Raw genomic sequence first — 72,089 nt, forward strand, 5'->3', positions numbered from 1 at the left:
CGTTAAAGCAACTCCGGTCTCTATTAGTCTTAACACATTATTTCAAAATATAAATAAAAAACAAAGAAAATTCTTATATTTGTATTATAAGTACTGCATGAACAGACTTCCAATGACACTTACCGACCACTTCATTTGCTCCTAGAAGACACATCTGATAAGGCCGATGGGATGTGCGTCGTCGTTGTAGGGTTTCATAAGGTGTGTAGTTAATACCATTATCTCTGAAGTAAGATAAGTAAAGAATTAATAACACAGTAATTATAATAAACAATCCTTAACAGGAAACATTTTTCTACATAGAATATCAATATAATATTATGGTATCATACAACTGAAGGGTTAACAAATATCGATTACTTATGATCGATTATCAATGTTGTTAATGTTTTTTCATGATTACATGACGCATTACAAATTAGAAAAATTAATCTTTTGTAACGCGTGTATATAGCTGAGGGTACTTTTTTGTGAAATGAACGCGAAACCTTGTAGTTTCAATTTAATAGCATCTTAATAAACCAAGACACCCTGTCAGTGTAGGTACATATAAAGTTATCAAAGGTACCAGGCTTATAATTAAATACTCCAGATGAGCGTGTCGTCTACATAAGACACATCAGTGACGCCCAGTTCAAAATTGTTATAAAGCCAAACAAGTACAATGTGGAAGAACATTGAGGAACCAAATTCCAAAAAGTTATGCCAAATACGGCTACGGATATCTGCCAGGGATAAGAACATCCTTAGTATTTCGAAAAATCATACTTTTGTAAACAGGAAATTTACAAAAATGACCATATAATTGATATTCATGTCAACACCGGAGTGCTGACTACTGGGTTGGTGATACCCTCGGGGACGAAACGTCCACCAGGAGTGGTATCGACCCAGTTGTGTAAATAGTTATCAAAGATACCAGACTTATAAATAAACTACACCTAGAATAAATGAAATCGAACAACGAAGAAATTTTATCCCATATTTTCGGATCTTTTTTTTTCAGTAACGCAAAATTAGTTTTTTTTTTTTATGTTTTTACACTTGGTGTGGTAATAAATTCAAAAGCAGTACGACTATAAACTTTGAATAACGGTTTATAAGTAAGAAGGAAATGCAGTTGTTCAGAGTCCAAATAAAATTGCAACGAGTTCACTTTACTTGAGTTGAATTTTGCAACCGAAGTAAACCTTTCCATGAACCATCCTGCTTAAAACAGGAACACTTTTTCAATAAACTTCGTATGGGCGCACAGCACGTGTTTCTTAAACTCCCTCATGCAAATACCCATATTTTTATCATTTTTACCTATTACTGTGACACATAGTTTTCAATATAATGGCCGTCATACAAACGAGAGGTTTAGCAAGCTTTAAAACCAGATTTAATCCACAATTTTCTACATAAGAAAATGCCCGTACCAGTTAAGACAGGAATATGACAGTTGTTATTTATTCGTTTGATGTGATTGAGCGTTTGGAATGTTCCTCGGAGTTCGGTATTTTTGTTATTTTACTTTTTATGATCTTTATAAGGTTTGCTCGAGATCAAAGTACTAGTATTGGAATGACAAAATATAAAACATTCCATGGCATACAACTAAAACAGTGTAAACAGAAGGGCTAAACTCGTCTATGGTCAACTCTGTCCCGGGAAGTTGCTACAGTTACTGTAGTTTAAGAAAACAAGTTCATGTAACGGATATTACAAAATAAATCTTAGTTGCCGTATATTTTTTTATTCCCCTTATCGTTTACCTGTACTGAACATGCATGCATGCAAGACTGCATATAAATAAGCACAACGGATATTAGTTTGCGCATTAACTAATTTCTGTTAAGGAAATTTAAAAATATATTATTTATATGGTTAAAACTATTTAGCCATTGTCTGAATTCAACGTCCGAAAAAAGCATTTAAGAAGAAAACAAATAAAACTGTGCAACAAAGAAATGGCCCTGATAAGTGAGATGAAGATAAGAAAATTTGGAGTGGTACTGGAAAGACGAGTATTTTTTTAAGGACCGAAATAATGTTGCCAATATGTATGCCCACCCTATGTAACGTGCCCTATCACTCCTACGGGACGTTGAAGCAATTAACATTCCGTTCAAACAAAGAGATGTCATTTAGGATTGATTTCATTACAATTGTTTTTAATGTTTTTTACGATATGATGTTGCTAGAATTAATCATGCAATCCATTTGTACATGGTCAATTATTTTGAGTGCAAGAACTTTCAAGTATGTAAAGGTATATGCAATCCATTCTATAAATAAAATTGAGAATGGAAATGGGGAATGTGTCAAAGAGACAACAACCCGACCATAGAGAAGACAACAGCAGAAGGTCACCAACCGGTCTTCAATGCAGCGAAACTCCAAATTGTACAAAAGAAACTAAAATCAAAAATAATACAAGACTAACAAAGGCCAGAGACTCCTGACTTGGGAGCATGTATACATGCTCCACATGTATACCTAATGTCTGGTTCAGTGACAATTTGATATGTTTTTAAAATTACTAACGAGGTTAAATAAATCTGAGAGGAGTATTGAAAGTCATCGATATAAAACATTGTAGCATGTTGTAGCTAGTTATCTAAATTACCAAATTGCAAATCTAATTCAAATTCAACTGCTTGAAAACAAGATAAGTGTCCCCACTTAACACTTTGACATTTCGAATGTTGCATCAAAGTAACAATTATATAATCAAGCTGTATCCGAACTATTTCTGTATCAAGCTTTAATATTTCTGACATCCGCTATTAGGAGAGTGTGCGAACATATTGCATGTAAGGAAAACAGACCTTTTATTCAACCACTAAGGAACAAAATAGATAATGTGACTATTTTCCTGATGGTTGAGAATAACAAACTTAAAGTTAATTGTATTAATTTAAACGCAACTGCCAATGTTAACATATCTAACAAATAACATTATGGAGAGGAAATGATAATTCCTGTTTTTACTTCGATGAGATTGTTGTTTACCACTTTCTTACATCATATCTAAACATTTCTACTTTAGTTTTTAAAATACCTAACAAATAAAAGGAAATATTTCGAAATATCACATAATGTTGTAAGTAAGTACATACATGAATATGTAATACTATGAATTTTATTAAAGCGAAAATACATTTTGAAGATAACCTTATTGTGAAAATATGTCAGCAAAAGCCCAACCAATTTTTAAATGTAATAACTTTTCTAATGGAAACATTAGATTTGTATATAAACAGTATTTCATGTTATGTATGTATGTAGATATAAGAAGATGTGGTATGAGTGCCAATGAGACAACTCTTCATCCAAGTCACAATTTGTAAGGTAAACAAGTTTGATTTATATACTTTATTTAAAATGGTTTTTTTTATTATAACTATTTATATATATAATAACTTTTGGGATACATTTCATGCATACATGAATGGAGAAAAGAGCATCAAAATAGTTTTTTAATTACTTTAAGTAAAAGTATTTAATACATAAATTTAAAAATCACTCTAAAAAATCTAGTACTTTGATGTAATAACAATTATTAAAATTATTCGAATTTTATATCCTGTTTTGATACAAAAAACTCGTTTTATCAATTTATGGATCTTATCTAGATTATTCAAAGTGTTGAGAAATGTAATCAACATGCATCGGGTATACGATTACTAACAATGTTGTAAAAAATTATAAAACCAGCAATCCTATATGACTTTAACCATAACGTCGTTGGTTCACATACAGCTTTTACATCGTCCATGGACTAATCTAGACTTACTATGGAAGCTTCGGAAATTAACATAGTTCCAATTTGTATAACCATAAGATTTAAATGAGACTTTTTAAATTTTCCTATGGGAAGAGCCGGACAAAAACCATTGCAAAATTGTTGAGAGCCATTACCCCTTGAAACTTTTCATCTGGTCTAATGAATAATTAGAAATTTCCCGTTAGAGTTTTAATATTCCTAATGAAAAACAACTAAATGTGCATATAAAATAATTATCAAAGGTACCAGGATTATAATTTAGTACGCCAGACGCGCGTTTCGTCTACATAAGACTCATCAGTGACGCTCATATCAAAATATTTATAAAGCCAAACAAGTACAAAGTTGAAGAGCATTGAGGATCCCAAATTCCAAACAGTTGTGCCAAATACAGCTAAGGTAATCTATGCCTAGGATAAGAAAATCCTTAGTTTTTCGAAAAAGTTTTGTAAACAGGAAATTTATAAAAATGACCACATTACTGATATTCATGTTGACTACTGGGCTGGTGATACCCTCGGGGACGAAAAACCATGAACTAAAATGTACATGAATAAAAGGAAATTTGGGTTTTAAGTCTGAAACTATTGCGCATCATTTTCAAATGCCATTCAATTTCCAATGTAATGCACAGTATCCCAGATTTATGTAAACCAAGAGGACGTAGTATGTGATTACCAATGAGACAAACATCAATTAAAGACAAACATGACGTAGAGATTAACAACTCTATTGTATACTTTGAAACTTTTATGACTTATTTCATAAAACAATACGTATGCCCAAATTCTAAGTGCCAACAAATAGTCAAAAAATGCAATTTTGTAAGTTTAGTATTTTTACAAAACATATATAAGAAATTCTTCACAAAATCCAGACCTATTCGAAATGCTGATCTATACAATATCTTTCCAAAAGAAATTAATTAACTTAAAAGTTGTCTTTCAATGTAAAATTTTACCAAAGTTTGTAGTTATGAAAAATGATGTCCAAATTGTGTTCAAAAACAATATGTTGCAAATTAATATTTGGATATTTCATTGAGGAAATTTGTGTTATTTTTTTTTTATCGAAAACTTTTAAATCCCCTTAGATATTCAAATCCCATGAGGTTTTGATATCTTTCTAGATTTGATTCAGTTTTTCACATGAGTTAGTTGGTATATCAAAAGAAGTTGCAATAAAACCATATCCACCATACATGGTCTCATCAAATTCAGAATTTGATTTTAAACATATTTTATTCATTAAGATATAAAAAGGATTGAGCAACAGGCACAGCCTATACAAGCTCTCTCCATATTACATGTTCAAGGTATAATTCAATTATAACAACTGTATTAAAATAATGCAATATAGTGGAACATGCATGCTACTTATGAGCACACACGAGCAAATATATGTTTATAGTGTTACTTACTAAATGCAAAGTATATTTATGTATATAGGCAATTACTCATCATGTATTCAAGAACCTTGAAACATGCAAATATACTTTATAAGTCATTAGAAATATATATATATGGCTTGAAAGAGACACTAAGCTTGCTTAGTGGATTAAATGAATTAATGTTTAAGTGGAGGAAAAAAAAAAAAAAAAAACTAAATGAAACAAAAAATAAGTTAGTTTCAAACAAAACGTTGAGTGTTACTGATATATTTATGAACAGATTTAAAAATAGCAATATTCATATCATATGAAAATAATCTGTTTCCAAAAAGTAATAATTCAATATTTATATCAACATTATCAGCAATGGAGGTAATGGAATCAAGAAGGATCTGTATTACATCATTGTACTTAGGGCAAATTCAGAATAGACTATTTGCAGCAATAATCAGTAGCTGATTTATCAATTATATGTTCTATTTGTAATCATGAATTGCATACCAATTATTATAGATATCACACTTCTCAAAACTATTTTCCATATTCTTACTTTGGAAGAAGATCTGGTAATATTCGTTGGAGTTCTCCCCAGATTTCAGGATATTGTGTCTTATGTGAAGCTTGGTCTGCTATCACCTCTGCTTCTCCTCTGAAAATGAACATAAAGCTAGAATTTTGATATATATATATTTGTTATAAATATTTTAGACTATTTCGTCACCATCATCCCCATCCGGCCGGAGTAAACCTCGGGGTTCAAGTATCTCTTCTGATTGGTACTATAAAAATTACATGGACGTTCGCTTGTTGTGTGGGATGTATAAATACACAGCCACGTCCTGTTGAAATATGGTTGTTAAGCGCTGCCTCATGTAGAGAACTGTCACGTTCTTAGCATATAAAGGACTCTTTCAAATACCCCCAAAAGAGCTTGTAGTCAACATGTTGTATGGCAAAATGTCTGTACCTTTTCAGTGTAATCTTTTTCGAGTAGCAGTTCCTGAACCCCTATTGCCCACCCCCAAAAATAAATGTATCATAAATGAAAATAACATTTTCTAAATTATGTGCATCTGATGCCCTTTTCTGGCTTTAATTTGAACAGGGACGCCCAAGTCAAAACATTTGAAAGTCAGGGTGACTGGGCTATCTTATTTATCAACGGAAAATCACGCCTATATCAAAAATATTCTTTTTTTTGCACAAACACATTCAACTCATTAAAATAATTTTACTTCATTTGTTAAAATATTAATCAACTCAAACCTGAGCATAAAAAATATGTTCTCGACTGGCTGACCCTGTCGCACAACAGGACTTCCATAATGCATTGTTTCCTTTTGTAAAGCAATTGTCATTGATTTCTTCATTTTTGGCAGCCATTGTTTAAATAAGGGATTATTCTCTACAAATTCAGTCTTTTCATGGAATTCTCTCTCAAGGACATCCCTCACAGATCTATTATACAATGCTCTGTCGACAACCATTAAATCTGTGTCTTCATCTGTCACAACACTGGCAGTTCTCACACAATCCTCCTTAATCAGAGCAACTTCTCCAAATGCCTGACCCTCATCTACAAGTTATCAAGACGGACATTTACATAAATCATTTTTACATTTGTAGCGTAAATGAAGATTCTAAATCATGAGAAGATATCGTTTAAACTTAAGCTTTTAAATAAAAATATCTACTGTTCTAAAAGGTGGCCTTAATTAACTATTGGTGACAGGCGCATATTTTGAAAAGCTGGACAAAGCTAACCATCCTGTTTATTTGTTTCCAAACAACTAGCCAAGAAGCATGTGTATATTTATGACAGTCTTGACTAAGCCTGGCATAGCAGAAGACGATAACCCGATCGATGCACCAAGTCTTGCTTCATTCGTAACTCATGCCCACAGGCACTCGTCTCAGAAAAAAAAACGTGTTATATAAAGGTATAACAAGACGAGTGCCTGTGCTCATGCCATTCCATCGGTTTCATTCATATCTTGGTTGGTAAATATTCCTATATACTTATGTATTCTGAGAAAACCTTTGTTGATACGATGGTATACAGAAACATATACATACATACATAATGATATTATAAGACATATACTACATGTACAAGTGATGAGGTATCAGCAAATAAAAGACTTCTAATAAAAGAAAAGTCGAATTCAGCTAAAAATCCAGAAGCACCAGGTGATTTCCTCAATAGAGAGAGAATATACGTTTTACTTGTTTCAAGGTTGTTCAGACAGATACTAAAGTACTGCAATTATTATTTGTTCAAATATATCCATATTGTAAACCCTTGGTATTGAAATAAAAACCTTCTGCCATTACATTAAAACGACCCAAGCTCAACACGTTCAATCTATGGAAATGGAAAACGTTAATTGTATATAATTTTGGTAGAAATAGGACGGACATGTCACATCAATGTTTCATTAAAAACTAACTTGAGGTCCATACATGTTGTCCGAGCTGTGTTCTATCAAGTAACTTATCAAGTTTTGCTTTTGCGAGAACTTTTTCCACATGCTGACGTATTTCCTGATCATTTTCTTTGTCTTGAACAACATAGATTGAAACCCTGCCTTTTAAAATAACATATAGCCTGAAAAACATACAGATATTATTAGGTTTTTTGTTGGTTATATCCTGTTATTTGAACTTTAAATAGGAGAAAGCTGTGCCCCTTAAAATAACATATAGCCTGAAAAACATACAGATATTATTAGGTTTTTTTGTTGGTTAGATCCTGTTATTTGGACTTTAAATAGGAGAAAGCTGTGCCTATTAAAATATCATATAGCCTGCAAAACATATCGATATTATTAGTTAATTTTGTTGGACATATCCTGTCATTTGAACTTGAAATAGAAGAAAGCTGTGATTTCTTCTAAAGTACGACATTTAAAAATCAATGACCACTTCTTATTTTTTTCTGTTCACCGTATGGCTTCTATGAGTCCATTGACTTTTATCTGCATAGAATTTTAAATCATTAAAGTATTAAACGATGGCCTGCTTAACAAGTATAAAGATATATTTTGTGGTACTGTAGTCTTCGTAGCAGAGTACAGCAACCAAATTATACCTGGTGTTAAAATTTGCCACTATAATATCATTCCATAAAATACAAGGAAGCGAACAATAATTTACCTGTCACCACTGTCACCCTGCCTGATGATTACATTGTCCTCATTTGTTCGCATGAAGATACAGTGACGAATTACATCCTTCACAATATCTAAAATTTAAAAAAAAAATCACAGACATTTATACATGATTTATTACGGGTTTGCACTGAAAAATATGAAACATAATTTATTACTTTTCTGATAGACTAGTATCATGGAAAAAGCTTTTTTCCATTATATATCACACAGTTTTTAACAATACAATAAAATGGCCAAAAGTGGGATTGGGATATCAAAGTAGTCTTTCGAATACCGATGACAAATTCTTTAATTTGGTGCCTGTGATGTGATGTGCCTGTGATGTGTATTATTAATAAGCAGGATTCGTCCCGCATATTTGAGAATTAATGTATCTTATAATCAATTTTCCTCGTGCTTTATAACTCATATTTATTTGATTAATATATATAATCAGGCCTTACAAGAAATCTGTATGCCACTCACTGGGGGGGGGGGGGGGGGGGGGGGGGGGAATTTTTTCGGGTTATAGCAGTAATTGTTATTTGTGAAATATTGTGTCATTTTGTACAGATTGGTCTAACTTAAATAATAAGGTTATATTCATCCTTTATAAGGGAAGAAGGAAAATTTAACCAATTGAATTCTATAAAAGGGGCGAAAGATACCACGCAGAGGGGCATTTACCTCATATGTCGGAAACAAACAGACAACGCCAAGGCATATTGGTATGTGTATATACCACCAACGTAATTTTCTTTTTACAGCACATATGTGTCTGAATTAAGTAATGGCAATATTTTTTATTTTTTCATCAATTTACTTTTTAAAATCCTATGGGTAGTAACATTTTTCTGCGAATCGCGTAGCTATAGATGCAAGTCTTCCAACCGTAGTTTTAACTCGTCATAAGATAAAAAAAATCCTTATTTTGACGCGAAGAAATAAATCAAAAGCAACAAAAAAAAAATGCTTTTTGCATACCAATAAATTATTTAACACTTAAATGCATTTTGTCAAACACCAATAAAGGTGAATATGAGTTCATAATGTCCCATTATGACGGCTGACTGTATCAATTCAAAACACATTAAAAACTCATTACCAAATATTCTATTAAAAATCTTCAATGACAAAATATTCTAAACATGTTTATCCACATGTTAAATATTATTTTATATCGTTTTAAGTTTATGAAAGGATGTGGGAGTAGATTATTATGACAATAAGATGAAAAACCCTTCACTTGTTAACTATAACAAGATGACTGTTGAAACGATATTTTTTTCTTGTTCTAATGTCTATGGAAAGTCAAATAGAAACTATAAAGATGGAAGGTCAGACATAAAGGATAAAGATGAAAAACAATTACAAAATCACTCTTTCTTTGGTATATTGTCAATTTTCTTTGAATGAAAAAAAAACCCCACATTTACATGAATGATACCCTTGCCTCGCTGCCTAGAGATACTTTTGTGTCGAATTTAGTAGACAAATGCAGGGGACGTAATATTGATATTGAAACAATTCGATATGAGTTACTAAATATTGCTAAGCGCCAGAAATGTTTTCCATACAGGAATGCTAGTCTTAAAAAGCGACTCGGTCAGAGAAAACCATCCAGTGAACCGATTGAGGGTAAGCTCGGAAACGATTGCTATCTATTACACTTGGCCTCAAGGGTTGAATTTAACGATGACTTGAAGTTAGTTTTGAATGTGAAATCTCAGAACGTGTATTCAAGAAAACAATCTGTCGTGGAGGATGAATCGCATTCTGACTTTTTTATTACTTCTCTTGGACTTAAAGACACTGTTATTCGCCTAGAACGAGAGATCAACTCCTTAAAAAGGGATCATATCCAAGAAATTAAAAACTTTAATAATACAGCATTCAAGCTGACAGAGGAAAACAAACAGTTACTTGATATTATTTTTAAAAATCAGGAACGTTTCAAGAACTTTCAAAATCAAATAACCGCATTGCGGAACACGTTCGAAAACTCAGATCATCAGCTTAGCAAGTTTAAGATTAAATTTACGCAACAGAATTCTCAATGTGACTCACATAATGAAGTTATCTCCAAATTAGAAAAGGCTTCGTCTGATCTTGACAAAAAGCCAAGTAATTCTGCGAAGGATTGGGATCAGCTGAAACATGAATCTGGAAAACTCAAGAACGACACAGCGATACTATCAAAGAACTATAAGGGGCTTCAAAACGATGTCAAAATTGAATCATCAAGAATCAATCAGATCAGTAATACACGTTTTCTCAGTGTTCAGAGTACAAAAGCCAAAACTGACCTGCTTAATGACAAAGGTAAGGAAATTAATGATACATTAGCATCAACACAAGAAAAGAGTTCATCTTTTTCTCAGTCCATAACTGACATCCGCAAACGGTTGAGCAAAACAGAAAAAGATGTTAATTGCCTCGACAAGACTAGCAAAAGTTATGCCAATATTCTGACAACAACAATGGACCTCATGGAGAATATATCTACATTGGATTCTTCTTACTGCTCTAGAGAACTAGCACCGCCGGATGTGCATAGAACTATAAATATCACAAACAATACAGAACCTGAAGCCATACATTCTACTTGTTCAGAAAACCAAAAATCAATACACAAAAGATCAACGTTAACGTCTCAAATGACAGCAACGACGTGATAATTGAAATGCCTGCCAATATTACAAAGCAAAGTTTAAAACATAACCGTTCTTTGTCTTATGCTGAATAAAAAATGTTGCAAAATGAAAGCGATCAATCGATTCCAGTACACTTCCCACGATCTACATGTCGTCCAACTCAATCGTCAATTTTTAGTGGTTTTGTCAAAAACTCTATTCGCAAAGTTAAACGGTTTTATATAGGTAGGATCAATAAATCGTCTACTGAAACCGGAATGAGGACGTATTTATCACAAAATGGCATTCGAGTAACTCACCTACGTTATTTGGATAAGCAAATGAGAAGGACCGCTTCAGTATAAGTGAATATTGACGCCCAAGATGAATGTAAGATTCGTGGTCCGTCTTTTTGGCCACCGGGAGTTTTCATGAAAGACTGGCTTCCTTGGTCTGTGTTCAGATCAGAAAAGGATATTACTCAAGACCCACATATTAAATCATGGATTTGAAAGTTGCATGCTGGAACTGTCGCGGTATTATGTCCGCAGTGCCTTACTTAACAGATATTTTGAGCGAATTGAAAATTGATGCTATTGCAATAGCTGAACATTGGCTGCGGAAATCGTAATTTCATTTTTTAAACACAGTTGATTCGAATTATCGAGCGTACGGGAAAAGTGTAGATAATTATCATCCTGAATTGTACAACTGTAACTTTCGTGGTGGAGTTGCATTTTTAGTGTCAAACTATTATGTCCATTCATAATAGAACTTGATATTGAAAGTAATCGAATATGTGGTATTGAAATACAGTTTCCGGGTCAACCTAGTGTTTTTCTAATCTCCGTATACTTACCTGCTACGACACAGCCGTTTAATTTGTTTGTGGATGAATTTGAATATTTAATGGATATCTACCGTGCATATACAAACATTGGAACTGTCTTCTTATTGGGCGATTTCAGTTGCAAGATAGAAGGACCGCTATATAACTTTGTGGATGATAGAAGGAGTAACTTACTGAATACACACTTAGAGGCGACTAGTACTGTCTCACTTCACACACTAATGTTTGCCATTGGGCCTATACATACCTTTCAGTCTTACGATGGTGGTCCAAAAACTGCTATAGATCACATAATAACTCAAAGAGAGAACATTTGTTATATATCCGAAGTTTGTATTCCTGATGAAGATATATTCAACGTGTCGGACCATAAACCTATAATATGCATGATGGAAATTAACCGTAGATCAGACAGGATGAATCAGAATCCACTTTTAACACAGTTAAGTGAAAAAGTTTCTTGGACAAAGGCGATTGAACTTAATTTAATCACGGACTATTCTTTTGCCGTATCTCAAAATCTTTGGAGTGTCTGTGCGCCATCCTCACCTGCAACCGCAGAAACTATTGAGTCATACTACAGGACTATTGTGGATGCAATAATGACTTCCGACCATGATACATTACCACATAAAAGATTCGCCAAACATCTTAAACCGTATTGGACGAACACTGTAAAAAGTAATCATGCATATATGAGAAAGCGTCGTGCAGATTGGATTGCAAACGGCAAAATACACAATAGAAACAACTCTTTCCTCAGAGCATACAAGGACGCTAAAAAGAGATTTCCGGAAGGAATTAGAACTCGCATATAATGCTTATATGAAAGACTGTGCACAAAAACTCGAAGAATCTATAGACTCAGACCAGAAATACGTATGGTCAGTTCTCAAAAGTCGAAGAAAACAAAAGGTTATTTACAGTGAACTTCGCATGAATGGACGTACATATGCCGAAGATAATGATATACATGAGGCTTGGGCCGACCACTTTGAATCTATATTCAAAACCGACAGAACTTTGCTCAATCCTGAAAGAGAACAAAGCATGAAACAAACAATTGCTGATATTCGAAACGTCATTAGAGCAGTCAGTGACAATATTACGGAGTTTAAATATGACGAAGTCTATGATGTTTGTAAAAAGTTAAAGAATAATAAATCTACTGGTTTTGATAAGGTTTCATACGAACACGTAAAGTATGCTGGAAAACAACTACAAAATCATTTGTGCGCCTTATTCAATTTAATAATTCAAAACTGTTATTTACCTGTTGATTGGAAATCAACTGTTATAATTCCACTGATCAAAGGTGGGAATAAAGACAAAACGGACCCAAATTCATTCCGAGGTATATCGCTAACAAGCTGCATATCAAAGATTTTCGAGAAAATGCTTGTACCTCATTTAGAACCTCTTCAACAAAACTTTCAGCATCCGACACAAATGGCATATTAGAATTTTTTATGCAGTACACATGCATCTTTTACTATGCAGGAGGTAATTAGACACTATAGCTATCGAACGCAACAGTTAAGTCATCGTTGTTCTGATGAACAGTATGAAGGCATTCGGTATTCTCTTAGAGAGTAGCTTTAATTCTATGGAACAAACGATTAATGCGTGTCATATGTTACGTGCAACTACTATTTCCATTATGAACTCTGGTGTCCTTCCAGCTATCTTGAATACATCTACATAATTAATAATTGTAAACCAATTAGCTTATACGAGGGGACGATATGGTTGCGAACTGTGGAACAATCTGACCAAATCTGAATTACTATTGCTCGAACGAGCTCACAGATTCGTATGTAAAGCAGTACAAGGATTACCTAAAAGGTCCAGATCAGACAATTGTACCAGCCTTCTTGGATGGCTCTGCATTGGGTGTTATATTGACAAATGCAAACTTTTATTTTTCGGCAGATTATGTAGACTGAACTCAGCTCACCTACAAAAGCAGATAATGATGGCCAGACTACTAGAGTTTGAATACACATGTGTGGACAATCAGCTTGGTTTCATTCCTGATATGTATAGACTATTTATTAAGTACAATCTCTTGCAATATGTTGAAAATCTTATTGAACTTGGATCTTTTCCTTCAAAAATTGTCTGGAACAATGTAGTGTCGCAAAACATTCACAAGACTGAACAATTGAAGTGGCTAGAAAGGATTTCAAACGACAGCGACTTTAACTTTTTCAAACTTATTCATCCAGTCATTAACTTACATAAATCATGGAGAGACATTATAAACATACACACAATCCAGTTTAGTGTCTATATTGGCAGCCTATCATCTCTAGAATTCACAGCCACTCTTCTATCCGTTGACACTAAATACGACCTAGATGACGACGAGAGTATTGTATTCTCAAACATTTGTGTCAAGCATGTCTACAGCACATGTAAACTCTTTTATCGATAAATTGCTGATCATTAGCGACAATAAAGATTGCTTAATTTGATGTTCCTTTGATACTTTGAACTGTCTAAATATGTGTTTTGTTCTAATGTGTATATATATATATGTTATGACATAATCTCTGTATAAGAGGAAATAAAGTAAATAATAATAATAATAATGCAATTTTTTTTTATTTATAAGAATAATAGATTCATGTTTCATGAGATATGAATATACCTGCTTTGTTCTATACCGGCGTATCTTTAACAAACAGTCCATGTAATGAGTTGTGCATTTGTAGCCGATGGGTATTTACCCTTACCGCAGAATGCACTTTGTCGGGGAAATAGAACATATATATCGTTGCAAATGTTGTTTGTTTATTTTTTCCGGACAAAATGGTTATGATAAGTTTTTCATCGAATTCCTTTATACAATGAATTTCCTTCACCTTACACGATATGGCAGACCAGTCCTAAAAACAATACATCGAAAAGACTAGAAATTTTGCTACTAAGTATATCGAGAATGTTTCTCTCTCTTGTCTTTCAGAAACTGTCTAATTTTGGAATATCTGATTTTCTAATTAGTTCTTATTTCAACTATTGTAGTATACAAATAAGAAGATGTGATTGGGAATAATTTTTTTTCTATTCATGAAACTCTAAATAACTTTAAAACATTCAGAGCGTTTGTTTTTGGCAACTTTTCCGGTATTTAACTAGACAAGGCTTTCAAGAACACTATCGGGAACCAGCCGATGGTTTCCGGAAAGGTTAATTTCTGACATTAAACTTCATTATCAGACATTTAAATTAACCGTTCTTAAATTTTCCGTTGTCAAATTTAGAAATTCTTCAGACATTAAAAGATTTCGTCTCCATTATTTATTCCCGCGTCACTGATGAGTCTTTTGTAGACGAAACGTAATTCTAACGTACAACATTATATTTTACGTTGAACGACAATTTATACATCCCTTTGGCTTTCAAATATATTCCTTTAGTGTGAGAGTTCCAGATAAAGGTATATCAAGAAAAGCGCTTTGGAAGCACCAAAGTTGCTAAGTATTATTTTCTTGTCATTTGCTGGAACGCGGCTTGGAAAGTTGTGTTTCAAATTGGGGAAACACTTCATACTTTCAAGAATATAACAATAAGAAGAATAGATATAATTGCCAATGAGACAACTATTATATACCAGAATCCAAATGATGTGGAATTAAACCACTATCGGTCGTCGTACGGATTTCAACAATGAGCATACAACCAAACTGATAGTCAGCAATATTTGTACCATCAGTTGATATGTTAGCACTGAATTTAATTTGGAGTTTAAAGTTTTCCAACTATTATATGATAAAAACAAAAACAAATTCCTCCGCTTTAAATGCCCCAAAAAGGCGCAAGCCAAAGCCGACCGTGCGAGGACTGTAAAGACAGTCAAGGTCGTTATAAACACCCATCATCATCAATTTCCGGAAATTAGAATATTTGCTCCTTAATTTTATATTTCAGTCATTTGTCAACTTAATGAGAGTCGTTTGCTCTTGTTTTACTTTTGTATATATTATATGTATAGTCTTCCCTAGAATATCTCGTGAATTTGATTAAAGTTTAAACACAATTTCATTGATAAATCCCTACATGAATGAATCATAATGTTATAGCTCGTTCCACAAAAATAATCATTGTTAGAGTAGTTCTGGCGTAGGTCAACGTTATTCATCATATTTTCTCTTTGCGAGCACTTTTCTTACTTTGGTGTAATTTAAAAAGGAATGCAACGTATATATGACTTTTCGTGACTGATTATTGTTCTTCAGAAAGGCAATTTTAAGGAATTTTAATGACTGAATATCTTTTTGGAATTTAAATATATTAAAAAAAAAAGAATACATTTAATTTACCGGATTTGATAATTGTTACTGATACAATTTCACTACGCTTTAATGTATTACAAAATTGCAGGAAGTAAGCACATAGGTATGGCACGCCGTTTTTATATTTATTCAAATTTGAAGATATCTTATTTATTTAACAAGATATCTTATTAAGTATTCAAGATATCTTTAATTTTAATTTTTATAAGATATATGTCATACATAGGTCTACACGTTTGACGCAATATTGTCCCCTGATTTGCTTGTTTTAAAAATTACTAGGTTTAATAGTCAAAGATTAAACACAATCACAATAATTACATTTAGTGGCCTCATTCATGTGTTGACTTACATAAATGAGATCAGCAGAATTAGTGTCTAGATATTTGTTGGTTATTTGTAGTTTTGTCATTGGTTTGCTGTCAAAATAAACCCAAACAGGTCCGGATCTAGCCATTTCCAAAAGGGGTTCCAAACCGAGTTTAAGGGATGGGGTCCAACTATATGTCCCCATTCAAATAATATTGAGAACGGAAATGGCGAATATGTCAGAGACAACAACACCACCAAAAGAGCAGATAACAGCCGAAGGCCACCAATGGGTATCCAAATGCATAGATCGTCAAAATAAGGGGGTTCCAACCCCCGGAAGCCCCCCTGGACCTCCACTCAGTAACAAATGATCAACATCCCATCTCTCCTTATATCGTTGGATACTTGATACTGTGACCTATCTCATATAACTCTAATTAGGATTAGGCGTTGAGCAATTTCGGCTCTATAAAGTCTTCTTGACTAATGTCCTCAGATATCTTGGATGACCAGAATTGTTTCGGTCAAATAACGTTATTGAAACAAATGATGATTTAAAACATATTGGGAATTCATATGAAAAAGCTTAAATCCAACACGAATACGTATTCTGTCAACAAGGGTTTGTCTTGGCGCTTTATTGTCTTGGCGCTTTATTCAACGTGTGTGTATGTGTTAGTGGGGGATTGGGTTTTGGGTGATGTGGGTGTGTGGGTGTGTGTGTGTGTTTCGGGGGGGGGGGTAGTTGTTGACTGAGAATGCTCTCTTTTCATTTCATTACCCATCATTTAAAAGGTTGATTTGACCACGAAATTTCATACTGTCATTTAAAGTTCGCTTCTTAATGGCAATCAAATACACCTGAATATTGATGGTACAGTAGTGCATCGCACTGCACTGTATGTATTCAAGTTAAAATTGATCGGCTTTTAATGTAACAATTGGTAAACTTCATTTATAATTAATAAACTTTTGAAAAAGTTTTGTAATAATGAAATGTACTATCTATTTAGTAATATAATCACTTGAATAAACTATGATCATGGATTCGGAAATTACAAATGTACTGACATTGCTAAAATTACCATTATTTTGTTTCTAAATAATAACTTCATGTTCTTACCTGATTTTAAAGTTTTAAACAAACTGGATTTATTCCTAAACCATGCAATAAGTTCTTGACACTCAAAATCTGTTCTTAAACTTTCTGGTTTCTCGATAACAGAAACAACTTTTTCATAAAACGATGGCATTCTATTGTTTATGTGTTTTATACTTTAAAGTCTTGAATAAGAAAATCTATCATTTATTCACCAGGCTTTATATTTAATACCTGTTACATTCCACGAATAACAAAAGTAAAATCTAAATCTATTTCTCATGCTCTTATAAAGTATAAGAAATAATCAATTCCTCTCGATTCTGTCTCCAAATTATAGAAGCGGATTAGACCCCGTTGCCATGTGACTGTTTTTCTTTCCTTATTAAACAACAAGGGTCATCAACAATTGTGATCCCTCTCGATAACACAAACATAAGTGAATTAATTGTCCTGCAGAACATTTACATCTCTATATAATGGAAAATAATAAACTCGACCATAAATTTTGTCATAAAGGAAGCTTGTATCCTAGATAACAACAATGCTGCATTTAACTCCAACCCTTTGTAGAAAAGGTAGTAAATGATACGGCTCTCGAGTCGTTGCTTATTACATTGATTTAATCATTACAATCCGACTTAAATTCCCACTAATACCATTTCACTGCTTCGGCAACAAAACAATTAGGCTTGTTGTGGGCACTGAACTACTGCAATACTGCAACTGATGTAAACAATGTTTAAGGTTTTATGCGTCTTATCAATGCATATCAAATATTACATACAAAGTAGTCATGATTATTGACATTCAAAACCTGAATTTTTAATGTCATTTTCGGTTGAAAGTTTTCAATTCTATTGAAAACAACATATACTAACAAATTTGATTTCAAATTAATATTTGAAGTGAAAGATTTACAAAAAGTTGAAATATATTTTCCAGCTTATGGAGATCATCCTTTTTTGACGTGATTTTACTTTTAAAATGTTTATAAAAACGCACTGACTTTATCACCGGATTAAATTGTCCCTATACAATTTCATCTTTATTTATATCTATTGATGGTCCTTTAAAAACATTCACCGATCCAAACAGATGCGTGAATATAATATTCAATGAGGCTTGATACAAGAATGTTTCAATATCAAAGCCAATGATGTGAATATTGTAGAAACCAAAGTCACTTCGTTACAGAATATTATTTATTTTAATCAAATTGTTTATATGCATGACGACCAAACTTGATTAAAGCCACATATTTTTTGTATGCAAGACAACAGTTTGTCATATAATCATTACTGATGATTACTTAAAAAAACTCGGAGAGGAGGAAATACTGAATCGTAATTTATTTCAATACAGTATTGAGAGGAAAATAAGTTTTAAATCCTTTCTGTTTTGCATATTTTTCAGTTGTAAAGGCACATGTATTGTACTTTTTTAAAAAAACATTACCACTGCGACTTAATGATTTCGTGCAATACAGGTTTTTAAAAATCTTCTAAACTTTCAAAAATATGTCTTTACCAAAAAAAAAAACAGGCATCAATTAAAATTTAGATAACAAAAATCTAAAATGTGATTTATTTGGGGTATTTTTTCACAAAATAATTAAAACCACTTGTCAACAAACGATGCATTAATAATTCTTCCAGTATAGATAGGACATGTTTGTCAGGAATTAACTATTACTTTCAACTTACAGATAGGGGGTGTTTGGCAGGTATAAAACAGGTATGATTCTTAATGAGGCAAGATTACCATGGTGTATTTAGCTGTCAAATCAATAATCTATAGAAAGACCAAACAATATACAAAATAATGTTCTAAAGTTCAAAATCATATATAGTTTTATCCCATGATCGTTTACAATAATTCGCGAGGTCATCTAGTTTAAGGTTTCGACTTTTATAATACTTTCGCCTGCGTAATTTTGTCTAAAATTAAAATTGCACTTTGTTTTCAAACCAGTTAATATGATACTAAACAGTGCCCACAGCTCGAATGAAAGGACCAAATGAACGCATATTAACCATATCATTCAACGCAAGAAAACGGTGGATGGATAACTGAGAAGCAGAGACAATCAAACAGATCCAATCTTCATCACTAATTATTGTAGTTGATAATATTTTAGCTAGTTTTGGCAAAACAAATATATAAAGGAAAGGGATATTTGTTATAAATATTGTTGTTGTCACTATATTTGATTTTCGATTTTTTTCAGATTTTGTACATTTGAAATGTACGATTTATCTGCAGAAAAAAACCTCTTTCAATTGTGGTTGCATGTGAAATGCTTCGCCATGACGGGTATAGTCGGTATATTATTGTCCCATTTGTATTCCGGAATGTAACTTTTCAAATCTATATAAAAACAAATGCTTATTATATACAGGATCATATGTCGTTAGAGACGGTATCGGGGAGAAATGTCATACCTTTAGAGAGAAGATGATATAAAACATATTTCAAAATTTCCAATTTACACAATTGGATCCGAAATTCAAAATATAAAGAGTGCATTTCTTTCTAACCAAAATTTTGTAAACGTTGTGTGGCGTTTGTTGTTGTTTGCTAAACGCTACAAATGAAGAAACAAAACATCGTTTAATCAGAGTGAAGTTAGAAACAAATGTAGAGTTTGTTCTAACAAACGATGAACGACGAACTGTAGACGCATTTTTAGCGAGTGCATAGTTTGTCAAAGTTTTTGACGCAATTTTATTTCATTTATTGGCGCAATTAATACCATCAAAATAAAAGAGAGTGGCGCAATTAATACCTTTTCAAAACTGCAATTGGCGCAAATTGATTCTGCCCACTTTGCAAACGTATGTTAGAAACAAATGATCAAAACATGTGCGCACTTAGTCGTTTGCATCGTTTGTGTTAGAAAGAAATGCCCCAAAGTCTATGCAAATATATATACATTGACCTAAATTAGTTTCTTTTATAATTTATTCCATATACATCACAGTTTACTTTTCAAAAATTAAAAAAAAAATAAAGCCTAAACTTGTTATAATTAATTTGACATATTTTCGACAAAAGCTTGGTTATTATTAACTCCATGATTCATTATGTTTTTAAATTATAGAAATGGTGAAAGCTGTTTAATAGATCTATTGTCCAAATCAAGGATTTATATAGTGACACCATACAAATCCTTGTTCAAATTAACTTATATTATTTTTGATAATTCATTTTGATTGACATAAACAAAATTAAGAATTTTAAAAGAATAACCAATAGCAAACGTACATTTGACCATCCCGGCCATCCCACATGTCCATTATATCACTCTGAAATTATCACTTTTATTTAGCAATTCTTGATTCGAGGTTTTAATCTTGATATTTATAACTTTGTAAATTCGTGAAAGAATAATGAATGCTTAGCAAAAGATGCTGAGTTGTATCCATTGGGCCGTCTCATTACTCTATCAGCTGATCATGCGATTCCGTTCGTTTTTATTCTCAAGCTTTAAACCCGCGCTTGACATGTGAAACAAACATTTCGAAGTACCGCAGGTTAAATATTTGCATCCAGATCCGTTTTCTTCCATTAATATTTGACTAAAATAATATTTGTGCAACAACTAAAAAGAAAACTGTTCTCAAAATCAGCTGGAACTTAAGTTAAACATTTACTGTTCCCATGCAGAGATAATTATAGCCATCAATTTTCCTTAAACCAAATAGAAATATAGATCATTCTTGCAGTTTTCACGAAGTTGAAATGAAAGATTTAAGTTCGTCGGATTAAATGAGAATTGTTGTCTCATTATTACATTTTTTTTTTATATCTAGCTGTAATCTGAGACTACTATAACAGTCTAGTATAGTATCTGTTATAGTAGTCTCAGCTGTAATATACAAGCACTTATGATATATAACAACATTTGAATTTCATATTCAGATTTTACGACTGGAACTGTTTTAAAAAGAATCAGCTAGGTTACAGGTGAGAGAAATCTTTCTGTGCTGCCAAAATTAAACTATTATTGGTTTATATCTTCTTTATTTGAAAGCCTATACAGGCACTAGACGTTCTGTCAATAGCATGAAAATATTGGCAATGGGAAGAAAATAGTGTCCATATATATAATATAGAGCTATGGACACTATTTTCTTCCCATTGCCAATATTTTCATGCTATTGACAGAACGTCTAGTGCCTGTGGCCTATAACTGTTTCCGGAAGCCAGTACGTTGTTTATAAGCGTAAGTTGTAAAAAATATTTTTTTCTTGTGAGTCGTGATCCGGCAAGTATTTCCGGGTTATTATCTGGAACTTTAATTGTTACAACAAATGAGGTTTTCATTGAAACTTTTCCAAATGCCGCCTATCGCGAAAGCATTCGATTTTATTGTAATTGGAGGTGGTTCTGGCGGCTTAGCTTGTGCCAGACGTGCTGCAGAATTCGGTGTTAAAGCTGCCATTGTCGAAGAGGCACGATGGGGAGGAACATGTGTAAGTAAAAAACGAAACTGTCGCTTGATTCTATACCAATGGCAATGGCAATACAGATTGAAATAAAAAGTATATGTACAATACACCTTATCGCTAATACCTGCTGACCCAGCCGCTTGAACTTTTGACGCATACAACAATCACTTTTCCATTGTGGCATCAGATATTTTGTTTTATCTGTTTATGACCTCAAATTTGTACGGGAACCTGTGTGATATCCAGTAATGAATCCGGGTCCGTCCGCCCTGATTCTGGTTCGCCCTAGTTTCTGTTCGCCCTAATACCTGTTTGCCCCGAGTCCGTTCGCCCTGATTTTATTTTTTAGTATAGTGTTGCGTTGTGTGTATATAATTGAATGTGTTGAAGTCAGTCTACAATTTCGCCGATTATTTACGATGTTTCATGTTAACTTGTCTAAAGCTAGCTGCTATACTAGGTTATCAGTTTCAGTACATTTCAGGACTACAACGATATTGTGACTTCAAGGTATTTAGGACTAAGTTTGTATCTGTATGTAATTACGTTACTAGGAAATATAAGTTTCTGTGAATTTCAGCACTGCATTGTATTTTTAAATGTAAAACAACTGAAGACTAAATTATTTGTATGTAATTATTCTAATTTGAATATGTTGAAGTTTACATTCACTGAATATTTATTTATGATGTATTCTGTGGTACTGCTATTAGGAAATAAGTTTCTCGGAATTTCAGCACTTCATTGTATTTTTAAATGTAAAACAACTGAAGACTAAGTTGTTGTCTTGCTGCTACGAGGATAAGTTTCTGTGAATTCAAAGACTACAAAGTATTTGACATAAAACAAGACAATTTATATAACAATCAGTGATATCAAAGGTTTCAAATGACACCTAATCGCCAATCAAAATTCAATCAACAGTAATTAAAAGTAATTATAAAATAAAGTGTAACAATGCAGCCAAAAATTTTATTTAATTAATATAAATTTGGCAAATATTCTGTATTTAACTTTTAATAGATATACATAAATTTTAATATATATAATTATATTTCCCTCATTGATGTAACATATACATATCATAAATGAATATAGGGCGAACGAACCCAGGGCGAACGGACTATCAGGGCGAACAAACTCAGTGCGAACGAACCTAGGGCGAACATGTAATCAGGGCGAACGATCCCGATACCTCCAGTAATGGTGGACAAATAGCAATAAGGTGTATGCATGCATACAACAATTTTTCAAAACATGAATATGACACGACACCTTTTATTATGTAGCTCAATTACATGAATATATAATAAAAGGGTGGTAATGCCCTTTTTCGTCATCCGTCAAATGGTCATTTTTGTCTACTGTTAGCGTCAAATTGGTTAAAATTTTACTGTGATTTGTGAGATGTCTCAAAATAATTATTGTTGCCGTTATTTTTTAAAGAAAATTAGCCTGATTCGTCAAATTCAGCTGATTTTTTAAAGTGTACATTTGATTGTCATGCGCTAAAAATTACCATTAACGTCTTTTGGCAAGAATTTTTACCATTATACGTCATGAAGGTACCCCCATTACTACCCTCATAATAAGTATATACATGTATAGCATTAGTCATGGCTTGAACAAACTCTACATTACATGTTCATGTACAATACATTTGTACATATATACATGTATGCATTTGAAGCTTCAAACATAGATAATGGATAAACATTTCTACGCAAACATAAAACCTTTTTCTGCACTGAAAGACAGGTGTCTCTATAAAACTTCAAGCTTTTTAAAACTTGTAGGAAAATAAGTTGTAAAAAAATCATCTAGGAGACTACATGTCATGCAATGCATGTAGTCCAAATAATTATGATGTCTGGCAAGGCTATTTAAATTTTTTCTGGGAAGCCTTCCGTAGTCGTTCCAGACAAAAATTAAAATAGAAGAAGGCGTCCCAGAAAAAAATTTAAAGAGCCTTGCCAGACGTCATAATTATTTGGACTAGCAATGCATGCATGATGCATGTAAAAATAATGTGTTATTATTTTTTGTATGTCAAACTATAAGCCATTTACATGAAGGGGCCCCAGCATGCCCATTGGAAACAAGCTTTAGAGCTTTCATGGGTTATCCCTGATAAATTATCAGCAAATACTTTCCATGCACTTTCTTTATGTACATGTATGGTACATGTATATATATTGTGTATTGTAATAATTCATATGCTTTATATTTTATTGAATAAATTATTATTATTATCATCAGATCATTATATTAAACAATTATTTATGTATAAATATACATGTACAAATGTATCAAAAAGTCCAAATAATTCCTGAATTTTTACGGACATACAAACATGTGACAGGGTCGAACTATTTTTTACCTCATCTGTCCCAAAAGGGCCAATTGAGTTTTTTCTCATCATTTGGTGGTGGTCTTTATCCTAGTCTGATGTCATCCTCTTCCGTTGTCATCCTTGTCGTTCATTAACTTTTACAAAATTCTTCTCAGAAATTACTGGGCCAAATAAAACCAAACTTGATTTTGATCTAAATTATCCTTTGAGTATTTACATTGTAGTAAATAAAATGTATCTGATGACTGCACCTATCAACCAAGATGGCCCCAATGGCTAAAAATAGAACTTGGGGGTAAAATGCAGTTTTTGGCTTATATCTCTGAAACAAGAGCAGTTAAAGCAAAACTTGAAATGTTCCTAAGGTCAATAATATCTATCTGCTGTAAAATTTTCAGACACATCAGGTAACCCCTTGTTGGGTTGCTGCCTCTGAATTAGTAATTTTAAGGACATTTTGAAGTTTTTGGTTATTATCCTTTGTAATATAATAGATATAGTTTTTTTTATAGATAAACTGTAAACAGCAAAAATGTTCAGCAAAGTAAGCTCTACAAATAAGTCAACATGGTCAAAACTGTCAATTGACCCCATAAGGAGTTATTGCCCTTTACAGTTATTTAAAAAAAATCTTCTGCTCTGAAACTACTGCGCCAAATCTAACCAAACTTAAGCCTAAATAAACCAAACTTGGCCTAAATCATCCTTAGGGTATCTGGTTTAAAAATGTATCCGATGACCGCTTTTATAAATACAAAAAGATATATATGACAGTTGTTATCCATTCTTTTGATGTGTTTGAGCTTTCGATTTTGCCATTTTCATGATTTTATTAGGGACTTTCCTTTTTGAATTTCCTCGGAGTTCAGTATTTTTGTGATTTTTCTATGCCTACAATAAAGTACATGTCTTTTATGTAAACATTTTTTCCAGGTAAATGTAGGATGTGTACCTAAGAAAGTAATGTTTAATACAGCAATGCATGCTGAGTTTATTCATGACCATAAAGATTACGGATTTGATGTGGACTATAAAGGATTTAATTGGGCGTAAGTTATAAATAAACAATATTGTGTTTTCATAATACACATTTGTTTTTTTCTCATTGGTATCCTTACCACATCTCCTTATTTTACATTTTTTCTTTGTAAAACTGAAAACAAGCTTCAGTCTTACCTAGGCAAACTTTTCACTGATCTCAACATTTTTACATCAATATCTTTGTGCTGAGATATTAATCTATTGACATCTCATGAAAATTTGTGTGTGTACCCAACAATCTTGCCTTTAATATTTTATTGGTTATAAAAAAATAGATATTGATATGCATTAGTGCATTAACAAGTTTTTAGAGAAGAAAAATTGAATAATTTCCTGTCCATTCAGTTGTGAAAAATTCAAAGATCAGAAAATGGTCTAGCCTAAAAAAAATATATCTAATATACATTTTGAACCAAATACATGTTTGTAAATATTTTTTTTTGTCTTTTGCAGAGCCAGGCCATCTAATTGTTTTATTACAAGATATCACTTTTATCATGTTTATTTTTTTCATTTTAATTTTATGAAATAACAATCGTATACTTGCAGTAAAATAAAAGGTACAAGAGATGCCTACATCAAGAGACTGAATGGGATTTATGAATCTAATCTTGAAAAGGTATATAATTATATAATGTATAACAAAGTAATTATATTATATCCATTAATTTTATACCCACGCTTTGAAAAAAAGGGGGTATACTGTTTTACCTCTGTCTGTCCTTCCGTCAGTCTGTCAGTCAGTCCGTCCGTCCCATGAATATTTTTCGTCACATTTTTCTCAGGAACTACACTTCCAGGATTTCTGAAATTTGGTTTCAGGCTTCATATAAGTCAGCTATACCGTGTGATGCGTTTTCAGATTTATCACTCATCAACTTCCTGTTTACCGAACACTTGTTTGATTTTACACATGATAGCCAAGTTGAAAATTTTTCGTCACATTTTTCTCAGGAACTACAATACAAGGATTTCTGAAATTTGGTTTAAGGGTTAATATAAGTCACCTATACCGTGTGATACGTTTTCAGATTCATCACTCGACAACTTCCTGTTTACCGAACACTTGCATATTTTTACACAATTAATATTATCCACTTGCAGCGGGGGGTATCATCAGTGAGCAGTAGCTCGCAGTTTCACTTGTTTTAACATGTTTAAAAAAACATAAATAAGGAGAAGGTTACAGAAAATAGAAGGATCCCCAATATTCAGTACATTATTTCAAGATGAATATTGTTTCAAAATAATGCATAAACATGTGAGAATTTGATACAGAACTATTTTTATCAATCTTTTCCTATATATATACAACTGTAAAATTTCCAACCCTAACAAACCAAGAATCGTTTTTTTTTGTGAAAGTTGATAGAATTATATAGTATCAACCAATTTACTCACAAGGAGCTACAACACTCCATTTTACTTCCTGTTTTAAAGTCCTCTCAGGATCCTCTAGTTTTTGTCTTACTTTCTGTTTTTAAAGATCTTTCATGATCCTCTGGTTTTATCCTACTTCTGTTCTATTAAAGGATTCCAAACATAGTCATTAATGTTTAAATAAAAAAAGATTATTAACCAATTGTATACAAATAAAAAACTGAAATTTATGCTAATTCAGTCTTAAAAAGAACACTGATATTGAAATGAAAATGACATATTTCTTGTCTAGTCATAGCTATTACTGCATTGTTCTGTGCTACATTGTTATATATAATGGCTGTTGAATCCTAGCATGTGAAATTTTATACAGATATAGGTTCCAATTGGTGTCTTATTTAACCACCACTTTTTATAGAAAAGTAGAGAAGATATTAAAAGGCAATGGAAATCCATATAGAAAGACAGACGGACAATTCCATGGGAAAACAATTATAAAGTGACAAACAACAATCCATAAACAGTACATAGAAAATATGATTCTCAGGAACGATAGAAAATAATTTGCTTATAGGCGAATTCAAAATTGTTTATACCTTTTTTATTTTTAGTCTAAAGTTGATAAAATAGAAGGTCATGCTATATTAACTGAGGATCGATGTGTACAGGTTGGAGGGCAGAAATACTCAGCAGAGCACATACTGATAGCTACTGGTGGAAAACCTATTGTCCCAACAAATATTCCAGGTAAATGATAGCTTCTGGTCTAATTGAAAATTGCAGGTATCAAACTTGATTGCTTTCCAATTTTCCCTGTATTTTTTACTATTTGATAACATTTATGTAGATACATGCGCGTAGCTACGTTTACGTCAAAACGCCCGGGCGTACACTTGCATTTTGAAAAAAATATATATTTTAATCTAAATAAAATACAAATTACTTATAAATAGTACATCAGCCCTGTAAATCTTTTTAGCTCACCTGTCCCGAAGGGACAAGTGAGCTTATGCCATCACTTGGCGTCCGTCGTCGTCCGTCGTCTGTCGTCGTCTGTCGTCTGTCGTCGTAAACTATTTCAAGAATCTTCTCCTCTGAAACTACTGGGCCAAATACTTCCAAACTTTAACTGAATGTTCCTTAGGGTATCTAATTTATAAATTGTATCCGAAGTTGTGATCAATCAACAAACATGGTCGCCATTGCTAAAAATAGAACATAGGGGTCAAATGCAGTTTTTGGCTTATAACTCAAAAACCAAAGCATTTAGAGCAAATCTGACAGGGGTAATATTGTTCATCAGGTCAAGATCTATCTGCCCTGAAATTTTCAGATGAATCAGACAACCCGTTGTTGGGTTGCTGCCCCTGAATTGGTAATTTTAAGGAAATTTTGCTGTTTTTGGTTATTATCTTGAATATTATTATAGATAGAGATAAACTGTAAACAGCAATAATGTTCAGCAAAGTAAGATTTACAAATAAGTCAACATGACGGAAATGGTCAGTTGACCCCTTTAGGAGTTATTGCCCTTTATAGTCAATTTTTAACCATTTTTCGTAAATCTTAGTAATCTTTTACAAAAATCTTCTCCTCTGAAACTACTGGGCCAAATACTTCCAAACTTTAACTGAATGTTCCTTAGGGTATCTTGTTTGTAAATTGTATCCGAAGTTGTGATCAATCAACAAACATGGTCGCCATTGCTAAAAATAGAACATAGGGGTCAAATGCAGTTTTTGGCTTATAACTCAAAAACCAAAGCATTTAGAGCAAATCTGACATGGGATAATATTGTTTATCAGGTCCAGATCTATCTGCCCTGAAATTTTCAGATGAATCAGACACCCTGTTGTTGGGTTACTGCCCCTGAATTGGTAATTTTAAAGAAATTTTGCTGTTTTTGGTTATTATCTTGAATATTATTATAGATAGAGATAAACTGTAAACAGCAATAATGTTCAGCAAAGTAAGATTTACAAATAAGTCAACATGACGGAAATGGTCAGTTGACCCCTTTAGGAGTTATTGCCCTTTATAGTCAATTTTTAACCATTTTTCGTAAATCTTAGTAATCTTTTACAAAAATCTTCTTCTCCGAAACTACTGGGCCAAATACTTCCAAAATTTAACTGAATGTTACTTAGGCTATATAGTTTGTAAATTGTATCCGAAGTTATGATCTATCAACAAACATGGTCGCCATTGCTAAAAATAGAACATAGGGGTCAAATGCAGTTTTTGGCTTATAACTCAAAAAACAAAGCATTTAGAGCAAATCTGACGTGGGTAATATTGTTTATCAGGTCAAGATCTATCTGCCCTGAAATTTTCAGATGAATCAGACAACCTGTTGTTGGGTTGCTGCCCCTGAATTGATAATTGATAAGGAAATTTTGCTGTTTTTGTTTATTATCTTGAATATAATTATAGATAGAAATAAACTGTAAACAGCAATAATGTTCAGCAAAGTAAGATTTTCAATTAAGTCAATTTGACCAAAATTGTCAATTGACCCCTTAAGGAGTTATTGCCCTTTAAAGACTTTTTTCACAATTTGTTCATCATGTTGACTTACTTTAAAAAATCTTCTCCTTTGAAACTGCTGTATCAATTTCAGCCAAACTTAGGCTAAATGAGTTTCAGAGTATCTAGTATAAATTTTATATTTTATTTCCTTGTATGTCAAGAAACATAGCTCCTATGGCTAAAATAGAACATAGGAGAAAATGATTATTTTTTTTGGCTTTTGAAGAAAATAGGACGATCCAAAAAACATTTAAATAAATTGAAAAGCCAAAATAATCATTGATGAGAGATTTAACCAAAAGAATTAAGGTGAGCGATTCAGGCTCTTGAGAGCCTCTTGTTTCAATTGCGAATAAAAGTGACGAATTTTACTTTTCCGAACAAAAGGTATCATGTTATATAGATTTGTTTCTCAAAGTCTAAATCTACTAGTTGTGAATCTTCAGAGAATTCTACTCTCCTTCTATTTAAATGAATTCATTTTATTCTGTGATTCGATATGGGGTTTGCATTTTTGTCGAGCCTGTGACATTTCTATATGTCGCAAAAGCAAGACATATGCGATTCTAAATTTCGTCGGCAGTGTCACTCTTGGTCCCTCCCCATCTTTAGGATAAGTGTGTGGTTAAAAGGTGTTTATTTTAAATATCAATACCTTAAGCAAACCTTTGTATGGAAGTTGGACAGGAACTGTGCATGACAAAAAGAGTATCCAAAGCATAATGGTGAAATTATCTGTTTAATTTTGCCATATTTAGAATAAAAAAAAACTTGTTGCACAAATAGATACAGTCTGGGATAAACGTTTGTTATAGCTCAATTACTTTATCAAACCTTTTTTGGATTTTATGATGTGAGAGGCTTTTTTCTGATTAATGTCTGAATCTAATTTTGAAAGCATTTTTTTTTTCCTCCATTGTTTCAGTATTAATCTGAAGGAAGGACTTATCTTTATCCAATTTAACGATCTGGGACTTTTTTCACATGATTTTATAAACCTTAATAGATTTTCGTTAAAATTGGGTTGAGTCGATTTTCCAATTAAGAAAAGTAAAACTATCTACAATTTTTTTTTTTTTAAATCCTGTAAAAGATAGCTAAATGCATTCACTCTACGCGGGGAGCAATTCCAGCCGAGAACCAGGATTCAACAGAAATTACCCTCCGAACATTAATTATTTCATGTTCATTAACGACAATTACCCCATGGCTCTTTTTGAACATAAGAAACTGTTTCTCTATATCCAATGACCATTAGATTCCAAATCGACACGATGAATAAACTAAACATTAAAAATAAACCATTAAAATTCTTAAAGTATTTTGGTATTGATGAGCATTTTCAATAACGGTAACGGTATCTCATTCTTGATAACCTGTTAGCCTACGTGGGCTTTGCCACGTTGAACCAACTACCAACAGGTGCTATGACATAGGCCCTCAGACCCCTCGCCGAGGTTCGGGCGTACACGTTACAAACACCTAGCTACGCCACTGAGATACTGTCAAATTCTATGAAATATTTGAAATCACCTATAGTTTTAGTTGAAGTATTGACTAAACGTAACTATTCCAGCATGCTATACTGAATACAAATGTATTACCTTAAAGGTTATATACAGTTGGTTTCAACCTTTAAAAAGTTTTTTTGGGAAGATCAAATGCTTACATACTGAATATTAAACATCTCAAAAAACGTATTTAAAATTTAGTTTGATTTCCATCCTTTTTCACTTCTCATGCATTTCAGAACTTTGAGAACTCAAAAAAATTACATTGACTTATCTTTTGTTTCCATCATCAAAATGTTCATCAGAGATTCATTTACATTATGTAAATACAAAAAAGAAAAATATCAATTAATGCAGATTTTTTTCCTCATTGAAATATTAAATGATTATACAGTGGAGTGTTCAATGCACTTGAAAAACTGGATTTTTTTTGAATTTTTTCTGTTGCATCTGAGTTAAGTCTGCAGATTCATGTTGCATTGGAATTGACAAACTTATATTACTATATATAATTTGAAATGTTATACATATTGATTTTGTAAAAACTTTAAAAGCATTTTTCATTATAAACTGTTAGACATTATATAGCAAGCAACTAAACCCAAAATTAGCTGATTAAAAAGATTTAGATTATTATTTGATATAGCACAATTCATTTAATTCAAACTTAAAATGTTTCAATTTTTTTTCCACCACTGTCCTCTGGCATAGCTGAAGTAAAGGCTGTATAGGAAGAAAGAATAGCATAAAAAAAAAAAAATCAGAATTGATATTAATAATAAATTTTGCTGTGTTAGGTGTTGTGGAATTGAAAACAACCTGGAAAGAAACTTTTTTGAAACTAGATAATAATAGTCATTATCATAATGTTAAAGAATAGAATGAGTAAAAGCAAATTACTCCTAGAAGTTAGCAATATTTACTTTATTTGAACTCTTGTGGATCGTTGTATCATTGGAATCATTCCACATTTCCTTATCTTTATATAAATATACCAGAATGCCTTTACAACAGAGAATTCAAATGTGTTCACTTTGCTGGGATGGAATTGAAGATTAATTCCATTTACTCACTGAATGTAAAGTTTTAGAATTTTATAGAAATATCCTCTTTCATAATTTAAGTCATATAGTTCCATATTTTAATAGCATGTCTGATCAAGAAAATTCAAGTTTCATTAAGAAAAATAATGATACTGATATTTGTACTGTATGTGTGGCTGGAATTAACAATATGTGTGATACAAACAATCCTTTTGATAATGTTGTCAAGAATTGTTGAAATGTTAAAGAAGGTTATTGTTGTTCTGGTTAATAAAGTATGAATAACACATCTCCATAATAGTAGAACAAAAATATTTTTCTCTTATATATCATTGAGTAAATAAGTCTCTGTATGATTGTTTTTGTTTTTGTTTATTATTTGAAATTATATTTTGGAAATGTCAGCTGATATCATTGATGTATTGGAATTAACACCAAAACAAATTATGGTTTTGTTTGATTTGATTTATTACATTTGTACTTGTAATAATTAAAAAAATGATGCAAAGATTTTTTTCCGTTTTAACATTCATGGAAATAAAAAAACAGGCATTGCATGTGGTAATGTTTTTTTTATATTGGAAATGAAGTGAAGATAATCTATTTCCAGTGTGAAAAATTAGGCTTTCCTAAATACCTTTTCTTGCTTCAGGTGCAGAGCATGGCATTACAAGTGATGGTTTCTTTGAGTTGGACACCTTACCAAAGTAAGTACATGATACTTTTCATATCTGATGCAAAATAATATGTTTATTTTGATTGTCAAAAGTGACATTTTCAGAAATATCAATTGTTTTCTTTAAAGTCAATTTGAACTTTAAATACCATTTTAAAATTTAGAATACGAATGATTGACATTATTTGACACTAAAGTTCACAGATAATATTGATATTTGTTATTAAATGATTTTTTTTTATGAATATAAGAATTAATATTTATGAAAGGAGATGCAATGTAAACATACATCAATGGTATTTTATTTTACTAAATTCTCCAAACACAGAAAAACAATTATGACATAAGACAACCACTTACTTTGTTCCTTAATTTAGGCTTTAGCCATCACCTGGCGCCCGCACGGTCTGTCATCATCAGTTGTCAACGTCGTCCGTCTGGTGTAAACTATTTCAAATAACTTCTCCTCTGAAACTACGAAACAATTCCAAATAAACTTTAGCTGAATGATCCTTATAATATCTAGAATAAAGTTTTTGTATTATTTTTTGTTTCGTCAAAAAACATGGCCGCCATTGCTAAAGATAGAACATTGGGGTAAAATGCAGTTTTTGGCTTATATCTCAAAAACCAAAGCAGTTAGAGCAAATCTTACATGGGGTTAAAGTGTTCTATCAGCCCTGAAGTTTTCAGATGAATCTAATAACCCATTGTTGGGTTGCTGACATTAATTGGTAATTTTAATGAAGTTTTGCAGTTTTTGGTTATTATCTCATGTATCTTGAATAGTATTAATGATAAAGATAAACTGTAAACAGCAAATATGTTCAGCAAAGTAAGATCTACAAATAAGTTTAATGACAAAAATTGTCAGTTGACCCCTTAAAGAGTTATTGTCCTTTAAGTCAATTTTACACAATTTGTTTATCCTGTTTTCTAACTTTAAAAATTCTTCTTTTCTGTTCTGGAACTGCTGAACCAATTCCAACCAAACTCAAGCTGTATGATCCTTAGGGTGTCTAAAATAAAGTTTGTGTTTTATTTTCTGTTTCGTGAAAAAACATGGCCGCCATGGCTAAACATACATGTAGAACATAGGGGTAAAATGCCAAAAAAACTGCATTTTCAAACACTTATTAATATACATTAAACCAAAAAAACACACTATGATGAAATTGGACACTTAAACTCTTAAACGAAAGGTAAATGCCAAAAAATCAAGGTGAGCAATTCAGGCTCTTGAGAGCCTCTTGTTTAAGTTTAACCTACATACACTTGCTATTTATATGATCAGCCAAAAATAAAACAAAGAAAACAACCTGGTAGTAAGAGAATTTGTTATTATAATATTTGACTTTTTAGTTGTCTTTTTCAGGAAGGTGGTAGTTGTTGGAGCAGGTTATATTGCAGTTGAATTAGCTGGTATATTTAATTCATTGGGATCAGACACATCCATACTTATCAGGTTTGATGAGGTATATTTCTTGTATAACACTTATGTCATTAAATTATGATCAGGTGAAAAACGTTGCACATAGTTCACTTTGAAACCCATGGCAAATCATAGTCTAATTTAATCTGTTATCCATTCATTTGATTTGTTTCAGGTTTTTGATTTTGCCATTTGATTATGGACTTTCCATTTTGAATTTTCCTCAGTGTTCAGTATTTTTGTGATTTTTCTCTTTTCTTATAAACTACTCAATAATCATATTTTCTTCATCTTGTTTTGATATATCTTCAAAAATAAGTTAACTAATTCTCTGGGAATGATGTGTGAAAAATCTTCTACAAACAAGCCTCGAAGGATGCCTTTCAGACAGAAAACATGAGGGCTAGTGGCAATCTTTTATTCTGATTGGTCATTGTAAAACTATGAGATTTACAAGGCAAAATGAAACTTTTAGGGATTGATGAAAACAAAACCTTCTGTAATTTTATTTATTAGAACAATCCTCGACTGAACATAACACAAACATCAATAAATCAATCAGTCAAGTTCATAAGCTTCTAATGAGCAATGAAGAAATGTATTTGCAAGGTTCATAATTGAGGCTCTTTGGAGTATTTAGTTTTATTTTGAACAAAAAGTTATATTGCCATAACTTTTTCTTACAGTTTGGATTTTTCTGCCATTTTTTTTATTTTAAAAAGGGTAAATAAGAGTTCTGACCTGTAGTAGCTTACCTCAACTTCATTTGTTGGATAGTTGTCTCATTGGCAACCTACCACATCCCCTGGGTTTTATACTGTCCGAAGTTTCCATGTTCCAGATTTCTTTTAACTCATTTTGGATGCAGTTTTCATAGACATCCCTATATAAAGTATATTGTTTTTAATATTTTATTAATGATTTCTTAGCTGTAAGAGTACCAATGGAGGTCAACCCCGAAAATTTTATATACTTAACTGAACTAATTAAAAGTCATTTTTTTTTCTGCTGAGTCCATTGGACCAGATTAAAACAAACTTGGTGGTAGACATCTTAAGAGTGTTATTAAAGTTTATCGGTAATTTGTACATTTTTCCTTTGATGTGTACTCGTTGATAATGTCAGTATCAGTGGACTGGCCGTGATATCAAAATTATTGGGTTAGTATGCAAATGACATGCGTGAATGCAACGCGTAAGGATCTACTTTCCCCTTTCATTCACACAATTGCGCGTGATTTTTATCGCAGAAACGCAATGGCGATTTTTGGCGAATGAAACACTTGACATTGATTATAACTTTCACAAAGTTAGTTTAGCCTTTTTTGTTGTAAAAATGTGAACAGAGAATGCACGAAAAAGCCGACAGACTTTTAAAAATGCGTTATCTATAATTGATATATGAAGACTTGAAGTACAATTAATACATCGTCCATGGTGTTCCAATCCGATTTTTATTCATACAATACCCTGGTGCCGTTCCAAGTAGTTTTCTTTTTCTGTTTCTTGAGAAGTATTTGTTTTACCTGTTCAGTCACTATAAAGTGTTACAATTCATATTTAAATGCAACACATAAATAGTGACCAAAAAGGTACCGCTATCGCATGAGAGAAGCTAGAAAAAAATGAAATTTACGCATTTTTGACATTACATTTTTGTGACCATCATATATGCAATTTTAAAAGATGTGGTTTCATTGTCAATTTTTAAAGACAGATATTCGAACAAAGAACAAAAAAGTGAACTTATTCATTTGCGGATCTAGGATAAATTTTTAAAAGGGGGTAACCGGGGCACCAACTATTAAAATGTTTGAAATAAGTATGAAGTAGACAACGAAATGAGCTTGTTCAGATAATTTACAAATTACAGTCAGCTTCAAGTAAAATTATAAATATAATTGTAATTTGACATCGTTGAACTTAAAAATGATGATCGATGAAAATCTGCTGATTCATATCGTATCATCCTAATGTTTTGACTTACTATGCTCAAGGGGAGATAGGACCTTAATCGGGACTCCGGGATCGGGTGTCTTTTAGTTTACGCTCGTGATTTTGGGATATCGGGATTTACTTTATTTAAATCACAGGAGTTTGAAATCCTATCAAAAAGGGATTAAAATATACCAAAGTCGACTATCACAGTAGAGCTTCTCTCGAAGAGCTCTCTTTGAGAGAACTTCAGCTCCTCTTCGAGAGAAGCTCTAGACTCCCCAGACCAGTGCTGTGATAGTCGACTTCGTATATTTTTAACCCCTTATTAATAGGATTTCAAACTCCTGTGATTTAAATTTGGGACCTCGTGATTTCGTGTTTTTAAACCTGGGATTTTCCCCCTCTATATTGATGCTTTGTGAAAAATAAAGAAATCTGACTTACCGGTATGCTACCATTATATTTGCCATTGTTAGAGTCATATGTCCAAAGCAGAATATTAATGAAACACATGCAATAATTCTTTTTCAATACTTTGTGCAAGAGAACGTCATGTTTACTGCACTGTGACAACATTTCAAATGACGTAATGCAGCCTGTGACGTCAAGTGTGATTTGCCGTGATTCGACGCGAAAAAGAAGTTCGTTTGTTATTTTCTCTATTATTGTAGTAATTTTTATTTTTTTTAAATAACCGATAAACAGAATAAAGGACTTTTTGTTTTTGATACTGACTTTATCACAGAAGATATCAGGCTCGCCCTTCGGGCTCACCTGATATTTTACTGTGATAAAGTCAGTATCAAAAACAAAAAGTCCTTTATTCTATATTTCTACCTTTATGTTTCTTCGTTTACTTAAGCATGATAACTAATATTACAAATAAAAAAAGGGAAAGATTTAGGTAATAAAGAAGATTTCAAAATTCAGATGCTTTTTATTAAAATATTTGTAAAATATGATCATGCATGTGTTTTTTTTCTTTTCTGTAGGTACTGAGAGCATTTGATCCTACAATAAGTACAAATGTTACTGTAAATATGGAACAGGGTGGAGTCAAGGTCATGAGAAGGACGCAGGTAAGATTTAACTTTCTAATCTTTAACAGGTGAAAATTGAAATAGATTTCACTAGATCTATCTATAATGTCAAGGTCATGAGGAGGTCACAGGTAAGATTTAACTCTTCAACCATAAACAGGTGAAAATGGAAATAGATTTTCACTAGATCTACCTATAATGTCAAGGTCATGAGAAGGACACAGGTATGATTTAACTTTCTAATCTTTAACAGGTGAAAATTGAAATAGATTTCACTAGATCTATCTATGATGTCAAGATCATGAGGAGGTCACAAGTAAGATTTAACTCTTCAACCATAAACAGGTGAAAATGGAAATAGATTTTCACTAGATCTATCTATAATGTCAAGGTCATGAAAAGGACACAGGTAAGATTTAACTTTCTAATCTTTAACAGGTGAAAATTGAAATAGATTTCATTAGATCTATCTATAATTTCAAGGTCATGAGGAGGACACGGGTAAGATTGAACTATTCAACCATATATGAAAACAGAAGTAAGATTTAACTCTTCAACCATAAACAGGTGAAAATGGAAATAGATTTTCACTAGATCTATCTATAATGTCAAGGTCATGAGGAGGACACAGGTAAGATTTAACTCTCTTATCTTAAACAGGTGAAAATTCAACCATATATGAAAATAGAAGAAAGATTTAACTCTTCAACCATAAACAGGTGAAAATGGAAATAGATTTTCACTAGATCTATCTATAATGTCAAGGTCATGAGGAGGACACAGGTAAGATTTAACTCTCTTATCTTAAACAGGTGAAAACTGAAATAGATTTCACTAGATCTATCTATAATGTCAAGGTCATGAGGAGGTCACAGGTAAGATTTAACTCTTCAACCATAGACAGGTGAAAATGGAAATAGAAGTGATCTATAATGTCAAGATCATGAGGAGGACACAGGTAAGATTTAACTCTTCAATCATAAACAGGTGAAAATGGAAATAGAAGTGATCTAGAATGTCAAGGTTTATATATTTATATATTTATCAGTTAATAAAAAAGACTCTATAACACAATGACATCATCATCAAGTTTTCCAAACTATGCAAAACATTGATATATGACATGATAAACACTGACCATGGAAACAGGCACACACATATTATTTTTGGTATCAATCTGATGAGTTAAAAAAAACCAATTTCAACTAATTTTTGCAGTTTGTTGCTGTTGCACCACTGTCCCAGGTTGTTAGTTGAGTTCTCATAAATATGTTTAACATTCTTTATGTGCCTGTCCCAAGTCAGGAGCATATAGTTTAATGGTTGTTAATGGTTTAAACTGTCATATTTATTTTTATGCCCACTTTAAGGACATAATGTTTTCTGGTCTGTGCGTCCTTTCATCCATCCGTCCGTCCGTTAATCTATTCGTCCTTTCGTCCCAGGTTAAAGTTTTTGGTCAAGGTAGTTTTTGATGAAGTTGAAGTCCAATCAACTTGAAACTTAGTACACATGTTCCCTATAATATGATCTTTCTAATTTTAATGCCAAATTAGAGATTTTCCCCTATTTTCAAGGTCCATTAAACATAAAAAATGATAGTGCGGATGGGGCATCCATCTACTGGGGACACATTCTTGTTGTAAATTGTTTTGTTATAAATTAGTTTTTAAAATTGAATTGTTTCATATTTATTTGTTTGGGCCTTTTAATGGTGACTATAAGATAAGATAAAATAAGATAAGAATTTTATTAATCTAATGAAGAACCCATATACAGGATGAGTTTTTTTCAATGTTGAATGCTGTACTGTTGCCTATAATTGCTTACATCCACTTTATTTGAATTTTGGTGGACAGTTGTTTCATTGGCAACCATACCACATCTTATTTCTATATAGCTATATACAGTATTGTGGGATCTTTACTCCATTCCGTTTTATGAAAATTGTAGAAACGGTACGTAAAAGAACAAAAAATAATTATAAGTACAGGAAAAGCATTTAACCCTTTTTAACATGTTATAGTATACAAACTAAACACATTTATTTAAAAAAACAGTTGTTGGCATATATTTTATGATAGTATGATATTAAACCCTAAACGGGAGGGATTGTGCCTGATATTCATTTGATGAAGACATAATCTTTCAATCAGTTTAATTAAGGTCTGAAGCTGGCATGTCAGTTAACTGCTAGTAGTCTGTTGTTATTTATGTATTATTGTCATTTTGTTTATTTTCTTTTGTTACATCTTCTGCCCCTGGACTCAGACTTCTCTTCAACTGAATTTAAATGTGTATTGTTATGTGTTTACTTTACTACATTGGCTAGATGTATAGGGGGAGGGTTGAGATGTCATAAACATGTTTAACAACGCCGCAATTTTGCACCTGTCCCAAGTCATGAGCCTCTGGTCTTTGTTAGTCTTGTATGATTTTTAATTTTAGTTCCTTGTGCATAATTCAGAGTTTAGTATGACGTCCATTGTCACTGAACTAGTATACATACTTTTTAAGGGGCCAGCTGAAGGACGCCTCTGGGTGTGGGAGTTTCTTGCCATTGAATACCCATTAGTGGCCTTTGGCTGTTGTCTGCTCTATGGTCGGGTTGTTGTCGCTTTGACACATTCCCAATTTCCTTTCTCAATTTTATAAATATTAAAACACAAATACAACACACAATCATGATAATGATAATCACTTTTTATCCTATATCATGGTCACTATCAAAGGATTATAGCAGTTAGTAACTTCAATCACAACATATTTAAACTGCTTGTATGAAATCATGGTGTACTCCAATCTTGGGTGCTATGCTGTGAATTCTTTATTTTCGTGGATTGCAGAAAAAAGTATCTTTTGAAATAAAGGCCAACATTGAATTAGTTTATCATTTATACATCATACTTGTATTATACGCTCAAAAGATAGTATTAGTTTTTGTCATTTTTCTCAGTTTGTCAAAATATGAAAATTTAACATTATTATCTCAAAAACATGTTTAACCCAACCACTTTTGCGCCAGTCCCAAGTCAGAAGCCTCTGGCCTTTGTTAAGGATTTTCAATTTTAGTTCAATTATATATTTCATGGTTTAGTTTGATGTCAATTATAACTGAACTAGCACACATTTTGTTTAGGGGCCCATTGAAGCACATCTCCGGTGGGGCAGTTTCTAGCTGTATTTTAGACTCCTTGGTGGCCTTCTGTTTTCTGCACATGGTCGAGTTGTTGTCTCTTTGACACATTCCCCATTTCCATTCTCAATTTTATTAACTATGATTTTACTGTTAAGAATTATTAGAAAATCTTCTGAAAAGTTAATAGAAAAAAGTCCTCTGCTTGACATGAATGAACAAAAATTCTGCTAATTTTGTCATTAATTTGGGGGTTTAATTGATCAATTTATAAACTCTTATATATATATTTGATATTTTTGAAATACATTCTATTAAGGTTAAATCTGTGACAAAGAGAGAAAATGGATTACTTGACCTGGAACTAAATACAGGTGATAAGATGACAGATGTGGACTGTTTGCTTTGGGCAGTGGGAAGAGTTCCACTATCAGAAAATATAGGCTTAGAAAAATTAGTAAGTATTGGTTTGATTTTATTTAACAAGATTATAAAACCAATTGAAGAACTTCATAATAACCTTCTCCATTTAATAATTGAATGAGTTTAATACAATTTCATTTTTTTAAAGAAATACCAAATATTTGTGTTTTTCAGAATCAGTTTTTCAACTTACATGTAGTCATTTAAGGGGAAATAACTCTTTTACTAAAAAAAAATACACTAGACTGATAGGGAAATTTGAAATTTTTACTTATAGTAAGAAAATAAGATTGGAGCACCATTTGTTACTTAAAACATGTTATAAAACCTATCTTCTCATATAACTGTTTATTCAGAATTAGTTTTTGCTCTTTTAGTGACATTTAAAACATGTTAAATATAAATCCTAAAATATTAAGCAATGGATGGTATAGAGGAAACAAAAGTCTAAGTGATCTTTGGATTATACTTAACCTTCATGAGAGATTTAAAGTTATTTAGGGAAAGACAATATAGTTTACCTTCATTTAAAAAAAAAGCCACAGTTGAACACAAACAACCAACAAAGCATTGAAAAAAGGGAAGAAGTGGTAGATGGTTTAAAAAGTTAGAAATAAGTTTTATACAATTACTTGAATATCCCGTCTCTGGTGTTAGATGTTTTACTAAAAATCCTGTAGAAATTAAGTTACTTAAAAGTGAATTTAATGATACAGAAGTACCACATCCTTCTTAAATATATTATAGAACCTTGACCTCATTTTCATGCTCTGATCTTCAGGTTCATTTTTCAGGATTTTTTTTAGTCAGTAATTGTCTATTCAAGAAGTAAGTGTCAGTCTGATATGTCATATGACATTGACCTCATTTTCGTGCCTCAGTGGACAGTTGAGGTTTCAGGATAAGTTTAGTTATCAGCCTAAGAAAATATACATGTTACCTAACCAATGAGGAGTATATTTCAGACTGACATGTCGTATTGCCCTGACCTCAATCTCCTGCTCAAATGGTCAAATTTAAGTTTAAAGATTAGGTCTGTATTTCAAGAATTATATATTATAGGTTTGAAATATTTGTTCCTGAATTCATTAAATGTGCTTATGTACATGTGCACCTAACAGGTTCCAGTTAACTGTGAAATATTGCCATGTGATATAATTCAAATGTTGCAATATCTGAAACATTTTAAGTCAATTATTTTAATTTTATGGGATATTTTACACAGATTTTTACAGATTTACACTATATTTTTATGTTATGTTCATTTCTTTTGTTGTTTTGTATTATGTTGTTAAGAATTTGTTTATGTTTCTAAAATGTGTTTATTTGATATTATTCCAATAATGTTTACCAAAATGTCAATACTTATGATAATTAAAGTATTCCTAAAACATTTCATGAAATATACATGAAGAGAGAAGAATATTTTAACGCTTCAAAGGATTGCATATATGATTAATTTCCCATATCCTCAAGATTTGTTAAATGTGCTACAAATTAATGCAAATTTATTCTGTAATGTTACATGTATGATCATCCTCATCATAGATACAGTGGCATTTAAAAATATCACATTTACCTGTACTTTGTTTCATTACTTCTTTTAAAAAACAATTTTCATTGAAGTAATTTTCCTTGTTTTCTTTATCTAATTTCTTTATATTTATAGAAATGAAGACACTAGATAGTTTTCCCTTCATACTCAATTTTGGTCAGCTCCCAAAAATTCTTTATGAAAATAAAATCTGTTCTATACATTTTTAAAAGTAGTTCTTAAGGTTTATGAGATATAATGGGCAGAAAATGAGTAAACACTATTTTTAAATTTGCTCAAATTACTGTGGACATATTATTTTTTTCTTCAAGAGAACTTGAAGAGAACTTTTATTATTTAAATTTATTTAGTATTGATAGCACACATTTTAAACTTGCATTTATACAATTCAGAACTGAATGAAACAGGACAATAAATGTAGTTCAAATACATTACATCTAATTTTATGAAATGTTTGATGTGAACTTATTTTCCTTAAAATGAAGAATTTTGTGAATTTATACATGATAAATCAAATAGTAAGTTCTAAATTTTTTTTTCAATTGTTCAGGGAATTAAGATGGATAACAAAGGGCATATTGTGGTAGATGAGTTCCAGAATACTACAGGCAGTAAGATATATGCTCTTGGAGATGTATGTGGTAAAGCCTTACTTACACCAGGTAAGTAATAAACATAAAGCGAATTTGATATTTATTTTTAACTACAAACCTGTATATGATACAGAGATTGTTCATTTATTAAGGAATTCTCAGCCCATTCCAACATATGATTTTTCAGGTGCTCTGCAATATACTGCCTCACTTGGTTACAGCTTGATTATAGCATCCGCTTCCTTAAATTAATATATATTTCATTTATACGAAAGGGGTAAGGGGTAACTGGATCATAAGAGGCATATGCTGTAAAAATATATTTCAAAATAAAACAAGAATATATATAATAATTATGAAAAAAACACTTAGAAATACCAAATTAGGTGACCACACTTCATTTAGAACCAAATTAGCTGCTTGCTTGTAAAAATGAAATTTTATTTTTCAGTTGCCATAGCAGCAGGTAGAAAGTTAGCTCACAGACTGTTTGATAACAAATCAGATTGGAAGTTAGACTACACTGATATTCCCACAGTTATATTCTCACATCCACCTAGTGCCACATTGGGTCTTACCCAAGGTAAACTATACCCTCGGTAGACTACACTGATATTCCCACAGTTATATTCTCACATCCACCTAGTGCCACATTGGGTCTTACCCATGGTAAACTATACCCTCGGTAGACTACACTGATATTCCTACAGTTATATTCTCACATCCACCTAGTGCCACATTGGGTCTTACCCAAGGTAAACTATACCCTCGGTAGACTACACTGATATTCCCACAGTTATATTCTCACATCCACCTAGTGCCACATTGGGTCTTACCCAAGGTAAACTATACCCTCGGTAGACTACACCGATATTCCTACAGTTATATTCTCACATCCACCTAGTGCCACATTGGGTCTTACCCATGGTAAACTATATCCTCGGTAGACTACACTGATATTCCCACAGTTATATTCTCACATCCACCTAGTGCCACATTGGGTCTTACCCATGGTAAACTATATCCTCGGTAGACTACACTGATATTCCTACAGTTATATTCTCACATCCACCTAGTGCCACATTGGGTCTTACCCATGGTAAACTATATCCTCGGTAGACTACACTGATATTCCCACAGTTATATTCTCACATCCACCTAGTGCCACATTGGGTCTTACCCAAGGTAAACTATATTAAAGTAAAATCATCCTGAACATGCATGAAATATTTGCCACTTGACATTAAGCAACCAACAATTAATCATATAAAGTAAAATGATACAACCACAGTTTTATTGTATTTATTACTGGTAAATAGTTAATTGTTGTCAAAATAATGGAAATTCATGCAACTGTCAAATAAGTAAGAGGTTACTCTAGCTATAAATCCACCATTTTGTACATAATGAAAAGCCTGTACCAAATCATGGAATATGACAGTTGTTTTTCATTCCTTTGACTTGTTTGAGCTTTTGATACTGCCTTTTGATAACAGATTTAGATGTAGCAAAATAAGAATCTTTTTCATTTATATTTTAAAGCTGAAGCAGAAGAAAAGTATGGTAAAGAAAAGATAAAAGCCTACAAGTCAGAGTTTACACCAATGTATTTTGCTGTTACAACAAGGAAAGAAAAGTGCCATATGAAATTGATTTGTTTGTTACCTGATGAAAAGGTAATTTAATTGTTAATCTTTATTTACTCATCCTAGCGTCCAACTCTTAAAACATAAGTAAATCTGCCATGATGAAATAAACCAAAATTGACCCCTCTCTATTGTATTCAACAACATATTACATATTATACTACATTTCTCCATTTTAATATTTTATATTAATTTTCTTTGATATAAGAACTTATCTGTACAAGCTTAAGAAAATGTAAGACTTGCTTAGCTGAGGTCATAGCAATTTCAAATTGTTATCCTTTGTTTTCTAGCTATACAGTTATTTTTCTTATCCTGTTGTTTCAAGTAAAGTCTATGATAGCTAGTCTTTACATTTTCAGAGAAATCAACATTCATAGAATGTGGATCACAAAGCAGACAGCAAAGTGTTACTTTGATCATAATTTCAACATTACCATTCACTCATTAGATAACAATAACACTGGTATTAAAGAGATAATCGTAACTGCAATTACGATTATCCCAATATGGCGACGGCAGATATAGGTAAAATCTTTACAGTCATTTTTCTCAAATGTAGCATGTTTTTGTCAATAGTTACTCAGCTGCAAGGTTTTTCTATACCATTACATCATATTTGAATCGTAACGGTGCACTGGAATTGGCTAAGCGCTTTAAAAATTGCCGTTTAAAAATTTGGGATGATAATCGTAACTCTATGGAATTTTACTTGTTTGATAATCGTAATTTCTTTATCAGATAATAGTAACTGAAAAATAATTAATGTGTCTTTCAGCATTTCAATGGTATTTTGTGTGTTAAAATGCAAATGTCCAGTTAATTGATGACATTAACGGAAAATAAAAATAAATGAAGAAACTTAATGGTTAATATCCAAGACAAATTTACTTATATATCTCAATTTATGGGCGTTTTTCAACAAAATCGTGATTTCTTGTCCTAGCCACTTTTAAAACAAAATGTGTTTGATCTTTACAAGTGAGTTTATGTACAGTCAGTACATGCAACTATTAGATTTAACATTTTTAAGGAAAGAAACATACTATTTTAAGGGGGACTAATAAGCTGTTGATTCCTGAAGGATTCAAAATAACAAAAAATAGCATGTCCCTAAACGCCCTATTCAACATTCATTCTCAATGTTTGCAAGAGATACAAACATAAGGGTCTTACAAAGAATTATGCTTTTATAACGGCAGTTTAAATGTTGGAAACAAAAAAGAGCACATCAATGGACCAGAGTGATACCGTATTTTTGTTAATGTCCACAACGAAACGGTTCAAATCTCCTTCAGTATCTGGTTTTAAAATTATGAAAAAAATATCAGTGTACAGCTTAGTACATGCTTATATATCATAACTTCCTTTAAAATTGCCTCTTCGCTCATTCCCATATTTTGTGAGATTCCTATTTTTTTTTAGTTTTCTGTATTTTACATAGTTCGTGTTTTTCCCATTTCCAAATTCCTCGAAGCTTGTTGAACCTTCCAATTTTATGATATTATAGTATGTAGCTGTTTTCATTAGAACTATTATTAATATATGCACAAAAAGAAATGTCATAAGATGTTGAAACATGATTAATCCATCACCATAATTTAATCATGTGCTTTCATATATTCGTTTTTAGTGTCACTAACAATAAAACACTATCCAGTTACGATTATCTTCTCATTTTTCAATACCATAATTACGATTATCTTTTTTCCGAGTTACGATTATCATCCCGAATTTTTCAACGGCAATTTTCAAAGCGCTTAGACAATTCCAGTGCACAGTTACGATTCAAATATGATGTAATGGTATAGAAAAACCTTGCAGCTGAGTAACTATTGACAAAAACATGCTGCATTTGAGAAAAATGACTGTAAAGATTTTACCTATATCTGCCGTCGCCATATTGGGATAATCGTAATTGCAGTTACGATTATCTCTTTAATAACAGTGAATAAAACATCATTAGTCAAAGAAAAACTGTCAATACAAATATTTAGGGAAAAAAAATACCAATGAAAAAAATTGAAAAGAAAAAACAAAAAAAGATGAAAAGACAAACAGCTGTCTACAAAAACACTATAGAGAATACTACTGACTGAGATGAATAGGTTGCTCTTTTGCAGGTAATTTGCATTGAGAATCAATTTGATTATACCTTCTTTTCCAATTAATTATGAACTAATTGTAATGTTTCAGGTGATAGGGCTACACATGGTAGGACAAGGTGTTGATGAGATGTTACAGGGGTTCTCTGTAGCTGTCAAGATGGGTGCCACGAAAGCTCAATTTGATTCAGCTGTAGCAATCCATCCAACATCATCAGAAGAACTTGTCACCATGAGATAATTTATATCATTGTTAAATACAAATCTTAAAATCAGTAATCTTATCTGAATATATATTTTGTTAGATGTTTTTTTTTTTTTATATCATATTGATATTTATATTTGAATTTATCAGAAATTATTCCTTCCCTGATGACTTTAGATGGCATATTTATACAAAAACTATCAATCTGAATTATTAATGTACATGTTATCTTTTGTTTTGGGGTTATAATAAACTACCTCAGATTTTTTCTACGCCAGATATTAAGTTATTGGTATTCAAAATTTACCCTTGGGACCAACATAAGATAAATTGTTAGTTTTGCTATTACCATGTTTTTTCTCAGTAAGCAACATTTATAAATTCCTGTGTGAATGTCATTTGGAAAAAAGTATTTGCAATTTTACATCCATTAAATTCTGTTTGTATTTTTTTATGTAACTAACTGTTAATTTATTATTAAATCCATTATATCCTTTATGATTGATTTTTGATCTCATGCTTTAACATAGAAATATTGAGGAATGTAGGGTTATTGCATGAATATTTGGGAATATTGTCAAGACTAGAATTTTATATTGCACAGGCTTGCGAGTGCAATATATGTTCTACGAATGACAATATTCCCCAATATTCATGCAATAACCCGTTTATTGTATAGCAATATAATATTTGAAAGTAAAAATTGGTTTAAACTAAGATTTTGTCGTTAAGGACGTCATTAATTTTGAAGAATTATTGCAATTTATTACACGCTAACTTTTGTTTACTTTCTGTGGGAAATATTATATTGCTATGCAATAAAACTTATTACAGCTATGCAATAAAACTTATTACAGCATTCTATACTTTTAAAATATTGTCAATTTGCTGGTAATTAAAATACAATTTTTATTTTATATTTCTATAGAGTAGATATTTTCTTTTCAATTGAGTGCCATATGACAATCTCTATATAAGTTATACTTCTGTAAAAGACAGACTGTTTGATTACACTTAGTTTAAAAATGATGCACATTTCTAAGTTATAATTACAGTTTCTCTATCTTTTGTGCTAATTTCACAATTCATGAAGTGTGTGACAAACATATTTCTCATCATTTTTGAAATATCTGTTCTCAGCAATGTGATAGGTAGAAATGTTTTTTAGATGTTAAATTTTTTTGATTTGTTCTGAATTTCCTATTGTAACATCATGAAAAAAGTCTACCATGCCTGATGACATGACATAAAGAGAACACAACTTTCTGTAAATCTTTCAAAAGGAAGGTAAAAATCATTAGAGAAACAGATCCCACATATATAACTCGTGTATTATTACATTTCTCAACTCTCAACAGTTAAATTTTTAAAACTATTTCAAGAGCTCGGCAAGCCTCAAGCTTTAAATATTAAAATGTAACTGTTTCTAGTGGAGAAATATTGTAACACAGTTGTTGGAGTGATGGAATCTATATATCCTGTAGTTGTTTTTTTACAAGAATAAAAGATTATTATGTTATATATTTCATAGTTGAATAACTTATTTTACCTTATAGTTACACCAATTTGAAATCTTTGGTGAATGTGTTTCTACTGCATTCTGTTTAATACTATTTATTTTATTCCCTTTTAAAAAATGGCCGTAAATGTACTGGCCTTATTATTTTATTGCTCTAATGCACATGATTTATGGAATATAGTAGTCTTATCTATCCTCTTACCCAAATTTTATCGTAATGGGTATGATAATTTGCAATCATATTCTCTTGACCATACTAACTGGCAGTTTAATTTGATGATTCTTGTGTAAGTTATTTTATTTTAACAATTGTAAATTGTAATCTATTTTAGTGGATGTAGCGTTTGTTTTTTCATCCCTTTTCGTGTTTTGCATTGGTGTGTCTAGACATAAAGAGTTTAGAATATTCCCTTGGTATCTTTCACTTCATTTTTAGCTCAACAGGACCGAAAGGGCCCCATGTGAGCTCATGCCATCACTTGGTGTCTGTCGTCATCCATTGTCTGTCGTCGTCTGTCATTGTTGTTATCTGTCGTCGTAAACTATTTAAAAAATCTTCTCCTCTGAAACTACTTGGTTAAATACCTTCAAACTTTAATTAAATGTTCCTTAGGGTGTCTAGTTTATAAATTGTATCTGAAGTTTTGATCCATCGACAAACATGGCCACCATGGCTAAAAATAGAACATAGGGGTCAAAGGCAGTTTTTGGCTTATATCTCAAAAACTAAAGCTTTTAGAGCAAATCTGACTCAAGTAAAATTGTTCAATTGGTCAAAATCTATCCGGCCTGAAATTTTCAGAAGAATCGAGCAAACCCATTGTTGGGTTGCTGCCACTAAATTGGTAGTTTTAACGAAATTTTGCAGTTTTTATGCCCCACCTACGATAGTAGAGGGGCATTATGTTTTCTGGTCTGTGCCTCCGTCAGTCTGTGCGTCCGTTCGTCCGTTCGCTTCAGGTTAAAGTTTTGGTCAAGGTAGTTTTTGAAGAAGTTGAAGTCTAATCAACTTGAAACTTAGTACACATGTTCCCTATGATATGATCTTTCTAATTTTAATTCCAAATTAAAGTTTTGACCCCAATTTCACGGTCCACTGAACATAGAAAATAATAGTGCAAGTTTCAGGTTAAAGTTTTTGGTCAAGGTAGTTTTTGATGAAGTTGAAGTCCAATCAACTTCAAACTTAGAACACATGTTTTCTATGATATGATCTTTTAAATTTAATTGCCAAATTAGAGTTTTGACTCCAATTTCACGGTCTACTGAACATAGAAAATGATAATGCGAGTGGGGCATCCGTGTACTATGGACACATTCTTGTTTGTTATTATCTTGAATATTATTATAGATAGATATAAACTGAAACAGCAATAATGTTCAGCAAAGTAAGATCTACAAAAAAGTTAATTATACCATAACTGTCAATTAACCCCTTAAGGAGTTATTGTCCTTTAAAGAAAATTTTACACAATTTGTTCAAGTTTGCTAACATTTAAAAATCTTCTCTGAAATACAGGTGAGCGATACAGGCTCTTGAGAGCCTCTTGTTAGTAAAGCAATGACACATTGTCAACTACAGTGGGACTCCTAGCCAGAAAACATTATCTCTTTCTAGTATTGTTTGTCATTATGAATAATTAACTTTTCTGCCTCTAAGCAGAAAGAAGACAGTAAAATCAATGTTCCATGCAGGAAGAGTGGCACCCTTGCTTTGTGTTAAAGAACTTGTTGGGTGGTTCACATGTGGATTGTTGCAAATTCATATTTCGGCCCCATCTAGTATACCTTTATCATCCTGAGACAATACAAATTTCTTGGTCTTCGTTTCAGTCAATATGATTAAAATCAGATCCTTCACTCAGCTCTTTTATATTAATTTTTCGCTTGTTAAAGATCTGAAAACACCCAGTAGGGCCATACTTGGGTGATTTAGTGTTGGAATTTTCAATTGACCAATTATTCAAGTAACTCAATACCATTTCGATTACAATTTTTTACACACTCCCCCCTTACATAATTGGAGCTATGTCTCAAAAGTTTATGTTCTAGAATCATCAGTTCTATATTCGGTAATTATTTCACAATTTACAATTTCGTAGTTAAAAATAGTGAAAATGCTTAAGAAAAAAAACCCGCCAAAAGGTATGCTACCTAATAAAAACAATATTACACTTAAATTATGATGATAAACAATGTCGGTACCTAGAATCTATATTTCAAGATCATCATATTTTATCTGTGCATTTAAACACATCTAGAAAAGTACCACATCACTATACAATAATATTTATATCCAAAATTCTGTGGACATTGAATCTTCATCTTTTTTTTTGGCTAGATAATCGCGAGATTTTTCAATCACAGAACCCTTAGAACTCAGCCTTTAACCTAGAAAATGAACCTAATTTTCTACATACTTTTACTCAAAAAATTTTGAAATGCGAAAAGTTACCCCAAACATAAAAAAAAATCCAAGACAGGAACACGTTTTATGTGTGTGTATGGTACTTCTTTGGTGACGGAGGAGAACGGTATAAGCTACAATCCTGTGATGAAGCACATCAAACCTTGATCACCGTTAGGACATGGAATCAGACATTCAAACTGGCTTTATAAATAGACTTGACATTACTCACCTATTAAAATTAAAGAGGAATAAAGTCTTGATTATGAAGCTTAAATTAGTCAATATGGGAATGCAGCGTTTACCTTTGATAACTATTTACCGAAGCAAACAGATAAATATGATTTATTAAACATCCTAAATGATAATGATGTTTTGTCAAAGTTCTTGAGAATCATTGAATTCGATTAAGTGAGGGAAAAACAAGGTTCCTTTATGTGGACCGTTATATTGTAATTAATATAATTATTTTTGCTGTGCTCTTTTTTCGTCTTTGTAGAACATGATACAATGAACAAATAGTTTAGTTTCACTTGATTAAGTCATTGTCACACAATGTTGACTGCTGTACCCCTATTTTTGACATTTTTACCTATAATGTCTGTTTGTTTTGTTCACGCATCGTTTTCAATATAATGGAATTTGATGTGACTGTCATATAAGTGAGAGGTTTAGCTAGCTATAAAACCAGGTTCAATCCACCATTTTCTTCATAAGAAAAAGTCAGGAATATTATAGTTGATATCAACTCGTTTGAAGTGTATGTGGTTTTGATTTTGTCATTTGATTAGGGACTTTTTGATTTGAATTTTCCTCCGAGTTCAGTATTTTTGTGATTTTACTTTTTGACATGGTCTTCTAAGTGACACAGTTGAAATCTCCAATTATTGTCAGCATCTGATGTCCATCTACCCGGTATTGTCCGTGTCAATCAATACAGTTCACTTTGATTCTTACCGGTGGGAAAGTTCTCAAACCTCTTTCCTAACTCTGTTTATATTTTGCTCCTTTCGTAGAAACAAAAATAAATGCACAGCAACATCCAGTTTAGTTTGTAATTTTTTAAAATGCATTCGATTTTTTTTTTTTTTTTTAGTGTTATAATATTTTATTTGAATTTTACATTTGTTAGAGATACATAAAGTACCGGTACCTTATCCCGGCCTCGTTAACATTAGTATACCTAGCATTTCTGTGATAAGGTTAGTACTTGTTAGTGCACTAACAAGCATTCGAATTTTATTTATCTAAAGTATGTCATGCGTTAAAACCGTCCCAGATACTAACAAACACATGTTTGTCTGTACACTTTAAATTTTGTTGAAACACAAAGTAAAAACTCAAATATTTTAGCCCAAGCTAAACATGAACCTTAAGCCAGATTAAGTGATAATACATTGTAATACATTGTTGGGGTGAACATACATCTATATGCACATGAATCTTCAAAATATGAACCAAACAAATTATTTGCTCTAAAAGAAGACGAATTTCAAAAGAAACAAAAAATATTGCAGACGTTGGGGAGTTCAATGCACGAACACCAACCAAGGTTGAAGAAGTTGTTTTCCATGTAAACAATATTCATATTTTAATATTCGAGATGATGAAGATCATGCTGGAAATATATTTATATTTCTTATTTTTAAAGATAAAAATATCTCATTAGAAAAATAAGGTCAATATGAAGGTCATATAAAAGTATCGTTATGGAATGGTAAACTGGAATTATTACTTTAAAGGCGGATATTTTTAAAGTAAGATACAGTGCTTTGCACTAGGGACAAATCAACATCTACTACAGGATATGGTTTAAATACACCTCGAACACGGCCTAGGTTTCTTTGTTACGATATCAATGGCTTAAAGCATTTCGTTAAAGAAGCTTTTACATCCAGTTCCTCTAAATATATATTTAAATAGTAATAGCTTAAACCAATGTCAATAAACGTTGTAGTTCGCGTTTGCCAGGTAAAATTCCTTATACTAAATTGATGCACTGAAATTGAAATTGAAATATAATGATACACTCCATTCGCTCGGCTCTACTTTTTGTATGGTAACATGCAGTAGGCCCGATGAAATTTAGTTTTTTCGTCATTATGTATATGTTATGCATTACCTTATGTTACACTTTTGTGTCTGAGTGTTATTTGATAAATCCTAAAATCTTATTATACATTATTTTGTTATATACAACCGTAAAATGGTAATTGCATGTGCAGCTGCCCTGATCTTTGTTTAAGTATTATTAACATTAAAACTTGAGAAATAATGCTTTTATTATGTAATTAATGGCAATAATCATCATCCCTAAAAACACTTAACAACGACATTTGAAAATCATATGATATCTGATGATAACATTTAATAAGAATGGTATATAGTTATTTAAATGCATGTTTGTCCTATACATGAAAATACTGCATATTACATGTACAAATTTCAATCTGATATAAATATATGAAAAAAATAAACAAATATTGTAAATAGAAATATTTGCACACACAAAGTGCTCTCCATGGCATGACTACACTTAAACCTGTAATTTGAGCTTTTACTTAACAGATACATACGCCTTTAGTTTTTTCTTTTACATTGTTTTATATTAGTCATTTGGGGACTTTTAAAGGTACTTTGCAGTACGAATTTTGCTCATTTTGAAGGCTGTACGATGACCTACAGTTGTTCACTTCTAGTTCATTTGGTCTTAGGTGGAAAATTATGTCATTGGCAATCATTACCACATCTCATTCATTTATATCTATATATGTTTATAAAATCTGTTTTGTCCTAATTTGACTCTTTAGAATTTAAGAGTCTATCCTTAATTGAGGTAAATTAAATGGCCTTACACATACTTTTCGATCCCTAACATCACTGAAGAGACATTAATTGTCGAAATCCGGATATGGTGTAAAAATTAGCACCTCATATTGTGGTTTACCATCTTAGTCGCAAGTTTATTGTTTTCTACTTGGTATTAAATTAATATAGAGATCCATTTTGTTACACCTTGTGATCAATTTATTTGGCAATCGTCAATAGCAGTCAGCAGGGTTTAAGAACATCAGTTGTTCGACCTGCTATATTTAGACAATTTTACAACAAAATTTGTTACATGCACATGTATAAAAATTGATGTTTTCATCCAACGCAATTATAGGTTTGAACGTCGTTTTCAATTTAAATTTGTTTATATTTATTTCATTTTGGCTTGTATTATATTTTCCCTCCGGTTTATCCCAGGCATAGATTACCTTAGCCGTATTTGGCACAACTTTTTGGAATTTTAGATCCTAAATGCTCTTCAACTTTGTACTAGTTTTGCTTTATAAATATTTTGATATGAGCGTCACTGATGAGTCTTGTGTAGACGAAACGCGCGTCTGGCGTACTAAATTATAATCCTGGTACCTTTGATAACTATTTACACCACTGGGTCGATGCCACTGCTGGTGGACGTTTTGTCCCCGAGGGTATCACCAGCCCAGTAGTCAACACTTCGATGTTGACATGAATATCAATAATGTGGTCATTTTTATAAATTTCCTGTTTACAAAACTTTGAATTTTTCGAAAAACTAAGGATTTTCTTATCCCAGGCATAGATTACCTTAGCCGTATTTGGCACAACTTTTTGGAATTTTAGATCCTAAATGCTCTTCAACTTTGTACTAGTTTGGCTTTATAAATATTTTGATATGAGCGTCACTGATGAGTCTTGTGTAGACGAAACGCGCGTCTGGCGTAAATATAATCCTGGTACCTTTGATAACTAATTATATAATCCGTTCGTCCTAAGAGTCTATCTTAAATTGAGGTAAATTAAATGGCCATCAAAATACTTTTCGATCCCTAACATCACTGAAGAGACATTAATTGTCGAAATCCGGATATGGTGTAAAAGTTTTTAGCTCCTCATGTTATGGTGTACAATCTTTGCCGCAAGTTTATTGTTTTCTACTTGGTATTAAATTAATAAAGAGATCCATTTTGTTAAACCTTGTGATCAATTCACATGTATTTGGCAATCGTCAATGGCAGTCAACTGGGTTTAAGAACATCAGTTGTTCGACCTGCTAGTCAAATATTTTGTTAAAACATATTTTTTTTACTCTGTTTGGACTTTTGGAAAATGTCGTTTGTGCTGTATTTAGACACTTCTACAACGAAATTTGTTACAAGCACACGTATACAAAATGCTGTTTTCATCCACCGCAATCATAGGTTTGAACGTTTTTTTTTTTAATTTAGACTTGTTTATATATATTATACACGACTGCCTGTAAATCCAACAAATCTTTTAGACTTGGTTATCTTATTGTCTGTTTAGTTTGAACGCTCCTCATGTGTTTCAGACGTTTGATTTTTCAAATATTTTGACCTCGAGCATCATCGAAGAGTCATTATTTATCGAAATGCTCATATGTTGCAGGAACATTGGTACCGCTAATGTTAAAACTACACCGTTTCGATAACTCTGCTGGTTCACTGTAACTCCCTGAGGGTATTACCGGCCAAGTTTCATAAAAATACGGATACTGTGTATCTAAACTCTGATGTTACACATTTTGGATATTATTTTTAAGTTAAATAATATGCCTTCTTTCTGATTCATTGCCCGCCTTTGGATATACTTTTCGTTTATTAGCACATTCTTTATATTCTTCAAATATTTTGAATAAGTTATTGACTATTTACCAGCTTTGTTATCGATCTCATAAGCAACACGACGGGTGCCACATGTGGAGCAGGATCTGCTTACCCTTCCGGAGCACCTGAGATCACCCCTAGTTTTTGGTGGGGTTTGTGTTGTTAATTCTTTAGTTTTCTATGTTGTATCATGTGTACTATTGTTTGTCTGTTTATCCTTTTCATTTTTAGCCATGGTGTTGTTAGTTTATTTTCGATTTATATGTTTGACTGTCCTTCTGGTATCTTTTGTCCCTCTTTTATTGACTTCAACCTTACACAGTTGACAATGAGTGTCGGCTGAGAACATAATTTGATGATATTAAATGATTTCAACTTTCAAATTGGGGACCTTTTGTATCTAAGTAGTGAAATTCAAGCGGCACATGTATATGAAGTATATTATCTGTTGCATAGTTTATGTTTCCTATCATGATTTACCTGATAGGAGGTTACTGCTTACAAGACATCTATTGAATTCCGAAAGCCTATCGGTAAAGTTGATGACATCCTGCTGCTCATAATTGAATATTTGTGTCTAAGAAAATAGTTATGTTCCAATATGTTTATTTCATATCTAAACGCTGATTTTCGATGTCATTTTAATTTAAATGGACACACTGGTTTCCTGCATCATAGAACTGACAATGTCATTGTCGCCTCGATATTTTTAAAGCATTATATCATATCTATTCTTCTGAACATTAACTACAGAATTATATTAATTTCATTATTCATTGCCTCTATCTTAGCCCCGTTTTAGAACAACCTATTTTTAGTTAGATTTTCATATCTTTGTTTAACGTAAATTGATGCCCAACACGCAAAATATAACGCTATTTAACGTCGTCGAAAAATAATTACTAGATATATAATAAGATAACGTTTGTAATAAAGCGCTTAGTTGTAGTTAACCCGGCATTTTTCCAGAACTGTGACATCAGCAAAGTATGAAATAATAATTTGTTCTAAATCATTTTCCAAAAGTCTTGTTCAGAATGTTTATATATATATATATATATTGTATATTTAATTTTCACTCTAATTTCTAAGGGATGCGTTTACCAATTACCCAACTTATAGCCATAGTTTTCCTTACATTCATAATTTTTCTACAGAACTGCAACCTAACCAAATAGCTTCGATTAATTAAAAATCATTTCCCATTATTTATATACACACAACTAAACCTTTCTGGTTGATTTTAACGTGTTTTTAGTTTGAACACAGTTATCCAAATTCAGTCAAAATGACACAGTAAGGAAAAGGTGCATGTTTTGTATTATGTAAGTGTCAGGAAATTGTCCCGAACGGTTGTCACATCTGAGATCATTTCCAGAAAGTATTTCAATCTTTACCTGTTACCGCTCAATGTGTGTTCTTTAAGGTTTGAATTAATTCATTCCGGGTAGCAATTTCCTTCGATGCAAAATGTTACACAATTAAGGTCTTCAACAGCACAATGTATTTCTAAATAGCATTTGATATAAAGTAAATGTGTAAAATTATTGCAAAGTAAGTATATGAACACTCGACCACCTAGGTAACATAAAAATAGAGTTTCTGTGTTTAAATATGTATAAGCAATTTTACATATACATGTTTAAGTAATACGTTGCTTAAACGCATATCATTATAAAAGAGGGACGAAAGATACCAAAGGGACAGTCAAACTCATAAATCTAAAAGAAACTGACAACGCCATGGCTAAAAATGAAAAAGACAAACAGAAAAACAATAGTACACATGACACAACATAGAAAATTAAAGAATAAACAACATGAACCCCACCAAAAACTAGGAGTGATCTCAGGTGCTCCGGAAGGGTAAGCAGATCCTGCTCCACATGTAGCACCCGTCGTGTTGCTTATGTGATTACAAATCCGGTAAATAGTCTAATTCGGTAGGTCACATTTATTTACGGATACGTATGTATGTGTCCAACTCGTAAGCGTCAAAATACACGTACGTTTGCTGAAATTCTGGTAATTAATATGTATATACATATATATATATATCTTAATCGTCTAAATAGTCACGATTTTTCCCACGAGGGCGCTGGATCGTTACAAGTAACGATACATGTACACAATAAATAAATTATATAAACGCCTAAAAAGTGTACACAACAACACCAATAACAAAAAAAAAAGAAACTATAAATATAATTATTTATAAACATTTCGGATAACAGATATCCTTCATCGGTATATATGATTGTGATGTTGAATGAATCATTTATCAGTCTACTTAGATTAAACTATAACAATCTTGAAATTTATACAATAAAAAAGTCAAACCGAAACATCAGGTAAGACGCTTGCACAATTCTAAAAATTTGTTAAACACGACATAGGTTATATAACTAATTACAACAGAGAGTTCAAATATATGCTTTAAATAAAAATAATAATGTGCGATATGAACTAGTACAATTCTAAAGCTTTAACGGTGTCGACAATTATGATGTTACAAGAACGATTGCGTCAAACAGATCTCACAATAAACAGCAATGAACGATCTAAATTTGTAAATATTTCAAATTTGACAAGAAGAGTAGTTACATCAGAGTCTGCGTATTTAAAAATCGCAAACAAACGGCCGTTTAAATATAATAATAAATTTTGACTAAGGTTAACTAGTTGAACGTGGCTTGGTACTTATACATCCCTCTAAAAATTAAGCAATTTAAATTGTTATATTCAACAGATTTATTTTGGAGATGAGTAAGGTAAAGAAATAGAAAGAGAAACTGTAACAATAAGTTATATAACCCAAATGTTCACATGTCAGTTTGTATTGCTAGCTAATAAGTCATGTTCGTTACACTTTTCTTTTTTCAATCATTAAAATATAACAATTTCATCTAAATGTTACAAAATACGTTGATATGAGAATGCTTCTAGGTCAACTTTTGATTAGGTTAACCAATACTTATTTACATAAAATGCATAACTGTTATTGGTTTAGATACTTTCAGGTTAACTTTTTAAAATTGACAGTATATATTAACACATTCCCCCTTTCACCTGCTCAAAGTTCTTTTAAGGTTAAACTCTCAAATAATATATAAATTCTTTTTGTCTTTTATAACATATGGTCTTCAGGTTTATCAATGAAAGTTGACTCCAGCACTCTTTTCATGCAGATCACCCCTTGAAAATACCTAAACAGATATGTCATATAAGTTATTATTGCTGCCGAGTTCATTTCCAGAAATGGTCTTCTTTGAAATGTTCTTGTTAAAAATTACAAAAAAGAACAGTTTTCTTGACTGCAACATTTTATTGTTTATAGGTAGTTTCGTTGGTGGATATATTTAGGCGTTCATCAATGCTTACTTTTAAAATATTTAAGAAATTGGTACTCGTCGCATATTTTAGCGCGAAGTTTGGCTAACCACTAAACCAGGTTTAAACCACGTTTTTTCTAAATGTCCTGTACCAAGTCAGGAAAACGGCAGTTTTTATCTTATAGTACGTTTCTGTTTTTGTTGTGTTGTTTTTCTCTTATTGTTCAAGTGTTTCCCTCGCTTTAAGTTTTCAACCCGGATTTGTTTTCTCTAAATCTATTTATGACTTTTGAACAGCAGTACGACTTTTTTTGACGTTTTCCGTATATTCTACTTCTTCCCATGCCGGGATGCGTCATCTTTTGGTATATAAAGAGAACGTTTGTGAATCCTATATATTATCCTATTTGAAAGAGGTGCATAAAATCCAGTTATAAAATCAACACAAATTGTTTATACCCTTAGACAACTAGCAAGATTCGTGTTGTTTCTTATTTCTTATTTATAACTGTTGATGTAAATGTCCTTTGGTTTTGTGAGTCTTTGTTTACTCCTTGGTTTTGATTGTTATTGTCTTTGTTAGATAGGTGCAATTTGGAAACTGTGACATTATGTGTAGTTTTTGTCGAACAATATTCTTAGAAATGATACAAGCCGTAGTACGGAATCGTATTAGCGCCACACAGCTTTTTTTTATTGTTTCTTCCTATGTTTGCGTTATAACACAAACCTTTGCGTTAACACGCTAACATTTGCGAAATAACGCAAACCTTTGCGATATAACGCAAACATTTGCGATATAACGCAAACCTTTGCGTTATAACGCAAACGTTTTTTTATTATCTTATTTCTTATTTAAGATTCAAAGGATAAGCAGTGAATATTTAGAACATATCATTGACAAATTATGAGTAGGATAATAGATATAAGAAGATGTGGTATGAATGGCAATGATACAACTCTCTATCCAAGTCACAATTTCTAAAATCAAACCATAAGAAAGGGGCAATGTTTAAACAGGAAACTGATAAATCAAGTATCATGTAGGTATTAAATTTTCGGTACTACCGTAATATCTTAAAGTACGTACTAATGTACACGTTCTCGTCCCTACTATGCAATACAAAATTCCGATTTAAACACCTAAAGAAATACATAGTAAATGTACTAGTTTACCAAAAATAAGAGGAATTCTTAAAAGTACATTTGTTAATATACTAGTTTTTCAACAACAATAATACTTGGTTTTCTAGTTAATTTACTTGTAATTCAGGTAAATTATCTCTCTTCTTCTCTACCTAGTATGTTTTACTTGAATGGCTAGTAATTTCCTGAAAGTAAGTTTTCTAATTTGCATTATTAGTTATTTCTACTATTTATTTCTTTGAGTAAAGCAGTTGATTTATACAATGGGATACACATTCACTTAACGATATTTTTTAAGGCTCAGTCTACGTTGACATCAACATACCCAATAATAAAAAGGACCGCTACTCTCCAACGTTTTCATTCGTCATTGTGTGAAGTATTTCAATTGATTTGTTTATCATAAAAAACTACGAGAATTATATTTACCCATGATTTAATTTTATCCATGTATTCAAAAGCCGGAAACAAAATTAGCATTCTAAAATAGTTTAAGACAAAGCAAAATACTTAATACTATTATTACTGAATGGTCTTATGATAGGATTTACAATTCAGTAATGTCTATTTTTGATATAAGGCGAAAAAATGCAAGAATACTTAAGTCATTATTTTTTTCTAGGGGATAATTCAGTAAATATTTTGTACTTTAAACTGCAATATACTTCTCTTGAACAGAAAAACGTTTAATCATTATCCAAAAATAATCAGTGTTTTACGATGAAGTACAAAGTATAATAAGGATACTTTGGCTTAAAAATGACCTTAATATTTAACACAATTAATAAAAAAATGCATTGCATTTACTAAACATAAGTAGAAATTGTAAATTCAATTGTTATCATCTAAAGTTTCATGTTATCATCTAAAGTTTCATGAAAGCATTTTTAGGGTTTAGAATATAAAATGTTTTTATTTACACTTATATAGAATGGAAAGAATATATTCATAACCCCTCAAATGAACAATTTGTGAACATTTCAAAATTTTGATAGTTTGATGAAGGATTTTGTAAAAGACAAATAAAAGTAATTAGACATGCTTTATCAATGAAGTTAACATGTAAAAGCTTGAGAACCGTTTTTGCTTTTTCTGGGGACAAATAATGACTTAGTATACATCCTCTTAATATTTCAGTAAAGAACTACTACTTTTGGAATTTGGTGCGACTGTCATACAAGCGAGAAGCTTAGTAAGCTTTAAAACCAGATTTAATCCACCATTTTCTACATAAGAAAATGCCTGTACTAAGTCATGAATATGACAATTGTTATCTATTCGTTTGATGTGTTTGTGCTTTTGATTTTGCCATTCGATTAGAAACTTTCCTTTTTGAATTTTCCTCGAAGTTCAGTATTTTTGTGACTTTACATTTTACTAAGTGACAATACTCATTTCCAAGACTTTTAAGTCTGTTATGATATAATCGATACTAAACTGTATACTAGTAGGTCAAAACTTTTCGGTATATTCTACAAGAATAGAAAATCAAAGGATATGGGGTATCCATGACACACACAATCAGTACGTGTATAGTAAAACACACAAAAAGCAAAGAAATGGTGCTTTGATTTCTGTTTTTCATTTGATGGTCAGAATGATACCTGCAACACGGAACAATTTAAACTCTGACTCACCTTGCTGCATGTATAAAACGATTTGAGCGGAATCCTTAGCAAACTGTAATAAGTCGGGTAAATACAGCTAAGGTAATCTATTCTATAATTTAGTTTATAAAGCGAAGTTTATATTGAACGTTACGAGTTCAAATATAACAATGGGAAATCTATGTCATGTACATATAATAAAGAAAATGTTGTATGTTTCCTAATGACTACTCTCCACAAGATACCAAATGACACAGAAATTAACAACTATAGGTCATTTGATAAAAGTTGATTTGAAATGTAGGTAAATTTTAAACAAATTACTTTGATACAAAGCAATTTACATTTTCAAAATGACATGAATGGAAGAAATATTTGTCTGGCTGTCATTTGTGTGACCTTATATTAATGCTGCATAGTTTAAATCTGTCTCCATTTAGCTCTTTGTTTATTATTTTCATTGTGAATATTCATTGTTTATTTTGGAAAAGTGTTAGAAATTACAAACTTATTTTTTGTTTAATATTTCGTCTCACTATTTTTAAAACCACCTTTGATAAGTTTTTAGAATGACGATACATTTTAACTTCTGTACTTGTAGTTTGAACAGAAAATTCATGAATTTTCTTAAAAAAAACTCCGAACAAAAAATGTGAAATATTTCAATTTCCTGTGTACATTGTTTTATTTAACGATTTTTTGACACTGTTCCTTCATTTTGTTATTAATACCTGTAACGGATATTTTCCGTATGCTCCTACGTTTTAATTTTGTATTTATATTGTATCATAGATCAGGGTTTTCATTCAGTGGATGTTTAGGTTTTGTTTTAATGTCATTTTGATCGATTTAAGCCATTTGAATAAATATTGTATAGTATGTGTTTTATATTGTAATATTATATACTGTCTCGGGTGAGAGTGACGATTGGCACCTGTTAAAACGTTTAACCTTGATACATTCTTATGCACCTGACCTAAGTGAGGGGCCTGTTGTTATGTAGTTGTCGTTTGGTGGTTTGGTAACTTGAATACATTGTGACTTGAGTGGAGAGTTGTTTCATTTGCACTCATACCACATCTTCCTATTTATAATAAAAAAAACAAATTAATTTGATTGGATTCAGCCTCTCATAAAAAACAATATGTTCTATAATCAAAGTTTCCCTGCTGCTTGTCGGAACCCATGTGTGTTTTCAACAGTTTCAACTGTTTCCGAGGAAAGCAAAATCTGAAGAAGTTTAAACTAGAATAGTTCAGTTTGTTGCGCTCTTTCGCACTTCAACATTAAACTAGAACATTTTCCTCTCCCAATTTGTTCATTATTGTGAAATTTTGATTTTTATATTATTAGATTTTAGATTGTCATCACCAAATGTGAAAAAAGATCAATCTACGTCAACGTAAATTTAAGTTATTCAATTGAGAATTATATAAAATAGATAATTAAAGTGGTTTAGATCTTTTAAGGTGACGTTATGTAAAATAAAAATTTGAATATATATAATTGTTCTCCCTTTCACCTGCTGGATGTTAATTTCAGATTACGCTCTGAAATGTTATATATGTACTATGTGGCTTTTGAAAAAATGGTGCTCAATGTAACCGATAAAACCATCATGTTTGCTCTTTTTTTCTTGAATACCCCAAAAGAAAGATATATATATATTTTTTACAAAAAAAAAAACGATCAATCATGAAAAGTTCTCGTAAAAACTACTACATGTAGACGGTTTTCTTATTTTTGTTAAATTCGATTGGTTACATGTCGTTTCGCTGGTAGGTATATTCGGTCGTTTGGTTTTTATCAGTTTTTATGAAACTCTGTTTATGAAATTTACATTGAAATCCGATATTTTTGCTTTAAACATATTTTTTATAAATTTGTTATTTCGATTGCCAATTGATTAGATGGGTAAAATTTAGTTTTATATTATAACATTTTCAGTAATATGGATAGTGGGAGGAATGTTGGGTTTGAATTTTGGATGTATCTTGATCTTTTGATGATGTTTGGCGTATAGCAATCTGGCTTAATTGATCAGCTCTTATCTTGGATAAAAAGTTATCTTGCAAATCGTCTACAAAAAGTAGTTTCAGAAGGCTTTCAACAACCTTTAGAGGTATAAATGTAAATGTCTCTCCGGTGTCAGTTTTGGGACCCTTTCCGTTTCTCAATGATACAAAAGATAACGTATATGACATTGTTGATAACTTAAGACTTTTTCAGATGACACCTCGTCATAGCACATGCAGTTCTTTGACTGTTGACTTTGATGTTATCTCAAACTGGGATAAATCGTAAGATATTCGTGAGACTTTTTACCTACTCTTCACTGACAACACATTTATTGTCAAAATAAGGACTCTGGTGTAGTAGAATTGGTGCCGTTTATGTTATATTAGTATAAGTCGAAAAATAGAGAAAACAACAAAGGGAATTTGTACGTGTACGTCTGCTTGATTGGCACCGAAAAGTACACGTATAGGACAACGTCTGAGGCGGTGGAATCACGAAGGCAATAACTCTCTGAAATTTAAATCCAATGTAAATAAACTTATATATATATGCAGAAAAAAAGAATGAACCAGAAATAAACGTTACATTTAGAGCTTTTATCACGATATACAGAATCTAAAATGAAACATGCGATTGGAAATGATGGCATATTGGAAGTTAATATAAACCTTTCAAACAGAATCATTACATCAATCTTATTTTCGCCAATACATCCTGGTTCAATGATCTTATTGTTTTGAAAAAGCCCAGTACTAGATTTTAAGGATGTTAAAAAAGGGTATATATTGCAGATGTCCGGTATATGATTTTGTCAAATTCGTTAAATTTTGGTATTTTTTTTAGTGTGAAAGGATCGTCTCAATGAGATTGCATAAATTGAGTGCCGTGGAAGCAAATTTATTTAAGACAGGCATTTTTTTATTAGGACGGATGTCAACATGTTTCCGACCTCAGATTGTAACGAAAGGCCCTTGTTAAACACCAGTTTAGTAATGAGTCAATGTGGAGTGATTGTGGAAATAGAAAGATGCACGATTATAAGATTATAGATAAAGACAACAGTAGTATAATGCTGTTCAAAAGTCATAAATCGATTGAGAGAAAAAGAAATCTTGGTAACATGCTAAAACCAACTAAAAGAGGAAAACAACGAGCAACAGAAACACTTAAGTGCAACAAAAACAAACGACAATGCAAAACACAAAGAAACGAACTTTAAGATAACAGGACATTTTAAGTAAAAGTGGTTGGTTGAACCTGTTTTTTTTTTTAAACCTCTCGCTCTTATGGCAATGTGAAATATACCACTCAAATGACAACATTACATTACAGGAATACAATACAAATAAATACAAGAACTTCAGGACAGAATAATACACAAATAAACAATCCAATAGTACATTTAAACATGCTAACCACAGAAAAACAACGCACACGTAAAACTACATAGGACAGCACACAAAAACAGCACAACACAACCACGGACTGTCTGTCACACGACAACTGTATCAACGCCACAAAAGTGACGTCTGTCACAGGTATATTAAAAAAAAAAAGGATATGAAACAGGATTAAGTTTTTAATTATGTTATTTGATGTATTTTATATCAATTACAAGAATATTAATATGAAATTTTGTAAGTAATTAGATAATTATTTGTATTATTTAGCTATGTCGGTATTTCTTCTAAATCAAACTTTAAAACGAAAAAATCGTGAACATATAATTGCTTTTAACTAAAATCATATAATTGACTGGGTGAATATTATCTTGAATTTTACATACGAATAGAAAAAAAAACAGAATTACAACTACACACTATAAAACATTTAACAATATCCGATCAGAGTTACAAATACAACATCATAACTAAATAAACTCATCATAGATACCAGGATTAATGTTTGTAATAACGCTAGATGCGCGCTTCGTCCACAAAAGACTCATCAGTGACGCTCGAAACCAAAAAAGTTGAAAAGGCTAAAGAAAGTTGAAGAGCATAATACATGAATGTTGGATAAGCAAATACCGTGACACGTCTTATAGCAATGCGAATTCAAACTCTGCAAAACAGTTATATTTCTAGAATAGATCTGATTTTGTAGTTCAATGGTAAGTAAGTAAACCTATGAAAACTGCGTCAGTCACGCTTGCCGTTTTACTACTACTTCAAGCAATTGTAAATGGAATACGGATTGAAAGACAAAAACTTTCAATATCAAACTTTTGAAAGTGAAAACTATTTTGACGTTAAGAAAAATACTTATGAACCACATCAATAAACGACAACAACTGAAGACCAGGTCCTGACTTTGGACAGGTGGACAAAAAAGCATCGGGTTTAAACGTTAACATGTGGACGTACAATTCCGACTTTGCTTAACGTATTGTATGGAAACAATAATTTACGGGTACGTGTAATTCTATTCTATTTGTTCGAGTTGACGTGCATGCCTACCCTCTGGTATTATTATATAGATATTTTCAGCTGCCAGATTGTATTACAAGTTTTTTGTTTGCTGCCCTTCTTCCCACATTGATCATGATGATAGTTATTAAAGTGTTACTTTCATTTATATTAAACCTTAAAATATAACAGTTCATTAGATTTCCTTGTTAAATGTTGCAAACCTTTTTTGTTATATAAGTTATAATATTAGTACATGACGCTTTTCATCAAAATGTTACAAGATACGTTGATAAATGAATCATACTACGTCCAATTAAATGTATGTTATTTAATAGATATTCATATAAAATACATAATGATATTAGTTAAGATCAGTTCAGGTTCACTTATGTAAAATTAAAACCGATTAAGAATATCAACACAATTCCCTTTTCACCTGCTGGTTGCTCTCTTAATGTTCGTATTGTCCCCAAATGTTATACATATATAATTAACTGTAGATGAAAATTTGCACTGATTTTATGCAGATAATAAAAAAAATCTATTGCTTTCTAGCCCTTTAATTAGTGAATACATTTTGAGTTTGGTTTTGCTAGTTTGACTACCCCTTTTTAGATTTACATCGGGATTCGGTATTTTAGTGATAAAATATTATTACAACTTTTGTATTACAATGTCATTTGCATAAAGGTTTTTGATTTTTAAAGTGTAGATTTTAAGATATCGAAGATATAGTCAACTCATAAGTCGAAAACAAACTGATATCTGAAGTCGACCAAATTCAAAACAACAGTCTTCAAAATACAACGCAGGTGGGTATATTTGCACATTTCGTTTTCCGGTTTCTTGTAATGGTAGCTTTTTTCTCAACTTCTCTGTTACATTGTGAACTTGGATATGCATAATGACTCGTTTAAAGTTTAAACATTTTCGCTTATGTGGTTAATTTTTCGGATACCAAGTTAGAATCGTTTTGCCATAATTACACACATCCCGAAAAGCTTTATGCGGGTTCTCGAGTTAAAAAAATCATTAAAGTTCTTTAAATGTTGATAGTTCTTTGCATACATGTAATAACTTATTGGTGTTTGTACCTTTATTATATGGTCCTCTGCTCTCTAATCTCTACCAATATTAAAGCTAAGTCACTTGTCAAAATAGAAACATGTCCAATATCCCTACAGCGAAATGTTTGCCTTATGCACTACTTTTGTGTTTCTCAATTTGAGGATTATTAAGGATATTGACAAAATCAAAAGACTTAACAACACGAACACACCAAATAACACAGGTTTATTTTATATGTTCCGGAAGGGTAAGAAGATCCTAAAAAAATATAGCACCAGTAATTTTGCTCATGTAAGTACAAATCGGTTGACAAGTCTAAATCGATAGGTCAGATTCGACAAAAGAGAACGGGATTGTGCACGTGGTTAGTACAATTGGAAGATCGTTCTTTTGTAAAACACATATTTTATAACGGTCAAACAACTCGTGATGGCGTCCGTAAACTTTTAAACTTTTAAAAAGATAACTTCAGCATCACCACTTGATGTAATAGCTCCTATAAAAGGTTTATGATTCTGATTCCAATACATTACAATGTGTCTATTAATTATGATTGTTACTGAAACAAAACTAAACTCAATTATTTTTTGTACTATATTTTAGGTACTATTTACATAATTTAAGAAAATGAAAAAAATATTTTACTAATCATTATTTGTAAAGGGACACTATTTCTGAAAAAAGAAAAAAAACTAAAACATATTACGCTTAAACAGATTCCAACTCTACGGTTATCCTAACACTACGATAGTTAGGATATTAATGCATTATGATGAAACTTATAGATCTAACAAAGTTAATTATTTGGAGATTTGTATATACTTAAAATAATAATAGCTATGTTGTTTTAGTAAAGTCACAAAAGACAATGACGATCAGCTGATAGCGGAAAAAACAATAAAAGGCAACAGTAGTATACCGGTGTTCAAGAGTCATAAATCGTTGAGAGAAACAAATCCGAGTTACAAACCTAAACCGAGGGAAACCTTAATAGTGTCTGGATGTGTTACCGTTTGAACGACGTTTTGAGTTCAGTCTTAATTGAATAATATACTTATTTCAACAATTCAGACAACATATAACTCATATTATTTGTACATTCATTATTTGCTTATTTGTAATATTGAAAGTGCAGATGTGCGTGTTCATCCGTCCGTACATTGCAATTTTCACTGTATTGGATAGATAGATATCAATTATAAAGTACAACATAATAGTATTTGTCTTGCATTCAAGAATATATGTAAGTAGGATCTGCGAATCGATAAGGAAAATCTACACACTCTTTGCGTTCATGTACTGTTGTATTTTTTGTGGCACTAAGTACGGTCTGCTGCAGATGCAAGATTTTGACAACAATGTTTAGAAAATAAGTGTTGGATAGTTGTCTCATCTACAATCGTACCGTATCTCTATTTTTTCTCTCACTTGTCCATTTTTTTATATATAACATACATTCCTCATATTTAAATGGCTGTAAGTATACTAATGACTTGTATGCGGATCCCGTACACAAGACACCATACCAAGCAGTTTCAGTATATTTTAACATAAAGATATATGTCTGTACATTTTGCCCACGCATCGTTGTCAATATAATGGAATTTGATGCGACTTTTATACAAGTGAGAGAGCTAGCTTTAACACTAGAAACATGAGAAAAATGTCTGTATCAGATCAGGAATATGACAGTTGTTATTCATTTGTTTGATGCGTTTGTGCTTTTGATTTTTCCATTTGATTAGAGACTTTCTGTTTTGATTTTCCCTGGGAGACCAGTATTTTTGTGATTTTACTTTTCATTTAGATATAATTTAATTTTGGATGTGACGCGTCTTTTGATTGGCTGACGTTATTTTGTTATCAGCCCATATACATAATTTAGTCATGTGACCGTGATGTCATCAACGTTTTTTCATGGTTTTCTACGGTTTAAAATGGAATTTAGAATTAAATTAGAAGAAATGACAGTAATATTTTCCTGTCTATTCGAAAAAACATAAAAAGTGTGGTGCACAATAAATAACCCGCTACGCGCGTTATTCAGTGTGCACCAAATTTTTATGTTATTTCTTCAAATACAGAAAAAATATTACAGTCATTCCTTAAATAATATAAAAGAAAGAGGTCAGGAAACAAACTTTCTACAGTTTGGAACTTAGATGTAACGTTAAACTCCTAAAGAATGGTAACAGTTGGAAAATGTGGATTACACTTTAAAAAAATAAGCACGAATTTATAAACTTAAAAATTATCTGTATGACACATATTTGCATGGAAATTATGACATTTCCTATGAATTCCTGAGGAGTTTTACATGAACTATGCCTGTAGGTCATCACAACCATTGATATTGTTTTCATGGTTTAAATGCAAAATAGATTATATCAAAAATAGCACTCCCGCAAATTATGTTTTGAATATATCCCTCACTACTCAATGAGATGAAATATCCCTAAGATGGCTCTATTAGTAAAAGCTGCAACATTCAGAAGTGGATTAAGGTACTGTTGACTATTTAAAGGTTAAAATATAGCAGGGAAAATAGCTAATCTGTACAATGTGTTGGCAGAGAAGGCGACAATATTAACAGAGACTGTCACTGAAATTGAGAATGGAATTTGGGAATATGTTAAAGAGACAACAACCCGACCAAAGAGAAGACAACAGCCGAAGGCAAGTAATGGGTCTTCAACGCAGCGAGCAAATTCCACACCGGAGGTGGTCCTTAGCTGGCCCCTATATAAAATTGTGTTCTACTTCAGATGTATGCATGATGATTTATATTTACGAATGATGTCCTTGTACCGATGATAAAATTAAGTAAATGATTTGTCTATTTTGTGATATCAAAAACCCTGTCGTAATAATTTTTCAGTAATAGCGAATCGAACAAGTTAAGATTTATAAACACAATAAGATGGCGACAAGGGAACGTCACCATCTAAAAATGGATAATTAATGATAGGAATAAAAAAAAAAAACATCTCTTTTATTATAAATTTTAGTATTAACCTTCCCGTCAAAGATATAGATGTCCAGGAAAGGGCAGTGTTCATTGTTAATATTCTTTTAAATTTACAAGTCATGTAAACATCATCACTTTATAAACACAATATGTTTTATTGTGCAGAAGTTTAGAACAGATTTTACTTTTAATTTGATGACACATGTATAGAATATACCAATACATTTTGGAATGATATGAAATGGAGAACCTGTTGTACTTGTTTAGTCAATGTGATATGTTGGTGTTATTGTGATAGTACAAATGACACAAACCGGAAATGACGATCAGCTGTTCGCGGGAACAAAAACCTTATTTGAATTGATTACCTGTCAATAACACTTATGTCTGGACGTCCAATATATAGAGCGACATATAGAATAAAGACCTGATTGAATAACAATGTTGAAGTGACAATCCTGACAATGATATAACTAAATCTACATATTTATTTATATATTCATTATTTGGCCATTTGCTAGAGACATATGTAGTCTCGAAGAAAAAGATTTATTTATTAGTAATTATTTTCTCTAAATTGCTTTCAGTAAAGGCTGTACTCTTATATCAGTGCTTTGTGTCTATTACTTTTTTTATGTTTCTTGTGTTAGTCCTTCGTACCGATCTTTTGAGCGACAACTGATGTTTACAGTTTGTTCTTAAAGTGTGCTGTCAAAATACTGTCATATGTTAGAAGAGGGTAGGCGCTCATAAAATGTCTAAACCCGCCAAACTCACATTCAGGAGCCTATAGTTAAGTGTGTGTCGTTGGTTCATATTTTTCATGACGGGGCCTTTCATATATATATATTAATATATATACAACTCGTATCAATGTTAGATCGGTAAATTTGCTTTCGCAAATATTTTGTTCTTCTCTCGCCGGGATTCGAACCCATGCTACTGAGATATCGTGACACCAAATCGCCTGAACTGCAGCCGTCCCGCTAGACCACACAACTACCTGGGCTTCATATTTAAAAAAATGAAGCTTTCGGTGGCCGGGTGTTACCTTTCCACGTCAGTTTTAATCTAGCGTCGTACATGATAAATAAGGCATGGAGATGTTATTTTTACATATCAGCTAAATTATCTATAGTAAAGGATCCTACAAATTAATGTAAGATACAGTCACAGAAAATAATTATATTTATAATTACGTCTGAGCCAGTGACAACTCTACAACAGATTTATCCATCGGATCACCATCAGTGATGGTGATACATGGCTGTGTACATAATGAATATACAACTCGTCTAAACATCAACCAAACAATGTTAGATCGGTATTAATATATATATTAAGGTGTTAATATATTAATATATATATTATATATATAGGTGGTCGTGTGGTCTAGCGGGACGGCTGCAGTGCAGGCGATTTGGTGTCACGATATCACAGTAGCATGGGTTCGAATCCCGGCGAGGGAAGAACCAAAAATTTGCGAAAGCAAATTTACAGATCTAACATTGTTGGGTTGATGTTTAGACGAGTTGTATATATATATAATATATATATATATATAGTGTCTAAAAATAGCAACAATCAACATTCAATCTATCTAGGTGTGGATCAGTTTGTAAATAAACTAATGCAGTTACTAAATTAAATTATATAAGTGTCTAAGAATGTAACTTTAACACACTAATGAGTGTTATAAAATTAGTTGTTATATTTTATATATTATTCACGCAATATTTCGCTAAACAAATTAGCCTCATCGGGCGTGTGCATCTATCTAGGTGAAATCGGATGCATGACAAAAAAATATCTTTGTAGCTTGACGTTTTTGTATAAAAGTTTAAAATATTGATTGATGGGGTATATAAAAGATATTTTTGCCGTTTATTGTACATAACAATTTTTAAATCTAAACAAATAGTTGTTTTAGTTAAATAGAATGAAATTCTTGATTTATTCCTTTGGTTTTGGGTAGAACTGTTTTTCATCCCTCTCATTAAGTCCATCAGGTTCAAGAGTACGTAGCTGATGCATCCAGAACCTTTCTCTCTGTTTTCTCCTTTCGGAGTCCCAATTTTGATTGAATGTAGGACAGAAAGTCACAGGACAAAAAGTCACAGACAAAAAGTCACGGACAAAAAGTCACAGGACAAAAAGTCACAATTCATTTTTTCTGATTATTTTCTTTGAATAAAAAATGCTTATTTTTACAAAAACATTTTTGTATTTTTCTTGAAGTATTGTATATTAACCAACTTTGTAAGCAAAATTTATCAAAAAAATATCAAAGATGATCAAATAATTGTTAGAAAACAAAATGTCGAAGTAGATTGGCACTTAAATGGCTTCATGGTGCCAACAAATATGACCTTTGCATGATTAAAATTGAATAA

The 72,089-nt window shown here is 31.8% G+C and overlaps 2 protein-coding genes across 5 annotated transcripts in view; one reads left to right on the plus strand and one right to left on the minus strand.

Moving 5' to 3' along the window:
• LOC139514612 (uncharacterized) overlaps positions 1 to 18,626 on the minus strand; it is a 20,760-nt gene extending 2,134 nt beyond the window's left edge. The window contains exons 1-6 of the mRNA XM_071304035.1: positions 17,531 to 18,626; positions 8,319 to 8,406; positions 7,613 to 7,770; positions 6,429 to 6,738; positions 5,713 to 5,811; positions 124 to 224 (exon numbers count right to left, since the gene is read on the minus strand). Coding sequence (XP_071160136.1) covers positions 124 to 224; positions 5,713 to 5,811; positions 6,429 to 6,738; positions 7,613 to 7,770; positions 8,319 to 8,406; positions 17,531 to 17,660 — 886 coding nt within the window. The 5' untranslated portion in view covers positions 17,661 to 18,626. The remainder of the gene's footprint in view (positions 1 to 123; positions 225 to 5,712; positions 5,812 to 6,428; positions 6,739 to 7,612; positions 7,771 to 8,318; positions 8,407 to 17,530) is intronic.
• Positions 18,627 to 21,768: 3,142 nt separating this feature from the next.
• LOC139517671 (glutathione reductase, mitochondrial-like) lies at positions 21,769 to 48,086 on the plus strand. Of its 4 annotated transcripts, none has more exons than XM_071308957.1 (13): positions 21,769 to 21,984; positions 25,247 to 25,362; positions 25,904 to 25,973; positions 27,346 to 27,481; positions 32,470 to 32,524; positions 33,869 to 33,968; positions 36,855 to 36,923; positions 37,516 to 37,533; positions 40,358 to 40,495; positions 42,567 to 42,678; positions 43,061 to 43,192; positions 44,152 to 44,285; positions 46,452 to 48,086. In XM_071308957.1, the coding sequence occupies exons 1-13, from the start codon at positions 21,823 to 21,825 to the stop codon at positions 46,599 to 46,601; spliced, it is 1,392 nt and encodes a 463-aa protein (XP_071165058.1). In that variant the 5' UTR covers positions 21,769 to 21,822; the 3' UTR covers positions 46,602 to 48,086. The 4 variants fall into 4 exon arrangements, 3 of the variants coding, with proteins under 3 accessions (XP_071165058.1, XP_071165059.1, XP_071165056.1); XM_071308958.1 differs by lacking the exon at positions 37,516 to 37,533 and adding an exon at positions 37,668 to 37,685; XR_011663183.1 differs by lacking the exon at positions 37,516 to 37,533 and having other exon boundaries at positions 21,770 to 21,984; positions 36,855 to 36,941; positions 46,452 to 47,109; positions 47,400 to 48,086.
• The last annotated feature ends 24,003 nt before the right edge of the window (positions 48,087 to 72,089 follow it).

Source organism: Mytilus edulis, chromosome 3 (assembly GCF_963676685.1).
Source record: "Mytilus edulis chromosome 3, xbMytEdul2.2, whole genome shotgun sequence".
Lineage (NCBI taxonomy): Eukaryota > Metazoa > Mollusca > Bivalvia > Mytilida > Mytilidae > Mytilus > Mytilus edulis.

What these genes read in the sequence shown, in the direction of transcription:
- LOC139517671 (XM_071308957.1), top strand. Translation starts at nt 21,823, where the DNA reads ATGAGGTTTTCATTGAAACTTTTCCAAATGCCGCCTATCGCGAAAGCA. An exon ending in GAGTTGGACACCTTACCAAA is followed by an intron (nt 32,525 to 33,868) that starts GTAAGTACATGA and finishes TGTCTTTTTCAG; the next exon opens with GAAGGTGGTAGTTGTTGGAG. An exon ending in CACATTGGGTCTTACCCAAG is followed by an intron (nt 43,193 to 44,151) that starts GTAAACTATACC and finishes TATATTTTAAAG; the next exon opens with CTGAAGCAGAAGAAAAGTAT.